The following is a 72,089-nucleotide window of genomic DNA, read 5'->3' as shown; positions in this document are numbered from 1 at the left end:
AGAACCTAACAAATAGCAATCACAAACAGACTACCACATAAAATCCTAAATCTACCCATCCTACCCATCTCTCAAGTTTATTATTTAAAGGTCAAGTGATTTTAAGTGGGGTGCACAAACGTGCGTCGGGAGCAACAAGCTCTGATACCAACTGTGACACCCTCATTTTTAGCGATAAATAAACACGTAAATTCTACAGAAAAACTGACAGGATATGTTTGTAATTGGTTCAACTAGATAAAACCTGTAATTTCAAAAACTTTTCTAAACCAATCACAAACACTTCCAAATGAAGAGTGCCAAAACCTGCAAATACTAACACACTAATTTACATAACATAACTAAAGTCACGAGAATAACGTGATACAAACCAAAGTAAGAGAGGGAGACATATGTCCCTTCAAAATATAAACACAACCAAATGTTTAAAGGTTTACTACAAAATAACCAAACTAAGTCCAAGGTTCTTTTGCTCACTAGCTCGTCTGTGACCCCATCTAATCATCATCAATCATCAATCGCATTTTATACAAACACGAAAGCCACAATTCAGTGGGGAGTAACTTCGAGTCCTCCCAGCCACGAAATGTCATATTTAATGTAACATGTAATGCAACATGTAAACAACATCATAAATCAATTAACTATCGAGTATTCTAACATATGAACACTAAACTGACCAAATTAAACTATCATGTGAAACATATAACAAGCAGTAATCCAAACTTTATCAATTGTAACCGGCTTGCATCTCACCTATTACAACTCATAAAGTCACCATACAAGAAAGGACAATATATCAAAGACAGGCATAAGTTCTTAGTACGGTCAATAGTCACTCTGTAACTCGAGTCTATACCACGAGGTAGGGAAGGTAATCGAACCGGTATCCTGGCTCAGAGGTTCTATCAAAACATGGCCAAGACACAACACAACCCTAGCCTAAAATCTGCGCAGACCTAGACATGCGGATACACACCACCGCACCCAAGACTCACAATTTTTCTAAAACAAAGTGAGTACCCTAAGGAGTCCACCAAAGGGTTGGCTAGTACTTAAGCTGACCACTTACTATCAAAATAAGTAACGAGGTCATGCCCCAACTTGGATATAATCCCACCAAGTCAAGAACACAGAGGCTATCAAGCAGTGAACATACACTCGTCAAAGACTATAATGGCCTATCTATGATGAAGGCCGAAACACTCACCTAGGACCTAAATAAAACCAATCTAGGTCCCAAATAATACTTTAGCCTACACCACACAAGACAAGTAGGACACCCAATTAACCAAAAGAGAGGCAAAGAGTCCAAACTTGACAATATTAAAGGTTCCAGGGAATCTAGGGCCGTTTCTACAACATAAGAAACCATTCAAATCAACCAACAACATATGTGAAATAAAAACATAATAAATGGCCTAAAACAAGAATAAGGCCAATTATCCATTTTTCACAATAATTTACATCCAACCGAATTTTTACCCGCAACCCCATCCTGCGCGACAGTGCACGGTTAAATCGCGGTGACCAATCACACAGCTTGACGACATCGATTCGATCAAAGGGACCAAGGCTCAGTTTTCGGCTTAATCACCAAACATTGCAATTATCGCTATAAAATTCATTTTAAGCCTATTCTTTACAATTTCATATCATAACCTATCCTAACATGTGCAACTACCAATATAAACATAATTTTACCATCAACATTATATTTACTACTAATATGATTCATTTCAAAAGATTACCCATTTGTTACTTATACTAAATATAACATTCACAAAAATCATACAAAAAGCAAAGAATGTGACATTTATTCGTCGAGTAACTCGAAATATGTTACCTTAAGCTAGAAAAAGGCAAAATAACCCTTGAGAAAACCCTAAAAACAGTAGCTACCCATCATCCTCTACTATATAGGAGTCCCCTATATCATCCTCATAATCTTCACCTATTAAAAACAACAAAAACACAATAATAATTATCAAAACCGAAATTATGCCCAAAATCAGCCAAAATCAACATAATTAAAACTGAAATTAAAACATACTAGGATGTAGATCTTGAAGAGAGTATTCCGAAAATATAAATTTTGCGAAAATCGGACTAGAAACGAAGAAATTATGATGAAATTACGATTGTAAGATTATTATTTTTTTTTTTTTTTTGAGGAATTCGGTCAAGAGCACAAAAGAAGGACAAAAGAAGTCTTAGGAAGAAATGGGAAGGAGGAAGGGGAGGTGTGGCGTGAGAAGGGGAGGAAGAGCGGGAATTTGGCGGGATTTTATTAGTCGGTTTTAGCTCGTTTCGACAATAATTAAAACCGTTTGTCAAACGCAAATTCCGACATTGCCAAAATTCTTAAACACGAGATTACAAGAAGATTGAGTACTCATATGACCCATTTCCAAAATCGTTTGCCCAATTTTCAAACGAATCGCCATTTTTCCCGATATGCCCTTATTTCGATATAAAAAGTTTTTACATGGTTTAAACTATTTTTAAACATTTCGAAACTATCAAATTAAATAATTTACTTCAAAATATAATAGAATTACATTTCATTGAATTATTATTACTTCAAACACATAAATTTTAAATTCAACTTGATTAATAAATTACTTTCGCAATATAATAACGGTCCGAAATTACGGGGTGTTACAGGTGGACTTTATAATTTTGGATATGGAAGAAGATTCTAACATACCAATAATTTTGGGAAGGCCATTTCTACACACTTTCGGAGCGGTAATTGATGTCAAGCATGGGATGTTAACCCCTTGAAGTTGGTGATAAGAAGATAACCTTCAACCTTAATAAGACAGTGAGAGCTCCAAATTTGAATGAGCCATGCTTTATGGTTTATCACTATAGTGGGAAATGTGACAAGAAGAAGCTGGAATCTCCATCTAAGGATCCTATCAAGGAAGAAATTCCTAGTAGGAAGGACAAAGAAGTGTTAAAAAGTTAAAAAATTAGAAGAATGAAGTTAATGACATTGAGATATTTTTATTTGGTGAGCTAGGAATTTTCGATGACAAGACCACGGAGGAGAGCTTGAAAAGCTCATTTCACATGACAAGCAACAATGAAGGCGTTGATGGCCAAGGTGACATGAAATAAGAAGTGACTATTCCTAGTCATAGTCCATGCAACAAAGAAGGAGAGGAAAAAGAAGTTAGTGGTTTATGGGATGACGAATTCGAAGGATTGATCAATCCTTATGTTGGCAATGCGATGACCCTAAACTAAGGCAATGAAGTTCCTTTTCATGACAACATTGACATGGTCTTCTACATGAATGAGAGCTACGATGTACCGAAGTCTACTCAAGATTTCTACCATGAATGCGAACAAGCCTTTGACTACTTCTATGGGGTGTTGAGTAACATCAAAAACATCCTTGCCCTATCCCCTTGATAAGCTTTAAATTGGAGGAGAGTTTGGTGGAGTCCTCCCTAAACCAACATTTGTAAACATACTAACCTGTTAACTTGTATTCATTTATCTTAATGCATTTAAGTTTTTGCATTGCATTTATATGCTTTATGTACGCACATTAAACTTTTATCCTTAATATACGTATCTTTAAGGTGTTCTTTGATTATTATACCTCGGGTAACCGAGATAGTAGCATCCCCATGTGCTAGGGTGGTCTTGGTAAGGCACCTTGGTGTATGGGGGTGTTACAAAGTGGTATTAGAGCGATGATTTTGGAACTTATAACCAATGAACCTAATGAATGTAGAGAGTCAAATTAAAATGAACCCGGGTAGGAGTTTTTAGGAGCTAATGCAAAGGCTTGGGAGATGTCCTAAAGTCACGAACTTTTCCTTACAACTTTGAACCGGTCACTATGGGGCGTCATGGGATCGTTACTTGTTTATTGCTGTTTCATATGCATATGTTAGATGAAGTGTGTAGTTGAAATGGCTGAATTGGTTGAAAAAGTGAAGTAAATGTTGCATAAGAGTATGAATTTCGTGATTAATAGCATGTTTATGTGACGGAAGTGGATTTTATAATGTTGTTATACTAGTAACATGTGAATAAGGGATTTGATGTTGTATAATTATGTTATTGTTTTTACGTAAAGTTATAGAATAAAAGCATGCCGGTAGTATAGTTCGTGAGCATGACTCGACCAAGTAGGGTGGACTCGATCGAGTAGGTGTGGCTCAATCGAGTGGGTATGTTTACATGTTAGGCAGTAGCTACTGGAGTCGTGTTACTCGATCGAGTAAGGGGAGTACTCGATCCAGTGTCTTCTACTCGACCGAGTACGTAAGCGACTCGATCGAGTATGTTTTATGTCAGTTCTGGACAACTTCTGGAGTTGGGGTACTCGATCAAGTGTGTAGGTTACTCGATCGAGTGACTCCTACTCGATCGAGTATGTGTGGTTACACGATCGAGTTTATCTTTGTGCGGGTCATATTTACTTTGAGCCGTAGGCTATGTGCTTACGTTTCTCTCCCTTTATAGCTCAAAGATATGCTGCCAAAGAGCTCAGCCGCGTATGCTAAGGCTCAATAGATGAGCATTGAGGATATTGCCAAATGCTTGAGCACCAAGACGCGCTCACTGAGACCCTCAAGAACATGGGGAACGATAAAGAGGCTGGGTAGATTTTGCCAAGATAATTAAGCACTATTATATCTCGCTTCTGAAAGATCATAGATCCATATTAGACTCTCTAATAAAATTAATTTATCTCATAAATTGTTATTTAGGTGATCTATGTAACATGCATGCTAATATGAAAGCATAAAAAGAAGGTATAAGGAAAAACAATTTCCTTACATTGAATATATGGTAAAATGGGCACAAACTAGTTCTCCTTACTAGTTTGTTCTTGAGCTAAAATGATATGGATGATCCTCCTTGAAAAACCTTCAAAAAGAAAGTTTCCTTCAAGTTGCACCCAAGAACTAACCCAAAAATATTAATAAGTATAGAACTAGAACTTATTAATATTGTACCCTTGATTATTATTAGAAATATTACTAACTAATCTTAGTAATATTATTTTGTATACTAACAACTTATTAGAGATGATTATTATTTTTAGAGAGATGGAGGAGAATAGTTCACATGCAAAATGGTAGTGTAAAGAAGTGAGGTAGTGTAAAAATGTGAACAAATGATGGAGTATATGGGGCAAAAGTGGCGGGTGGGTGGAGTGCTCAAGTGGACAATTTTTGTCTTATAATTTTATCTTACATCACATGCAAAATCTAGTATAAGATATATATTATGGTTGTATACAAAATAAGGTAAAATAATTATGTGAGTAATCATCCACTACACTTATTTTACACGGTCCACTTGACCATATACGGGTCCATGTTGGTTTTTATATTTGTCGCACAAATCCGTGTAATTATCATTTTAAACATCGTATCATGTTTAAATACTTCCATAATTAATTCGTCCAATTCACTCCGTAAATATACGTGTACCACTACACATATTATTTACGTACTAATATTAATCACATTAATCAATTAGTACAATTTTAATAAATTAACAGTTAATTAACTAAAACCCGTTTCCCAAAACTTATTATTTAATTATCGCATAATTAAATAATAACTACCGCTCCTCGAGTTCGCAACTCGAAATCTCACTAAAAATAATCGACTAACCTCTTAGTCTATAAATCAAGGGACTAAACAAATTGTATCTCATACAATTAATTAGTTATCAATTGGGGTTCGTTCCTTTAGGTGTGACCGAAAGGGGTCAGTTGATCACCGCCGTCTCACGACAATAACGTCAAACTCTAGTCAGCCAATCGTTATCGATTTACGTTAATCAACTGACGAGGATCAAATAATTAAATATCTGATGATATTCCATTAATGAGATTTATTATGTTAACGCACTATTGTGGAGGACACTAACTCCAACAATCTCCCACTTGTCCGACACAAGGTGTGCGCTACCAATTCTTTGTCCGTTTTAATCTCCCACTCAATGCAAGGTGTCTTTCAGGTCGCACTTGCACATGAACATATCGCGAGTGGTTTTCTCGATCAGGAGTGTGACTACCTGACCGGAAAAATCTCTCACAGATTACTTCCGAGCGTGGCCACGCATTTGTAGTCATTAACTCCTCTAGTGGCCTTGAGATATAGTTACCCAACGTGGGTGGACAATTCCTGTATGCCCTATCTATCCTATTGCACAATACAGCTCACCATGACCTAGTAAATGCCCTTTTGGCCTCCTTTCACGGCACGACCTAGGACAAAAACCAAAGTCACTCGGAAACTGCACCTGCTCAGATAATAGCTTCTAGTCAAAAGAATCGACTCATTAAAACATCTTAGAGATCCCCGCCACGACCAGACGTCTGTAATAGAACTTAGGGACTTTCTAAATGGTCATTGTCCGGCAAAGTGTCACACACTCTGCCTATGTAATCGACTAGTCATCACATATGACCTGATGGTGTTGAACAACCATCAATCGACTTACAATCTAGTCACTCCGAGACGTCACCTCATCAAGTGACTAGGGACAAAATACAATGTTCATCTTCTTTACTTGAATATTGTTCAACATTGTCTCCACAACTTATTCAGATAAACAAGGTATTCAATGTTTTCAGTCAAACTGAATAATTGAGTTCTTAAAGAAACTTTAACAATGAATGCGATCATCACTTATGTAAATATCAATACTCTATCCAATATTTACATAACGATCTTCAGCAATTAAGGTATACTGCTCAATCACATTGAGATGACATAACCATCATGTCAACCTTATGCCAATGGCTTCGGTTAGAGTATTAGCAAGAGTTGCATCACTCTAATTTTCATTGCAATTTTCCTTTGTTCTATGCAATCTTTTCATCACATAGAGCCTTTCTAAGTACATGTCTAAACAAGTTTTTAGACTTTGGTTCTAAAGCCAGTCAAACACTCCCACTGTTTCACAGTCTATCGGGAGACGATATTCGCCTAACGGAACTACTCTAGTTCCATTAAATTCCGGTTATCAACTATCTCTTTTACAACATCGGATGCTGTAATGTACTTAGCTTTTCGTTCATGATTTGTACGTATAACACTTATACATACACATTCTTCATATGACATCTTTTATGTATGACTCCTCATACATATCTTCTTTATACGTGTATAACTTCTTATACATATATGTATAACTTCTTATACATATTATTCTTTATGCACATAACACTCTTACATGCTAACCATTCCTTAACGAGGCCCATAACATCTTATAAGCATAGGAATATTTCCGTGTAATCCTTTTACACAAAATTTATAAATTCCTCCAAACAAGAGTAAATCCTCGGTGCTTCTCAAGTACTCAAGAATGCTCTTGATAATCATCTAGTGACACTCACTAGGAAATGATTGGTAGTGACTTCTCATATTCTCAACATGATAAGTCCCGACGAGAGAAGCTTTTAGCATATTTAATAGATCCTGCAGCGGATGCACAAGAGATCATATTAATTGTTCAACAACTTGAACGAGTCAAGAATCTTATCACATAAGTCTCTTGACTATAATGCTAATATCCATGGAGATCTATCTCATTAGATCCGGATATTTATGATGCGCCATGCTACTCTCAAATATTCACCCGAGAATATTTCAAGTCACAAATATGTCAAACACATATTAAGACTAAGAAACATCACCTTAGCTACATTTATAGTCACTAATATGTCAAGCACATATTTAGACTAAGAAACTCACTTTAGCTCCCACTAAGCTCCATGTATCATCATGTTACCTCGACACTCGAGTAATTCCATTTTGATAGACTACATGATTGAACCCAGAGTTCCAACTCTTTGATGTATATAGATCACAAAAGGGATCTTTCAAGCATGCTAGGCTTCTTAGCATTGACAACATCAACAAAACTTCTCCCAAGGAGAAAGTTTCATTATTTATTTGCCGAATCTCATCCTCATGAGAAGCTATATTGCTAAGAACATACGAATTGATAAAGGCATTTGGGTTGTCATAAACTCTCTATAACAAGCCCAAATTTTAAACATCTTATGTAACCTCTACGACAAGATCAAGGTAACCAACCAAAGTATTCACCTTAAATCAAGTCTCGAAAACATCTCGTGTTTCCTTCCTTAAAGCATCATGTGCAAGGAGATCAATTCGAATTGCATGGTGACACACCATCTCATACTATAGAAAAGCCTTTGATGAGGGTTTATGATTCGTCACTTTTAAAAAGTAACGCAATATTATCTCAAAATTATCTTCTTATAACCACTGAGCCACAATAAAAAACGTTTTCTTGCATTGTACTCACCACTGAGCCTCAATAAATAACGTCTTCTTGCATTGTACTCAGTTTGTAGGTCTTGGACTTCCGCAAGTTCAAAATTTCTCCCACTCTGTCTTCCAGAAAATGAAAATCTTTCTGGAAAGACAGTATTATGAGCCACAAACTCTTTGTTCTCGTTTTGGAGGAGTAAAAACCATATGGTTTAATTTTGGATAACCCTCAAAGATACACAAATTGGTTCTGAACATAAACATTATGATCCCAAATGTATAAAAAGACAAGTTAAGGACTCCCTCTATCCATATCTCATATGGAGTCATTAAGGCTATCATAGTTGGGTTTTAAACTTTTAGTGAGAAAATAGCTTACAAAATTGAGAAAAACCTCAAACTATATCTCATAAAGTTCGGTTTATATACTTGACTACACCATACTCTATGGTGTCCCAAGAAGAAGGTTTTATGTGAACTGGTTCACAATATTCTTAGTGATTATCAAGGTCATTACTTGATATTACCCATTTGATCTTCAAAGTCATTACTTTGAAACTTCCGATCAACATCTTGATCTTGACGTGCTATTGGTTTACTACTTCATTTTGAAAATATTCCACGTTTCAAAAATCACTTTTATGTCTTATTAAATAGATACGAGGTTTTCATATCTACTTAACAATACGGTAAAAGTAACCAAGTATGTATATTACCAACTATCGGCCTTACACATTCGTATGTATATGGTCAATCACCTCACTATTTGTGTTTCTTTTCTACAAAAGAAAACATAATACATGCACACATACCATAAGGTTTACAATCAAATGGTTGTTCAATGTGCTTTTCGTTTACTTGTTTGAAACGAATTTACTTGAGGTTTGATCAATATGGGTTCACGGAATGAGAGACTTTAAAATCTACAAGATACTATAATATCTAGTTTTCGTGAATAATGTAAAATTCCTCTAACTTAAGTGGTCTAAACCAACCACCAAGTTATCATAGGAGTAGGTACAACATTTTGTTTTAAATCACATGCGTGATGCCTTCTATGTATAAACATAGATGATTACATTCTTTCAAAACCAAATTTAGGTACATTTGTCCCTATCGAAATCATTGCTACTCTAGCACCATTTCGATACAAAAATGTCATATGCTAGACGCCTTACGTTTTATCAATTCATGTAAACTTCTTTACAAAGAAATGACACATACTTGATATCTCATACCAAGATAGTGGAACTAGCCTATCCATTGAGTAGATGTATCTTTCAACTTTTGTTCTATCGCATACATCTAGGGTTGATACTTCTTAACTCCCACTCACTTTCACATTCCTCTTTGCTTCAATCAAGCAAAAATGAATCTTATGAAGACCTCTCTTCATGTCATTTGTGATATTTTATACACTTAGTAAGAGTGAATTACTATAAAGTGAGTGCAACATGTGGCAAATCTCAACTTCTTGCGAAATTGGACTACCTAACCGTTCAATTGTCATCTTATGCCTAAAACTCTTTAGCGCATAAACAATCGATTTGGCCTTTCTCGAAGTGAGCCATTTGACGGTATCATATTGGAGTATTATAAGTGTTTTTGAAAACTCTTTTCGCAAACATTTAAATTATTCTTGAGTAATTAAAAACTAATATGTCATCTTCATGACGGAGGTGTCACTTCCGAAATCAAGACTCTCTTGATAAAATGTGACTCCCTTTTTAAACTCGTAATAAGAGTTTGCAACATGAAAACCCCTTGTAAATATGTATGGATGTTAAGTTGTATAATAATCGCAAAAATCGTTGTAAGCTCATGTAGGTGAATTTGTAAATCATATTACCAATCATTAATTCCTTCAAAGAAACCGCTTCCTATGAAAGAACGAAACGAGTATAACAATAAATAGAGAAAGGAGGATGAAGTGCGCGATGTCACACATTTATGAGAATGAACGAAAAATAGGAAAAATAACATTCAATGTTTTAAAAAAACTTGTGAAAAACATGTTCAACAAGTTATAGCATTTATATAATGATCTCCCACTAAATTATATAAATGATTCCAAGACCCAAATATTAAACAAAAATGAGCATCGCTTGGGCGAAACATCCCATAATTGTGTAAATTCGGTAAGTCACGTTGACTAATTCTACCTCTAGAACTCTTGGTCGACGAATTTCCTTAAATCCATCTACTAGGCCCGGAACACAAGACCGTCTTATATCCCGTTGAGTCCAACCAATTTTGGCGTGTGAAAACCGCTTACCACCCTACTTACTCAAGGTAAAAAGAGAACACCCCGCTTGGGCGAGCATGGCTCTAATGAACAAGAGATTCATAGGTGTTACTAATTCGTAAGGCTAATCTCAATTTTAGATATGTGAGAGATCTTGTCAATTTAGTCATAAATTCCTTATAAGTGAATTAATTCGGTGAATGTAAATGACGTGAATTGACAATCGCGAAAAATAAAATGCATGTGAATGACGATTTTGGCATGCGCGAAAATAAAACAAGCAAACATGTAAGCATATGAATAAATCCTAGTATGGCCACCTAGTTAATAAAAACTAGTCTATTACATTTCGGAAACAAACTCCTTGGTCCCTTGCCTCTTCATTCCATAAGTGGCTCTTCCTTGTGGGATTTGGAACACCTTCCAAAAATAGACTCCGTCTCGTTGTAATCCATCTTTTGGAAACGCCGGTAAAATAACTATTACAATTGAATTACATAGCTATTCCTATTATACACTAATTAATAAAATAAAATAAAACTATTAATTAATTACAAACCGACGATACGAGATCGTATTTAATTACAAACAAATCGATATTCCCATTCATTTCGTGTAATAACGATAAAAATTAACTAGGCCATACTAGGTACAATAAGATAAATACTTTAAATAAATGACAATCAATCATTCAACTTAAATAAATATGCTTAAAATGCTGTAAAAATGATGCCAAAATCGCCCTATCTATCATTCATTGGTATCCATCTCGGTTTTTGTGGATTTAATCGATTTTTAACATGTAAAAATCAATAATTAACTCTTAAATCTCATTTAAGTCCAAACTAATCGTCCAAACTGTTTTGAACCTCAAAATTAGTCCTCACTAATTTTATGATAAATTATTAGTTTGAATTGGTGATAATTTGCTAATTTAATCGATAAAATCATAATATTTAAGTAAAAATCCAAAATACTTGAAAAATTACCCAAAACATTGAAACAAAAATTTTTAGTATTATGGAACACTCCCAAGAACACCAAAATGTCAGAAACATTTCCCAAAAATTCCGGATAAATTTTGTGAAGAAAAAGATCGATATTTATCGATTTTTAACCACTAAAACCAATAAACATCAAAACAAAGTGAAAACACACATGCAAAATCACTTTTGACATTTAAATAATATTCTTAAATGTACATAAATTTAGAATCCATTTTTGAAATAATGGTCAAAAATAAAATATTTGTCGTTTTGGGTCGGTTTTGAAAATATTTGTCAAAATGGTGTCCACGTAGGCTCGGGATTTCTGGACCTAAAACACGCCACTACCAATGGCGTGTTTATAATGAGTACGGAAAGAAACTTCATTAAAAAATGGACTAAAACAAACACGCCATTGGGAATGGCGGGTTTCGGAGGGGAAACACGCCACCCCTAATGCGTGTCTTATGTAATTTTTTTTTTTTTTTTTCAAGTTCAGTTAGTTGAGGAAAAAAATTGTTGTAAAGACACGCCACTACTAATGGCGTGTTTCCTTCACAAAACACGCCATTAGTAGTGGCGTGTTTCAGGTCTAGAAATCCCGAGCCTACGTGGACACCATTTTGACAAATATTTTCAAAACTGACCCAAAACGACAAATATTTTATTTTTGACCATCATTTCAAAAATGGACTCATAAATTTATCATGGGCAGAATAAAAAAATTCGAAATTAGGATTAATTAATTTGACTTTTATCGACTTTTAACTCAAAAAATCAATAAACATGCAAAAATTTGAACCAACCTTCAAATTTTTGCATACAATCAGTAGAAAAAATGCATGAACTACCATAAAAAATCCATGCACCGAATGAACTTTTAACTAATTTTAGTCAATTTTTCACTAAAATGCGACATTCTGACTCGGTTTTTTACCAAAAAACATTAAAATTAGCAAAATAACTTCAACAATCACCAAAAAATTCCACAAACCTTTTTAGATCAGTAGGTATGCATGTACCAAAAATTTCGTGCTAAAACCTCTTCTAACACAATTTTTGAGTTTTTATAAATTATCACATAATTCATTAAAATGCTTAAAATCAACATGCAAATTACAAGCCTAAGCTCTGATACCACTTGAAAGATCATAGATCCATATTGAACTCTCTAATAAAATTAATTTATCTCATAAATTGTTATTTAGGTGATCTATGTAACATGCATGCTAATATGAAAGCATAAAAAGAAGTTATAAGGAAAAACAATTTCCTTACAGTGAATATATGGTAAAATGGGCACAAACTAGTTCTCCTTACTAGTTTGTTCTTGAGCTAAAATGATATGGATGATCCTCCTTGAAAAACCTTCAAAAAGAAAGTTTCCTTCAAGTTGCACCCAAGAACTAACCCAAAAATATTAATAAGTATAGAACTAGAACTTATTAATATTGTACCCTTGATTATTATTAGAAATATTACTAACTAATCTTAGTAATATTATTTTGTATACTAACAACTTAGTAGAGATGATTATTATTTTTAGAGAGATGGAGGAGAATAGTTCACATGCAAAATGGTAGTGTAAAGAAGTGAGGTAGTGTAAAAATGTGAACAAATGATGGAGTATATGGGGCAAAAGTGGCGGGTGGGTGGAGTGCTCAAGTGGATAATTTTTGTTTTATAATTTTATCTTACATCACATGCAAAATCTAGTATAAGATATATATTATGGTAGTATACAAAATAAGGTAAAATGATTATGTGAGTAATCATCCACGACACTTATTTTACACGGTCCACTTGACCATATACGGGTCCATGTTGGTTTTTATATTTGTCGCACAAATCCGTGTAATTATCATTTTAAACATCGTATCATGTTTAAATACTTCCATAATTAATTCGTCCAATTCACTCCGTAAATATACGTGTACCACTACACATATTATTTACTTACTAATATTAATCACATTAATCAATTAGTACAATTTTAATAAATTAACAGTTAATTTACTAAAACCCGTTTCCCAAAACTTATTAGTTAATTATCGCATAATTAAATAATAACTACCGCTCCTCGAGTTCGCAACTCGAAATCTCTCTAAAAATAATCGACTAACCTCTTAGTCTATAAATCAAGGGACTAAACAAATTGTATCTCATACAATTAATTAGTTATCAATTGGGGTTCGTTCCTTTAGGTGTGACCGAAATGGGTCAGTTGATCACCGCCGTCTCACGACAATAACGTCAAACTCTAGTCAGCCAACCGTTATCGATTTACGTTAATCAACTGACGAGGATCAAATAATTAAATATCTGATGATATTCCATTAATGAGATTTATTATGTTAACGCACTATTGTGGAGGACACTAACTCCAACAACTTCAACCCCACTAACTATGTGGGTACAGATGCGCCGATTCTGCTTGACAACTTGCATCGTGAGATGGAGAATATCCTTGGAGTGGTGCAGTGTCCAGAGGAGTTTAAGGTAGAGCAAGCTGCGTTCTACCTAAGGGATTTAGCCGAAGAATGCTGGGATAAGGTGAAAGAGAATGCCTTTGATATCTATCTGAAGCAGGGTAAGACTGCAATTTTGTGGTCCGAGTACAAGAGAGCTATGAGGAATGAATTTGTTCTGGAGCATGTTCGCAGCAACCAACGCTACCCGTTGATGCCGGATTTATTTTGGTCTATGTTCGGGGGTGGCCAGAGGCAGTGGTTATACGCTCTGAGTCCCGAGTGTCGTTCGGTTTACCGATAGTCTGGCCAGGTCTTAGACATATAGGCAGTGGTTATACGCTATACATAGTACCGTTGAGGCAATGGTTATACGCTCCACATCGATGGAGGCAGTGGTTATACGCTCCGTCAGCTAGAGGCAGTGGTTATACGCTCTGGCAAGTTAGAGGCAGTGGTTATATGCTCTAACGGGCGTTCGCTCTATTCACTATGCTTGATTGCTAGCTTTGTGCCTTCTGTTGCTGTGGATTGTGTGTCACCATATTCGCTATGCTTTAATGCTAGCATTGTGCCTTAGTTGTTATGGGTCGTGTGTTACCTTGGTTGTAAGTATACATGGTCTAGTGGTTGCATATGATCTAGGTTTGCATGATTTCGTCTGTTTAAGATTGATTAAGTCATGGTAAGCTGTATTGGGTTTTCATGGGTATAGATGGTCCCACATGTTTACTGGTTTTGCATTTCAGTTGTTAATGATTGTTGATTATATTGAATTGTTGTAAACATGACTGGGAGAGCATCTAGTTACTCCCGACTGATTGTCGACCCCCTTCTCAAGTTGTTCAGATTGTTGTTGACTGGTTGATGCTTGCTTGGGGAATGTGTGAAGTGAGCTTAATAATAAAATAGGAGTTTGCTTTATGTTTTAAGAACCTTTGAATAATGTATTAGTTTTTTTTTGGTTTTAGTAGCGAACCGGATTGGTCAGGTGTTTCCACCACCTTGACCCTTTTATCAGTAATATACTCTGATATTTCCTTTATATAAGTTTTCCCTTTGTTTTATAATCCGGGTTGTTACAGTTGGTATCAGAGCGAACACGCTCCCAACTCTCGCTTAGTTGATGACTAAAATAAATTGACTTAGTAAATGAGTGAGAGTAAATGGGGTAGAACAATTAAGGACTTCTTTGTTTATGCCATAATGTTTCGCATCAGTATTAATTGTATTACATGTGTTGTTCATGTACTTGTTTATTTGTGCCTTAATATTTCATATTGTTATTAATGGTATTAATTATTTTTTTATGTATTTGTTTGTTTATGTCTCAATGTTTGTCCTTATTAATTGTATTGAATGTATTGTTTATGTATGGTGTTGTTTATGACTTGACGTTTTGTTTCGTAATTAATTGTATAAAAATTGTTGTTCATGTATGACTTTTTCGAGCATGCTTTGTTGATTTTAAAGTTGGTCAGTTTTGAAAATGTCCTTTGCATGTTACGTGTTACATATGTCATGCAGTTTTGGGTTATATGTCATCAAAACTTTTAATCCTTGGTAACCCGAGCTTTACTCTTATCGTACTTTCATCCTTTTGGATCACTTGGTGGTGTCGTCCTTATTTGAGGTGATTTTGAGGTTGATCCCTTTGTGGTTTCTTGAGGAAAATATGTTAGGATTGTTGGTAGGTTGGGATGTTGGAGTATGAATGGAAAGAGTGTTTATTATTATGAGTTTGGTATCGAAGAAGTTTACTTTGGTATTAGAGGCTTTTGAGATGAAGTTTTCTTTGGGATTAGAGTTTGCTGAGATGAAGTTTACTTTGACAATATTGGTTGTTACGATAGAGTCTACTTTGAGCAGAGTGGTTGTTAAAATGATGTTTATTTTGGGATTAAAGGTTCCTAAGTCCTTTGAGATACTTGAGGAAATCCTTATTGATAATAGAATGATGTATGATTGTGGTTTCATAGTTTTACTAGAAGTGAGAGACGATGAGTATATTTCTCTTATGGTATTATTTGGGAATGTTGAGACTTATGTTCTTAGCTGTGAGAATGATTGAACTCACTCTTGTGTTAAGGGAAAAGTTATGCGAGTTATTTATGGATCGAGGATAGAATAATGGAAATGAATTTAAAGTTATCGTGGAGTTTAGATTGAGCACGTTGGGAATTTTGCGAGAGTATGCTGGCCTTTTATTGGGATGTCATATTTGAGGTGTAAGAATCGTTGATGATTATTAGTGAGTTATGAAATTTTTTATGATATATCCGTTGAGAAGTTATTTAATGATGATACTTTTAAAGGATTGTTTGAGAGAGACGAGTTGTAATTTCTGGACTTGTGAGATGTTAATGTTAAAAGTGTTCTAGCGCTGACTTAGTGAACGACCATTTTGACGATGGTTATAATGTATCGTGGTATTCACTTTCTAAGGGTATAGAAATTGCTATGGATTGATTCTTTAATTGTAACTAGATGGAGTTCTTGAGAGTTGATGGTCGTGAGAGTTTATGATCTTGAAAGTTGATAATCTTAGGGATGTAGTGATTGTAAAAGGGCAAGTATGTAGAGATTTGTTGGTTCTGAGGTTTTATAGAGATATGATGGAAGGATATTACGAGACGTTGTTACCTTGAGTGATGATTGTACGAGAATGGTAAGACCCTGGTTATCTACTTTATTTATTTTATCTTAAGTTGTCGTCTTTGCGTAGATAAACTAGTTTTTGGAGTCGTCTATCCTTGTCATCCTTGCACGTGTTAACCATACCTCTTCTATTTAAACCTTCGGACCAAAGGTTTCTTTTATCTTTGGTCCTCTATCTATTTTATCTATCGTTACTCTCGATTTGTTCTTTATTTCAACTCCAGATCCTTCTTCTTTGAACTTTAGAAATTACCCTTTTCACATTGATTTCTCTCTGAGCTTATACATCATAAAGCTATGTGTTCTTTTGCTTTGTGGCATTACACGAAAATGTTTTGTTTTGGTTTGCAAGTTGTTTGTTCTTTTATGGCAACTTGAAAATGTTTGAAATTTCTTTAGAGCTACTTGTGATCATCTCGTAGTGGAAGCTTGAATACTTTTGCGAGCGATGTTAGATACTTTGAGTTTGATGTTTGGCTATTTGAGGTTGAGAACTTAATGACATAGTTATATGTGAGTATGAAGTGGGACAACGTATAAAGTTTGGAGAAGGAGTATTAAAGGTTTTCTATGAGCTTTGAAAATTTTGAGGATGTTATTACTCTGAGGGTACATAGATGTTTGTTTGTTGTATCTGAGGTAAAAGATGTTTCATTAAGATTATGAGTGTTATTAAAGGACATAGATTTTTACAGCCCTGTTGTAGTTTTGTGATGTCACGATAATATTCAGTGATTGTAAACTGTGATTGGAAACTAAGGTTATAAGTTTTGTGATTATATGAGCACAGGCGATGAGAGTGGTACGGTGATATTATTAAGAGCGATGATGGAATTGCGTTATCAGTGGATAAGTGTGTTGTGGTACAATACGTACTAGCTTAACTAAAGGTATGTGGTTTTTGGGTGATTAGGAAAGTCGTGGTCATAAGTATGGAAAGGGAATGATTAAGTCTTGCGAGTGTGACTGATGATGTTGCCATGAGTTTCAGGTTGAATAGGATTTTGATAGTTTAGACAGAGTTTGAGGTTTGAGATTGACGACTTTAGAAAGTAGATATATATCGAGAATCATCGAGATTTGTTTAAGTCTTTTGAGCTTAAGAGTTGTAAATAGTAGTGAGCACTACCGATTTTGAGGATGTTAAGATAGTGATAATTCTAATGGCACTCATGAGTGAAACAGTTTTCTCGTTCAAATGATACCTTATGTTTGGAGATTTTCTATTTAGGGCTTTGACTGATGTCAGATCTTGTGGTGAATAGTAAGCTATAATTGGAGTATTTGTTAAAGGTTATGTGGATTTGGAGTAATAGTAACGAGTTCACAATTTTGAGAGGTCATATGTGTTGTTTAATGATGGTTAATGGTAGTTGGATGAGTGTTTGAATATGAGGACTAGATGTTGGCTTAATGATCATTTTGGGTTGCGATGGTATGAGTTAGCGTGATCTTTTGGGACTGTAGAGTGTGTAAAGATGATAATAACATTGAGGATGTGAGATGTTTTTATTTGGTTTGAGCTTGGATAAGGATCAGAGTGCGCAGCGGTTAGGATTCCGAGATAACTTTTGTTGATGATCACTTGTACCTTCTTTTGATCTTATCTTTGAATTTCAAGTTTCGAGGACGAAACTTCTTTTTAGGAGGTTGGATTGTAACACCCCGTATTTTATAATAATATTTTATTATAAAAGTATTTTATTAAATTAATTATTTCGAAGTGTATGGATGTATTTTGGAAATATTTATATTTATCGTCTTCGTTCTCTATTTTATTATTTCTCATTTTAATCTACATTTGGAAGGGTTAAATTGTTCGTGCACGATTTTACTATTTTAATTTGATAATTACTTTTCTATAATAAGCTCTCCTTGCGTTTTAATATGGTCTAATCGAATTTAAAATCAGATAATCCATTGTATGAGCTAATGGACCCAAAGCCCATTAGTTAATCTCCTTATAAATAAAATTAACCTAGCAAGCAACTAGGTCAACCTATTTGTTTCACGCATGAAGTCTGCGACGCCTCTTCCTCCTTTTTCTCTCTTTTGTTCTCTTTTCTCCCTTTGACTCCATTGTTGAATATCTTTTCTTCTTCCAAACTCATACACAAATTAGATTTTTATAATCCTTGCTCTTACGTCTACAATATATTTATCTCCAAATATTTTTATGGGGATTATCGGTATGGACCTTTAAACCTACGTTTTGGGTCTCTTATTTTAATGGGTAAAGAAGAAAGAGTCTTTCATGACATTTTCAAGGGTTCGATTTATGCGTATTCTTAATGTTGATTTTTGGGGACGTTGACATGTGTTGGAGACAAGGATTTGTTGGACGTGTTTTTCATGGATGTTTTCATTAATTGCTAATAAGGTAACTACGTGTTTCTCTTTTAATTGTGTTTATGTCAATTGATATAATTAATGCGATTTAATGATTGATTTGTATGATTGGTACATGTTTAATTATTTATTGTCATGATTAATTATGTTTTCGCGTGTTTGTACGTGTTTTAATGCTTTAATTATATATCGTATGTTGTTTATATGTTTATTATGGGTGTCATGAGCGCAATTAGGGTTTACGAATAAACCTTTGTGGCGGCATGATAGGCGGCCAAGAGTGCTCTCCAAAGTTATAGCTTAGGCTAGTATAACATTGATGATGATTCAAGTGTTATAGCTGAAGTTAGTACAACTTTGGGATGTTACTCAAGTTATGGCTGTTTGAGGTATAACCTTGGAAATATGAATTCAAGGTTATAGCTGAAGCTACTATAACATTGAAGTACGAGTTAAGGTTATAGCTGGAACTAACGTATCCTGAGATTATGGCTCAAGGTTATGGTTGGAACTAGTATAACTTTGAGTTTCGTGTCAAGGTTATAGTTGAGGTAAGTATAACGTCAAGTCGTATATGTTAAAGTTATAGTCGAGGTTGCTATAACCTCGCATCCAGAGTTTATGTTATGGTTAGGGTTACTATAACATTGAATGGTTGATGTTAAAGTTATAACTGAAGTTACTATAACATTGTTGCTTATACTTGTTCACAAGTTGTGTTGTGTTCAGTTATTATTTGACATTATGTTGCATATATCTTTGGTTACTCTTGTTCATATGATAAGTAGGATGGTCAATTATACTATCTTACGAGTTGAGTCGTGATGTTGTTCACGCATGTTAGTACAGTCAGTTATAATGTGCATTGATTTGTTTGCTAGTTTGAATAGATGACGGTAGTATCAGTTATATACTATCGGAATGAACCAACGCTACCCGCTGATGCGGGATTTATTTTGGTCTATGTTCGGGGGTGGCCAGAGGCAGTGGTTATACGCTCTGGGTCCCGAGTGTCGTTCGGTTTACCGAGAGTCTGGCCAGGTCTTAGACATATAGGCAGTGGTTATACGCTATACATAGTACCGTGGAGGTAGTGGTTATATGCTCCACACCGATGGAGGCAGTGGTTATATGCTCCGTCAGCTAGAGGCAGTGGTTATACGCTCAGGCAAGTTAGAGGCAGTGGTTATACGCTCTAAGGGGTGTTCGCTCTATTCGCTATGCTTGATTGCTAGCTTTGTGCCTTCTGGTGCTGTGGATTGTGTGTCACCATATTCGCTATGCTTTAATGCTAGCATTATGCCTTAGTTGTTATGGGTCGTGTGCTACCTTGGTTGAAAGTATACATAGTCTAGTGGTTGCATATGATCTAGGTTTGCATGATTTCGTCTGTTTAAGATTGATTAAGTCATGGTAAGCTGTATTGGGTTTTCATGAGTATAGATGGTCCCACATGTTTACTGGTTTTGCATTTCAGTTGTTAATGATTGTTGATTATATTCAATTGTTGTAAACATGACTGGGAGAGCATCTAGTTACTCCCGACTGATTGTCGACCCCCTTCTCAGGTTGTTCAGATTGTTGCTGACTAGTTGATGCTTGCTTGGGGAATGTGTGAAGCGAGCTTAATAATAAAATAGGAGTTTGCTTTATGTTTTAAGAACCTTTGAATAATGTATTAGTTTGTTTTGGTTTTAGTAGCGAACCGGATTGGTCAGGTGTTTCCGCCACCTTGACCCTTTTATCAGTAATATACACTGATATTTCCATTATATAAGTTTTCCCTTTGTTTTATAATCCGGGTTGTTACATTTAGTGTCCTTCGTAGGAGAAGAGCACTAACTTGACTAGATGGAGTGAAGCGGAGCTAAATTGATAGCATATAACGACCAAGCACCAAAGAGAGGACTAACACTAAAGGCCTAAGTCAATAAATCAAGTAGAATGGGCAATGATGAAGACCCCCACGACCCCTCAATGATCCCCACGGATCTTGAGGCAGTCACGAGATGAGGAAGCCATGCTGACCCATGATCCGGGCGTCCCGAGCTCAGACCGGGCGTCCCACAAGAAGGACGGGCGTTTCCCTATGCAGTATGAGCGTACAACATGGATGGGTCGTGGGGATCTTTAAGGACTTGCAAGGTACTAATCTTCATCTTAGGGATCTAATCGTCATTTAAATCCTTAGTTAACCTAATTCTTGTAGTACTATATATGCTCCCTTTGTAATAAATTGAAGGATAAGTCCTCTAAGTGGAAAATAGGTCCTCTTAGTGTAGGCAATGCTTTCTCAGATAAGATTAGGAGTAGATTAGAATAGATTAATCTTTAATCATTCCACAAATTGCACTTTAATCTTTCCTTAATTATTGTTCAAGATTTCTTATTGGATAATTGAAGATTATTGGGTTATTATTTGGAGAATTGACAACTCTTCATCAATCAATCAAGTTCTCTTCTATTATTCTTTCCTTTCCATTTGTTCATCTTAAGATTGGTATAATTCCTTTACTCGTTACTTTATTGTTTATTGTTTTACTCTTCTATCATGTTTATACTTGTTAAGATGATTGACACCATTGTTAACATGTTTTCCATGATAATGAGTGAGTAGTTTCCTAACTAGGGATTAGTGGGGGATTAGGGGAGTTAATCATGGGGTATATTTATGCTTAATGAAGTCATATGAATGCTTGCTTATTGTATTTTCAACTTATGCACATGTCATGTTTGATGAATTGCTTGATTGACAACCTAGCTTGATTCTCTTATCTTTTCAACAAGACTTGTAAGATATAAACCAACTCAAGGCTTGTTAGACCATGCATATAGTTGAGTAGGAAGAGTTAAGTCGATTGTAGGTGTTGTAAAGTCTTGACCGACTCTGTTTCGGAACCCAAACCTTCCTCGGACTCATTTATGTTGTCTCACCATGAATAGGGAAAACCAAGTCGACTTGTAGGTGTTGTAAAGTCTTGACCGACTCGACTCTGAAACCTAAGTTTCCCTAGGAATTGTAAGATATACAATAATTTGATTCCAACAATAATAATTGCTTGTATCTATATGATTCATGTATGTTATTCCACCATGATTCCCCTATGATCCCATGATACCCTAGTATTTTTAATCATTTGTTTGCATCCTTTCCTTTGTTGCTTGTTTTATCTTTAATTGGTATTTATTGCTTTCATTAGTTTAGAACCAACAACTACAAACCCAAACCAATTGTGACACTAGCATAAATTGAAATAGATAGACTTAAAACCCAAAGCACACCGTCCCGTGGATCGATCTCGACTTAACAACTATCTAGTTGTTTGTTGAGAATATAAATGTGTTTGATTAAGTGAACAATGACTCGCTCAACATCAAAATGGCGTCGTTGCCGAGGACGGTGTTATGTGATTAATTTCTTGCTTGTTTGTCTATTTTAATTGTGCTTTAACCTTGAGGAACTTGTTCCACAAGGTCGTTCTTACCATTTTTGTGTAGTTTCTTTGCTTGTAGTCGTTTCCTTGTCTTAGCTATGATGATGGCTCAAGACTTTACACATGGAGTATGTAGTGGATCTTTTGAGTATGACTATAATAGGTATGGGGAGTTTGATGAGCAAGTCAACACAAACCTACCTTACAACAAAAAATGAAAGTCCTAACTACTGCCCCGACTTTTCCTACCAAAATCCTCACATCCAAAATCCACAACAACCACCCACCCAAGACTCACTTTACAACCAATTTCAAATGCCATAATATAACCACTTTCACACCCACACACAACAAGAAGATGAGCCAAACTTTGACATTCAAAATGTGGTTCTCTAAATAATGGGAGATCAATAAAACTTCTTCAAACAAGAGCTAGAAGAGAGCCAAAATAGGAACAGTGTTCTCCAAAGCATTGTTACCCAAGGTGAAGAGTTGGTAATTTGACTTGCCCAAATGAAGGTAACCCAACCAACCACTCCTCACGGACTCTTAAGCTGGATCATGAATGTGAATTTGAGGTAATGACCTTTAATGAAGAAGATGTGGAGTGGGAAGAGCCAATCTCCTTGAGCTCTTGTGGAGCGTATGCGGAGCGGAAGACTTAATTGTGGATTCAAGTGAAGCGAGATATCCGAATGCACTAGGTGCAACCCGACCAGATCGTGTCACTTGATGCGTTATTGGGCGAAGCGGAAGTCTTTTTTGTTTGTTTTTGTTTTTCTTTGGTGCAAGAATAAAAGGATATTTGCTTCGATTTCTTGTGAAGAGATCGAACCAATGGGATATTTGCTATCACTAAACCTACAGCGATAACAATGGGGAATTACTCGAAAACGCGTCAAGTAATTCAACTTAAACTGCGGAGCGCGTCCTTAGTTCAAGGCAAGACTCGAAAGCATCGACTCTTTGAAAAGATTGAAACACAAGTTTCTCTCTCTAAAAGGTTTTTCTTAATTCTTTGTGGATTACAAATGAGGAGGCTAGGTCCTTTATATAGGACAAAAGCCTTGGCCTCCAAGCAAGCATTTAATGCTAGGTTGTAAGTTCTAGGATGAATGAACACATAGAACTCACAACCTAGACCCTTTTGTCAACTTTTATTCAAACTAGGTTGAAAATGCAAAAATATAAAATTGGATTCTCCCCCCCCCCCCCTTAGTGCCGCCACATTTCGGCTCTCTCACTTGTTCCCACACGACATTCCTCATGTCCCCACACGGCATCAAGGTTCTCGCAGGTCTTGAGCTTTAATCGCACATATTTCCTTTCTTTTATTTGAGCCCATCCAATTTTTGTGTGCGAATATGCATTACTTGGGCGTGGTTTTGCTTGGTCCTCTAAATTGAGCACAACCTCTTTCATGGGGTCGATATTCGCATCAGGTCGTTTATTAATCGTCCCGCCATACGCATCATCTTGTGAGTATGAAAGTGTGGTCTTTGAGGAAGATATGAGGTTGAGTAAGCCAAATACTCTTAGCCTTTGTGAGTATGAGGGTGTGTCATTTGATGTGAACATTGAGGTGGTGAAGGAAGAGTTATTAAAGAGAAGTAAAGCTCCTATTTATGATTCATATGAAGAAAGCAATGATGACGAACCTATGGAAGATGGTGATAAGGGAAAGATAGACCCAAATGATGAATGGAGCTGTGAGATTAACTTGCTTGAGGAACCCATCCTTGAGAAGTTTGAATATTACTTCAATGAAGAAGAAGAATGCATCTTCCTTATTGAACATAAGGACCTTCTCACACCCACTATAGAGCCCATGATAGTTGGAGATGACATTATGGACCTTGTCATGAAAGTCAAATCGTCATACAAGAATCATTTGGTGGAAAAGCTCAAGAACAAAGCTAAGAAGGAATCTACATGTGGAAATTGGCACCTATAACTCCAACTCCCAAGACATTCCATCATCAATGCCATGAAAGTTCACCTTCTATCCTTGGAGGGTCAATTAATCCAAGTGTTTTCATCATCAACTTTGGAAGAAATAGGAGCAACCGGAAAACCCCATATGCCAACAATCTCAAGTTTGCTAGTTACAAGAGCCGGGAAGGCCATCATTACAAAGCAAAGGAGAAGGGGAAGGAGTTCAAAGGGAGGTCCCTCATGGATTGGCCCTACTCTATTTTGAAATGGTTCAAGACTTACTCATGCTTACTTGAGGACCATTCACAAGCTTTTGACCAACTATTGAGAGCATTGAGCTCCATGGATAGTGGAATTTGTCACTTCAACTTAGTTTGGTGGAGTCCTATCTCAAACCACCATTTGTAATATACTCGTTCCAAACTTTACATTGTATCATAATAGTTGCATTTTAGATTAGCTAATATATCCTTTAGTCCTTACATGAGAGTTGTGAGGGAGAGTTCTTATCTACTCTTTAAGCCATTTTTCAGGAAATGACACGATGATAAGAAGGGATCACAAAGGGTGCAAGGAAAAGGCTTGACTTAAAGCCTTAAATTCGACAAGAACAAAGGCAGCCCGCCCATCTCCTTCAGAGGACGCTTGACTTGCAGCTAGGGAAACAAGGGAAATGGTCTTGACCAAAAAAACGACCGTCTCATCTTCAGGACAGCCGTACCAAAGAGAGGGACGCTTGAGCCGATACCAGGACGCCCGGGTTACAAGAAGAAAACGTAGGGCTGAATTGTTGTACGCCCGAACCCAACCCCCAGCCTGCTCATCCCAGCTTGTTTCTTTGATATATCTGCCCCCCACCATCCCTATTCCCTTATCTTATCACCATTACAACCACATATCATCATCTTCCCTATAATCTCAATCACAAAAATCCCGTCACAAAATTATCAATCCAAGGTTTTTGATCAAAATCCCTACCAACCACGTCAAGCAAGAATGTTTCTAAGAAGCAAAAGCAAGAAGACCAATGAGGCGGCACCCAAACGCCGAAAAGGTGCTACTTCAACCGCCTCATAAGAGGTAAGGGGCCAAGAAAATGAGATGATACCGGATGTTGGACAACTTGAGCATTTTCCGGAAGTACATTTCGGCAAAGATGAACACCGTCAACGATTTGAGCAATTTCTAGGTAAGGCTTACGAACCTACTCAATTCATTGATCTTGATGTGTTAGAAATACTTGGTATACGACATCAAACAGAGTTGTTCTTCAATGTTTTGGGTCTTGAGAACATGTTTTATGCTCACGAGGACACTTACTTGAGCCTCACACTATAGTTTTTATGTAGCCTCCGTGTTGTCACTAATCGACGAAAAGATGTCGGTATGGAATTCGGGAATTTCCAATATGGACCATAGGTTGACCTTAGACCATTTTCCGGGGATCTTTGGTCTTGAGGTGCCAAAGAATGACACCGACAAGCCCTCCGACCTTATTGTCAACCATCTTTGGAGGGCTATTTCCGGGAAAGAATTTAGTTCCTTCAAACAATGCTATACTTTTGCTATCCAACATCCGGTGATTAGGATTAGCGAACGATTCGTGGTCGGGACTATTCTTGGAAGGGTAGAACAAGACAAATTCACCCATTCTCGACTTGAATTTTTTAGAGTCTTACTTGAATGTGTAAGGGACAATGCCCTTCAACTTCAACACACCCCTTGAGATACTTACAAGATTTCATGATTTTGCCAAGGTGATTTCTAAAATAAAAACCTTTGTGATGGGAGGCCTAGTAACAATTTTGGCCAATGAACTTTGTCCCGGGTTCAACTTTGATAGGAGATATGCTAAGCTCAAAGGAAGTACTTTGATTGATGAACATGCCATATTCCACCACCACCACCGGTGGTGTAAATACAATGACTTTGGGAATGTAGAATGGTTCAATAGGGGTTGCTCATCACTTCTACACTTAGGGTGGAATATACCACCCACCGATCCCCGCTTGAGCCGATACTCTCAAAGGCCAAGCTACCTTCTACCCATTGAAATCTATGATCCCCCACCACCAAGAGAAGAAGTACGCCAACAACCTCCTCAGATACCAGAATGGGGTGATGCACCACACCAACAACCATCTTATGTACCCACTCCACTGTACCTTACAACACATATACCATTCACTCTCCAAGATCCGGAAGCCCCATCCATGGGTGAATTGATGACACTCATGCAAAATGTTGATCTTGGAGTGCACAATGGAAGGGTTGACAACTACTTGGCCTAATACCCCTCCTACTATATAATATGAACAATAAAAATCCATAAATTAACCAAAATATCCTAAAAACTTTTTAGGACCAGAAATTTTAACATGCAAAATGATTTTCGTGATATATCGTAATAACACAAATTTAACAAGTTTTATATGTTAATCGTATAACTCGGAAAAACTTTTAACCGATTTGCATACAAACAACCATGGCTCTAGATACCGATTGAAGGAAAAGTAGATCTATATACTCAACATATTCACATATGTTTTATGTTAATTTAATCATAAAATTAGTTGGTGATCTTATGCATGCAAACTATAAACAATATAAAGAAGTAATCTTTATCTTACATTGGAATTGCGGTTTATAAGGGCACAAGAGAGATCTTCTTCTCTCTTGTTCTTGTGCTTTCCTTAATGGAAGAACTAAGATCCAAGTATAGGATCTCTCCCAAAGTATAATACCCAAGGCACACTCTTAATAAAATTAATATTATGAATACTAGTACAATATTAATTTAGCATAAAAATGACCCAAAATAAATTGGTTTTTGGTCTCCTAAAAACCGGTTTAAGAGAGGAGAAAATGAAGTTTTTTTATCTTTCTAAAATTCTTAATCTTTTGATGAATGAATGAATAATGCCAATACCATAATATGTTATGTATTGAATATGATAAATATAAGGCAAAAACCCTTTGCTTTTCTTTGTGTAAAACCGGGTGGAAGAGGGAGAAGAGGGAGCCAATGCATGCACTAGTTGTTCTTCACAATGACAAATAGGTTTTGCATGGCTAGTCTTTAGGTAATCATTATGCTCTCCACTAATATAATCAACACAATATTAGCCTAATTCTCCTCTTAATTTCGGCACACATAGATAATATGGACTCCATATTATCTTTGTCAAAATGTCAATTTGTCTTATGTCACATGTCATATGTTGCATAAATTTGTTATGTATTTTTAACATATTAAAAATCAACGTATTAAAAAAAATACGTCATATACAAAAATCGACCTAGTAATTCATAATTACTTGTACCAAAATGTTTTACCAATTATAAATCACAATAATTTGTATTTATAATAATTCATTCAATTTCAATTGTTTCTTTAAACAATAATTTCATCTGAGTAATGAAACAATTCGATTACTCAGACCGTATCTCATTTAATCAAATTTCAATGAGACACGTAAATATTACTTCCAAAATCGTCCGTCAATTTTAAATAAATTAATTGACTCGTAACGTTATACGATCAATTAATTGATCAATTAAGAGTGTTGCCCTTTAGGTATGACCTAGGGGATCAACTTATCACCACCGTCGCACGACAGTAATGTCAAACTCTAGTCAGCCATTCATTACCGATATGTGTGGACCAGTTGACTGTAAATATTACTTCCCAATTGTATTCTTTATAATGAGACTTAAACATGTGATCATCATGATCAACAGTTGTGATCGCATTATTGTCGGAGGACACATATTCCAACATTTAGTCATTGTGACTCGTTGTGTGAACCATTGGTCCTTGTTCATTAGTCATTGTGACTCGTTGTGTGAATCACTTGTTCTAGTTCATTAGTCATTATGCCTCGTTATGTGAATCATTTGTCCTTGTTAATTAGTCCTTGTGTCTCATTGTGTTGACCATTTCTCCTTGTTTATTAGTCATTGTGTCTCGTTGTGTGAATCATTTGTCCTTGTTAATTAGTCCTTGTGACTCGTTGTGTGAATCATTTGTCCTTGTTTATTAGTCCTTGTGACTCCTTGTGTGAACCATTTGTTCTTGTTCATTAGTCATTGTGACTAGTTGTGTGAATCATTTTCCCTAGTTCATTAGTCATTGTAACTTGTTGTGTGAATCATTTGTCCTTATTAATTAGTCCTTGTGACTCGTTGTGTGAACCATTGGTCCTTGTTAATTAGTTATTGTGACTCGTTGTGTGAATCACTTGTTCCTGTTTATTAGTCATTGTGGCTCGTTATGTAAATCACTTGTCCTTGTTAATTAGTCCTTGTGACTCGTTGTGTGAACCATTTGTCCTTGTTCATTAGTCGTTGTGACTCGTTGTATGAATCATTTTTCCTTGTTCATTAGTGGAGCGTATGCGGAGCGGAAGACTTAATTGTTGATTCAAGTGAGACGGAAGATCCGAATGCACTAGGTGCAACCCGACCAGATCGTGTCACTTGATGCGTTATTGGGCGAAGCGGAAGTCTTTTTTGTTTGTTTTTGTTTTTCTTTGGTGCAAGAATAAAAGGATATTTGCTTCGATTTCTTATGAAGAGATCGAACCAATAGGATAATTGCTATCATTAGACCTATATCGATAACAATGGGGAATTACTCGAAAACGCGTCAAGTAATTCAACTTAAACTGCGGAGCGCATCCTTAGTTCAAGGCAAGACTCGAACGCATCGACTCTTTGAAAAGATTGAAACACAAGTTTCTCTCTCTAAAAGGTTTTTCTTAATTCTTTGTTGGATTACAAATGAGGAGGCTAGGTCCTTTATATAGGACAAAAGCCTTGGCCTCCAAGCAAGCATTTAATGCTAGTTTGTAAGTTCTAGGATGAATGAACACATAGAACTCACAACCAAGACCCTTTTGTCAACTTTTATTCAACTTAGGTTGAAAATGCAAAAATATAAAATTGGATTTGCCCCCCCTTGGTGCCGCCACATTTCGGCTCTCTCACTTGTTCCCACACGGCATTCCTCTTGTTCCCACACGGCATCAAGGTTCTCGCGGGTCTTGAGGTTTAATCGCACATATTTCTTATCTTTTATTTGAGCCCATCCAATTTTTGTGTGCGAATATGCATTACTTGGGCGTGGTTTTGCTTGGTCCTCTAAATTGAGCACAACCTCTTTCTTGGGGTCGATATTCGCATCAGGTCGTTTATTAATCGTCCCGCCATACACATCAAATTATCTCCCTTAAAAAAGAATTGTCCTCAATTCTTTGCCTCAGTATGCCGGGATCAAAGATGAATATTATAAACCCAAACAAACCCGAGCACATAGTCGAATCATATTTGATGTCGCCGGGATCAAAACAAATCTGGAAGTTAGATTCAAACTTGATTAAGAACATGAAGCAATTTGCACACCCCGTTGATCTCTTCTTCAGCTCATCATCGTCAATGTAGTCTTCATGTTTATCCATCTCCAGTGATTTGAAATTGTAATGATTATTGTAAGTCAAAACCATTTTGTGCCATCTTTGCTTGCCTTTACTTTCTTGTGATTTCCTTCCCACCACCTTTTATGCACAATTCTACCAACATCCAAATAGTGGTTGCTTGAAACAACAAGATCATCATGGGCTACCATGAAAATTGACCTCAATAAGAAATTAGAGTTCCCACCATGTAGCTTCTCATCAATGTATTTGTCAATTGGTGATTGATACAGTTCTTTGACTTGATATGGTTCCCACCTTCGTATCACATCCTGCATGACTCTTTGCAGTTGGGGCCAATGAAAATGCTCTTTGAGAATATCTACAGTTTTGTTTATCCCGAAATGTCCTCCAAGTCCACCTTCATGAGCTTCTCGAATAAGGAGTTCCCGAGTTGGAAGTTTTGGAACATAAAGTCTATTACCTTTGAAGAGGAAACCATCTGGAATAATGAACTCATCATGAGTTCCGGACTTGCAAATCTCGAAGGTTTCTCCAAAGTCGGGATCATGCTCGTAGTAATCCTTCAATGCCTCAACTCCAAGTAATCGGACATCGAGCACGTTTAATAATGAGTACCGTCATGAGAGAGCATCGGCCACCACATTACTCTTGCCACGTTTATACTTTGATGAAAAGTGAAAGGATTGTAGGAACTCCACCCACTTGGCATGCCGTGGGTTTAACTTTTGTTGTCCATTGATGTGCTTTAGTGATTCGCGGTTCGAGTGCAGGATGAAATGACTCGGTCAAAGGTAGTGACTCCAATGTTGAAGAGCTCTCACGATAGCATAAAATTCTTTGTCGTACGTCGAGTAATTGAGCCGGGCTCCATTCAATTTCTCGGGGAAATAAGCGATGGGTCACTTTCCTTGTATTAGTACGGCTCCAATTCTAACACCGCTTGCGTCACATTCCACCTCGAATGGTTGAGTGAAATCTGGGAGTGCCAATAAAGGTGCCTCATAAAGTTTTTGAATAATCGTCTCGAACGCTTTTTGAGCAGTCGGGGTCCATACGAAGATTCCCCTTTTCGTACACTTGGTGATAGGACTAGTAATGGTACTAAAGTCCCGAATGAACCTCCGATAGAATGATACGAGTCCATGAAATGATCGGACCTCCGTGGTGGTCTTAGGAGTAGGCCATGCCTTGATTGCTTCAATTTTGATTTGTTCCACCGAAACCCTGTCTTTAGATACCATATAGTCGAGAAAGATGACACTCTTGACCCACAACGACCACTTCTCCTTCTCTCCATAGAGTTTCTGCCCTCGAAGTATGTCGAACACCTCTCGAAGGTGTATGAAATGTTCTTCCTCAGTTCGACTGTACCCCCAAAATGTCATCCAAATAGACGACAACAAATCTGCTTAAGAAAGGTTTGAGTACCTCGTTCATGAGTCGCATAAAAGTACTCGGAGCATTGGTTAATCCGAATGGCATGACGGCCCACTCGTATAACCCATGTCTAGTCTTGAATGCGGTTTTCCACTTATCCCTTTCTCTTATTCGCATTTGGTGATAACCACTCCTCAAGTCGATCTTAGAAAAGGTTTCGAATCCATGTAACTCATCAACCATGTCGTCAATCCTTGGGATAGGAAAACGATACTTGATAGTTATGTTGTTCATGGCTCGACTATCAACGCACATTCGCCACGTCCCATCCTTCTTTGGGACAAGTAGAGTAGGGACAACACATGGACTTATGCTCTCGCGCACATAACCTCGTTCCATCAATTCCTCGATTTGCAATTCCTTTGTCTCCATTGGATTGCATCTATAGGCGGCCTTGTTTGGTAAGGGAGCTCTGGGTAGGAGATCGATTTGGTGTTCAATCCCTCGAATAGGTGGTAAACCAGCGGGTAGTTCCTCGGAGAAAACATCCTTGATTTCCTCATCCGAGATTGGCACAAGATTAGGATTGTCTTGAGTTGCATCGTCATAACTTGTATGATAACTTTCTTCCATGTGAGTTTCGTCATAAACTTCTTCCAATTCTTCATCAAAAACAATTGGTAGATTTAGATCAAATAAAGAAGTACCTCTTGTATGAGGTTCATCCAAGTTGGCAAATATGTCATCTTCAATCACATCTTTAATTTGATCATCGTCACTCAATGGCTCTATACTCTCGTCCTTTTCTCTTTCTTCGAAATTGAACACATCACCCAATCTTTCCTCCTCATCAAACAACTCATCCCGATAAGCAACAGTGTCTCTCAAGGTATTCAATCGTTCATTTGGACACGCGCTTTGATAGTGCCCAAACCCCGGACACTTTAAACATCGTACTTTGGAGAGACTTGTTTCTTTAGAATCGGGCGCTCTTGCCGCGGAACTAGGGGTGGCAGCCGACTTGGGTTCGCCAACATTACTCGCCGGACTCCCTTCCGATCCTCCCTCGTTCCTCCAATTCCGACTACTCTCACCGTAAATTGTTGGCAATTTAGCTTTTCCTTGTGCTTCAACCATCTTTAATTCTTCACTCTCTTCCACTTCTCTCATCAGAGTGAGATTATCAAACTCGTCGATGTATTCAGAGACACGAAGCCTCCCTTGGTTGAGATTGGCGATCTTACGATAAGTCGTGAGCCTATAAGTTGCTGGAACATATCTCTTGTGCAATTTGCGTTTAAGAGAATCCCAAGATGATAATTTCTCTTTTCCAGCGCGAGCACGCCTTGCTTTCAAACTCTTGTACCATAGTGAAGCCCCTCCACTAAGTGTTCGAGTAGCGTACTTGCAGCATTTTGCGTCATCCAGAACCTTGAAATCAAACACCCGATCTATTTGTCTTTCCCATTCAAGATAAGTTTCGGGGTCCGTGCCTCCCGTGAACTCGGGCAGTTCACTGACTTTGAACTCTTCAACGGTTCGTTCTCATCTTGGCAGCCACTTGGAATCGTTTTCTTGTAAATTCTTTAAGGCCTTTTGAAGATTCTTGAGAAAGTTGGGATCGTAGAAGTTCATGTTTGGTGTTTTGTGGCTTTGAAGTTTCGAATTTCCTCCTTTTTTTTTGATGGTGAACAGTACCGTGAACAGTGATTTTTTGTGTTTTTTTTTTGTTTTTGTTCAATCCGTGCCTTCAAGATCCAATCGATTAAACCTCAACTACCTCGTTGAGTTTAACCTTTGAATACCAATCGCGTTGGATATTCAACTACTAATTGATTGGGACCACCTTAGGACCGTCTTGATTTTTTTGGGGTGATCAAGAGCCGAAGCTCTGATACCACTTGGAGCGTATGCGGAGCAGAAGACTTAATTGTGGATTCAAGTGAGACGGAAGATCCGAATGCACTAGGTGCAACCCGACCAGATCGTGTCACTTGATGCGTTATTGGGCGAAGCGGAAGTCTTTTTTGTTTGTTTTTGTTTTTCTTTGGTGCAAGAATAAAAGGATATTTGCTTCGATTTCTTGTGAAGAGATCGAACCAATGGGATATTTGCTATCACTAGACCTATAGCGATAACAATGGGGAATTACTCGAAAACGCGTCAAGTAATTCAACTTAAACTGCGGAGCGCGTCCTTAGTTCAAGGCAAGACTCGAAAGCATCGACTCTTTGAAAAGATTGAAACACAAGTTTCTCTCTCTAAAAGTTTTTTCTTAATTCTTTGATGGATTACAAATGAGGAGGCTAGGTCCTTTAGGACAAAAGCCTTGGCCTCCAAGCAAGCATTTAATGCTAGTTTGTAAGTTCTAGGATGAATGAACACATAGAACTCACAACCTAGACCCTTTTGTCAAATTTTATTCAAACTAGGTTGAAAATACAAAAATATAAAATTGGATTTTCCCCCCTTGGTGCCGCCACATTTCGGCTCTCTCACTTGTTCCCACACGGCATTCCTCTTGGTCCCACACGACATCAAGGTTCTCGCGGGTCTTGAGCTTTAATCGCACATATTTCCTATCTTTTATTTGAGCCCATCCAATTTTTGTGTGCGAATATGCATTACTTGGGCGTGGTTTTGCTTGGTCCTCTATATTGAGCACAACCTCTATCATGGGGTCTATATTCGCATCAGGTCGTTTATTAATCATCCCGCCATACGCATCAATTAGTCATTGTGACTCGTTGTATGAATCATTTGTCCTTGTTAATTAGTCCTTGTGACTCGTTGTATGAATCATTTGTCCTTGTTAATTAGTCCCTTTGACTCGTAATGTAAATCATTTGTCCCGGTTAATTAGTCATTGTGACTCGTTATGTGAACCATTGGTCCATATTCATTAGTCATTGTGACTCATTGTGTGAATCACTTGTTCTAGTTCATTAGTCATTGTGACTCGTTATGTGAATCATTTATCCTTGTTAATTAGCCTTTGTGGCTCGTTATGTTGACCATTTGTCCTTGTTCATTAGCCATTGTGACTCGTTGTGTGAATCATTTGTCCTTGTTAATTAGTCCATGTGACTCATTGTGTGAATCATTTGTCCTTGTTAATTGGTCCTTGGGACTCGTTGTGTAAACCATTTTTTCTTGTTCATTAGTCATTGCGACTCGTTGTGTGAATTAGACCTAGTTCATTAGTTTGTGTAACTTGTTGTGTGAATCATTTGTCCTTGTTAATTAGTCTTTGTGGCTCGTTGTGTTGACCATTTGTTCTAGTTCATTAGTCTTTGTAAATTGTTGTGTGAATCATTTGTCCTTGTCAATTAGTCCCTTTTACTCGTTGTGTGAATCATTTATCCTTGTTAATTAGTCCTTGTGACTCGTTGTGTGAACCATTGGTCCTCGTTCATTAGTTATTGTGACTCGTTGTGTGAATCACTTGTTCCAGTTTATTAGTCATTGTGACTCGTTATGTGAATCATTTGTCCTTGTTAATTAGTCCTTGTGACTCGTCGTGTGAATCATTTGTCCTAGTTCATTAGTCCTTGTGACTCGTCGTGTGAATCATTTGTCCTAGTTCATTAGTCCGTGTGACTCATTGTGTGAATCATTTGTCCTTGTTAATTAGTCCCTTTGACTCGTTGTGTGAATCATTTATCCTTGTTAATTAGTCATTGTGACTAGTTGTGTGAATCACTTGTTCTAGTTCATTAGTCATTGTGACTCGTTATGTGAATCATTTGTCCTTGTTAATTAGTCTTTGTGGCTCGTTGTGTTGACCATTTGTCCTTGTTCATTAGTCATTGTGACTCGTTGTGTGAATCATTTGTCCTTGTTAATTAGTCCATGTGACTCATTGTGTGAATCATTTGTCCTTGTTAATTGGTCCTTGGGACTCGTTGTGTGAACCATTTTTTCTTGTTCATTAGTCATTGCGACTCGTTGTGTGAATTAGTCCTAGTTCATTAGTCTGTGTAACTTGTTGTGTGAATCATTTGTCCTTGTTAATTAGTCTTTGTGGCTTGTTGTGTTGACCATTTGTTCTAGTTCATTAGTCTTTGTAAATTGTTGTGTGAATCATTTGTCTTTGTCAATTAGTCCCTTTTACTCGTTGTGTGAATCATTTGTCCTTGTTAATTAGTCCTTGTGACTTGTTGTGTGAACCATTGGTCCTCGTTCATTAGTTATTGTGACTCGTTGTGTGAATCACTTGTTCCAGTTTATTAGTCATTGTGACTCGTTATGTGAATCATTTGTCCTTGTTAATTAGTCCTTATGACTCGTCGTGTGAATCATTTGTCCTAGTTCATTAGTCCGTGTGACTCATTGTGTGAAACATTTGTCCTTGTTAATTAGTCCCTTTGACTCGTTGTGTGAATCATTTATCCTTGTTAATTAGTCATTCTGACTCGTTGTGTGAATCACTTGTTCTAGTTCATTAGTCATTGTGACTCGTTATGTGAATCATTTGTCCTTGTTAATTAGTCCTTGTGGCTCATTGTGTGAACAATTTGTCCTTGTTCATTAGTCATTGTGACTCATTGTATGAATCATTTGTCCTTGTTAAATAGTCCTTGTGACTCGTTGTGTGAATCATTTGTCCTTGTTAATTAGTCCTTGTGACTCGTTGTGTGAACCATTTGTCCTTGTTCATTAGTCCTTGTGACTCGTTGTGTGAATCATTTGTCCTATTTTATTAGTCCTTGTAACTCGTTGTGTGAATCATTTGTCCATGTTCATTAGTCATGTTGACTCGTTGTGTGAATCATTTGTCCTTGTTAATTAGTCTTTGACTCGTTTTGTGAATCATTTGTCCTTGTTAATTAGTCCTTGTGACTCGTTGGTTTAACCATTTGTCCTAGTTAATTAGTCATTGTGACTCGTTGTGTGAAAAATTGGTCCTTGTTCATTAGTCATTGTGACTCGTTGTGTGAATCACTTGTTCTAGTTCATTAGTCATTATGACTCGTTATGTGAATCACTTGTCCTTGTTAATTAGTCTTTGTGGCTCGTTGTGTTGACCATTTGCCCTTGTTCATTAGTCATTGTGACTCGTTGTGTGAATCATTTGTCCTTGTTAATTAGTCCATGTGACTCATTGTGTGAATCATTTGTCCTTGTTAATTGGTCCTTGTGACTCGTTGTGTGAACCATTTGTTCTTGTTCATTAGTCATTGCGACTCGTTGTGTGAATTAGTCCTAGTTCATTAGTCAGTGTAACTTGTTGTGTGAATCATTTGTTCTTGTTAATTATTCTTTGTGACTCGTTGTGTGAATCAATTGTCCTAGTTCATTAGTGTTTGTAAATTATTGTGTGAATCATTTGTCCTTGTTAATTAGTCCTTATGACTCGTTGTGTGAACCATTTGTCCTTGTTCATTAGTCGTTGTGACTCGTTGTATGAATCATTTGTCCTTGTTCATTAGTCATTGTGACTCGTTGTATGAATCATTTGTCCTTGTTAATTAGTCCCTTTGACTCGTAGTATGAATCATTTGTCCTTGTTAATTAGTCATTAGGACTCGTTATGTGAACCATTGGTCCTTGTTCATTAGTCATTGTGATTCGTTGTGTGAATCACTTGTTCTAGTTCATTAGTCATTGTGACTCGTTATGTGAATCATTTGTCCTTGTTAATTAGTCTTTGTGGCTCGTTGTGTTAACGATTTTTCCTTGTTCATTAATCATTGTGACTCATTGTGTGAATCATTTGTCCTTGTTAATTAGTCCATGTGACTCATTGTGTGAATCATTTGTCCTTGTTAATTGGTCCTCGTGACTCGTTGTGTGAACCATTTTTTCTTGTTCATTAGTCATTGCGACTCGTCGTGTGAATTAGCCCTAGTTCATTAGTCAGTGTAACTTGTTGTGTGAATCATTTGTCCTTGTTAATTATTCTTTGTGACTCGTTGTGTGAATCAATTGTCCTAGTTCATTAGTCTTTGTAAATTGTTGTGTGAATCATTTGTCCTTGTCAATTAGTCCATTTTACTCGTTGTGTGAATCATTTGTCCTTGTTAATTAGTCCTTGTGACTCGTTGTGTGAACCATTGGTCCTTGTTTATTAGTTATTGCGACTCGTTGTGTGAATCACTTGTTCCAGTTTATTAGACATTGTGACTCGTTATGTGAATCATTTGTCCTTGTTAATTAGTCCTTGTGACTCGTCGTGTGAATCATTTGTCCTAGTTCATTAGTCTGTGTGACTCGTTGTGTGAATAATTTGTCCTTGTTAATTAGTCCCTTTGACTCGTTGTGTGAATCATTTGTCCTTGTTAATTAGTCATTGTGACTCGTTGTGTGAATCAATTGTTTCTAGTTCATTAGTCATTGTGACTCGTAATGTGAATCATTTGTCCTTGTTAATTACTCCATGTGGCTCGTTGTGTGAACAATTTGTCCTTGTTCATTAGTCATTGTGACTCATTGTATGAATCATTTGTCCTTGTTAATTAGTCCTTGTGACTCGTTGTGTGAATCATTTGTCCTTGTTAATTAGTACTTGTGACTCGTTGTGTGAACCATTTGTCCTTGTTCATTAGTCATTGTGACTCGTTGTGTGAATCATTTGTCCTAGTTCATTAGTCCTTGTGACTCGTTGTGTGAATCATTTGTCCTATTTTATTAGTCCTTGTGACTCGTTATGTGAATCATTTGTCCTCGTTAATTAGTCCTTGTGGCTCATTGTGTGAACAATTTGTCCTTGTTCAGTAGTCATTGTGACTCATTGTATGAATCATTTGTCCTTGTTAATTAGTCCTTGTGACTCGTTGTGTGAATCATTTGTCCTTGTTAATTAGTCCTTGTGACTCGTTGTGTGAACCATTTGTCCTTGTTCATTAGTCAATGTGACTCGTTGTGTGAATCATTTGTCCTAGTTCATTAGTCCTTGTGACTCGCTGTGTGAATCATTTGTCCTATTTTATTAGTCCTTGTAACTCGTTGTGTGAATCATTTGTCCATGTTAATTAGATCCGTTGACTCGTTGTGTGAATCATTTGTCCTTGGTAATTAGTCTTTGACTCGTTTTGTGAATCATTTGTCCTTGTTAATTAGTCCTTGTGACTCGTTGTGTTAACCATTTGTCCTTGTTAATTAGTCATTGTGACTCGTTGTGTGAAAAATTGGTCCTTGTTCATTAGTCATTGTGACTCGTTGTGTGAATCACTTGTTCTAGTTCATTTGTCATTGTTACTCGTTATGCGATTCATTTGTCCTTGTTAATTAGTCTTTGTGGCTCGTTGTGTTGACCATTTGTCCTTGTTCATTAGTCATTGTGACTCGTTGTATGAATCATTTGTCCTTGTTAATTAGTCCATGTGACTCATTGTGTGAATCATTTGTCCTTGTTAATTGGTCCTTGTGACTCGTTGTGTGAACCATTTGTTCTTGTTCATTAGTCATTGCGACTCGTTGTGTGAATTAGTCCTAGTTCATTAGTCAGTGTAACTTGTTATGTGAATCATTTGTCCTTGTTAATTATTCTTTGTGACTCGTTGTGTGAATCAATTGTCCTAGTTCAATAGTGTTTGTAAATTATTGTGTGAATCATTTGTCCTTGTTAATTAGTCCTTGTGACTCGTTGTGTGAAACATTTGTCCTTGTTCATTAGTTGTTGTGACTCGTTGTATGAATCATTTGTCCTTGTTCATTAGTCATTGTGACTCGTTGTATGAATCATTTGTCCTTGTTAATTAGTCCCTTTGACTCGTAGTGTGAATCATTTGTCCTTGTTAATTAGTCGTTAGGACTCGTTATGTGAACCATTGGTCCTTGTTCATTAGTCAATGTGATTCGTTGTGTGAATCACTTGTTCTAGTTCATTAGTCATTGTGACTCGTTATGTGAATCATTTGTCCTTGTTAATTAGTCTTTGTGGCTCGTTGTGTTAACCATTTATCCTTGTTCATTAATCATTGTGACTCGTTGTGCGAATCATTTGTCCTTAGTCATAGAATATGTTTTATTAATATTTCACTAATTAAGTCACTATTTATGCTATTTTTTTCTTCAAAAAATTATAAATCATGCATAAAGACTTCAATATAGCCTATTATTTTACACACATCTTGTAAATTTTCATGTGACAACATACTAAATTTCTATGACCAGATTCGAAATTTATCTCATATTAACCTATTTTTCATCTAAATCCGATTTTAATAATGAAAAATCCATTTTTCGAGCATAAGAAGTCCAAAAATTATGAAAATTTACAGGTCATCTCAAAATAATATATGTGATAACATATCCAAAAATCACTGGAAAATTCAAAGTTTAGCTAATTTTAGTCCGAAAATGACATTTTATTCATAAAATCATATTTTAATGCCATTATTATATAATATGAACAATAAAAAATCCATAAATTAACCAAGATATCCTAAAAACATTTTAGGACCAGAAATTTTAACATGCATAATGATTTTCGTGATATATCATAATAACACAAATTTAACAAGTTTTATATGTTAATCGTATAACTCGGAAAAACTTTTAACCGATTTGCATGCAAACAACCAAGGCTCTTGATACCGATTGAAGGAAAAGTAGATCTATATACTAACATATTCATATATGTTTTAGGTTAATTTGTCATAAAATTAAATGGTGATCTTATGCATGCAAACAATAAACAATTTAAAGAAGAAATTATCATCTTACATTGTGTTTTTTGGATCAATAGGGCACAAGAGAGTTCTCCTACTCTCTTGTTCTTGAGCTCTCCTTAAATGGATGAACAAAGAGGATACAAGTATAGTACCTCCCAAGGAATAATACCCAAGATATACCCTTAATAAAAATTAATATTATTAATACTAGAATTATATTAACTTAAATAAAAGACCCAAAATATTTTTGGTCCTCTTGGATTTCGGTCAAGAGGAGGATGAAGAAGGAAGAATTATTTTATCTCTCTAAAATAATTTTTGAATGATAGAATGAATAATAAGAATCACACACTCATGCATGTAGTGAATGATCAATCTTTAAGCAAAAGACCCTTTGTTCTTTTCAAGGGGAAACCGGGTAGGAGGGTGGAGGAAGGCCAATGCATGAGTTTGGTGCTCTTCCACAAGAGACACTAGGTATGCATGCCTAGTTCTAGAAAAATAATTATATCTTCCACTAACTTAATTAACATTATATGAATTTGTTAATCACACCCAATATTTCGGTCCATATGAGGATAAAATGGATTCCATTTTATCTTTGTCAATGTGTCAATTTGTCACATGTCACATGACATGTAAAATTGCTATGTATTTTTAACATATTAAAAATCAACGTATTAATAAAAATACGTCATATACAAAATCGACTTGGTAATTCACAATTACTTGTACCAAAATATTTTACCAATTATAAATTACAACATCTTGTATTTATAATAAATTATTCATTCAATTTCAATTGTTTCCTTAAACAATAATTTCATCCAAGTAATAAAACAATTAGATTACTTAGACCGTATCTTATTTAATCAGATTATAATGAGATACGTAAATTTACTTCCAAAATTGTCCGTCAATTATTTTTAATTAACTCGTAACGTTATACGACTAATTAAATGACCAATTAAGAGTATTATCCTTTAGGTATGACCTAGGGGATCAACTGATCACCACCGTCGCACGACAGTAATGTCAAACTCTAGTCAGCCAATCATTACCGATATATGTTGACCAGTTGACAGTAAAAATACTTCCCAATTGTATTCTTTAAAGTGAGACTTAAACATGTGATCATCATGATCAACAGTTGTGATCGCATTATTGTCGGAGGACACATATTCCAACAATCTCCCACTTGTCCTCGACAAGTGTGCGTCACCAATTCTCTTGTCCTATTACTATCTCCCACTCAATGCAAGGTGTCTTTCAGGTCGTACTTGCAAGTGATCATATCGAGAGTGGTTTCCTCGATCTGGAGAATAACTGATTGACCGGATTTATCTATCATAGATACCTTCCGAGCGTGGCCACGCATTTCCAGTTCATTACTCCTCGAGTGGCCCTGAGATATTGTTATAACCCTGACTAGGGATGGACAATTCCTATCGCACTCATTCCCTTCAACTAGCCACAGCCATCATAACCCAAAATATTCCCATTTGACCCCATTTACGAAGGTCGTAGTAACAGAAATCAAAGTTAATCTGAAACTGTGCCATTTTAGGTGAATTGTCTTTAGTCAAAAGAATCGACTCATTAGAATACTATAGCAGCTCTTGCCACGACCAATCTATATAAATTTGCCAGAACTCTATAAGCGGTCATAAGGCCCGACAAAATGTTCCTAACAGTCCGCCGATGTGATCGATTAGTCATTCTCATATGACTATATGGTATTTGAACTTACCATCAATCGCATCACACTCTAGTCACTTCGAGACGTCACCTCATACAAGTGACTATGGGCAAATACAATGTTAATCCGCGTTCACTTTAACGGGGTTCAATTGTCTTCACAACCCGTTTGGATGTAACAATGTATATAAAGAAAGATAAAAGACAAATGTGATTGTGAACATGAACAAAAACAACACTTTTATTTCATTTCAAAATCTAACAAAAACTTGGTACACGTTTAAGTCCCATGGACGCAACATGTCCATCATACTTAGCCTACGATAAAGGCTTGGTGAGCGGATCGGCTATGTTGTCATCCGTCCCAACCTTACAAATCGCAATTTCCTTTCTCTTAATGAAATCTCTTATTACATGATATTTTCTAAGTACATGTCTAGATCTATTACTAGACTTTGGCTCCTTAGCTTGGAAGATTGTCCCACTATTATCACAATAGAGAGTGATGGGATCATTGGCGGTAGGTACTACTCTTAGACCTTCCGTGAATTGCCTGATCCACACAGCTTCTTTGGCAGCTTCTGATGCTGCAATGTACTCAGCCTCCGTTGTTGAATCCGCGGTCACAACTTCCTTGAAGCTTCTCCAGCTAACGGCACCACCATTGAGCATGAAAACGAAACCAGCTTGTGACTTCATGTCATCTCTATCTGTTTGAAAACTTGAGTCCGTGTATCCATTAACACGGAGTTCGGTGTCTCCTCCAAACACTTAAGGATGTTCTTGACAGCAATCCAGTGACTCTCACCTGGATATCCTTGATATCTACTCGTCATGCTCAAGGCATACGAGACATCAGGGCGTGTGCATATCATGGCGTACATGATTGATCCAACAGCGGAAGCGTAAGGGATCATCTTCATGCGTTCAACATCATGGGGTTTGGAGGGAGATTGAGTCTTGCTCAATATAGTCCCAGTTACCATAGGTACTAAACCCCTTTTAGATTTGTCCATGCTGAACCGTCGAAGAATCTTATCAACATAAGATTCTTGACTTAGTGCCAATATCCTCCTGGATCTATCTCTATGGATCCGGATACCTAATATGCGTTGTGCTTCTCCTAAATCCTTCATTTGGAAGTGGTTACCTAACCACTTCTGTAATACCCCGTATTTTATATAATATAATTAATTAAACGGATATTATTATATATTAATTATTATATATATTATTTTACTAATTATGTCGGGATGATAGTCGAGTCGAGTTAATGGTATAGTCGTGTTGATATCGTAAGACCAAGTTACTCGTAAACTTGTGAGACGGGTTTAACTGAATGATAACTTACCCATACCCATGACCCATATCACGTTACCCATACCCATGACCCATTTACCATCTAACTTAACCTTTTAACCTAAGTTTTAACCTAATTTTACCCTAGCAACACCCTCAACCCGCCTCCCTCTTTCATCAGCCCTTTTGGCAGCCTTTCACGCAAAACGAGGGAGAGAGAGAGAGCAGGAGTGGTGACGGCGCAGCAAGGAAGGTCAAAGGGAGGTTGTCGACGACGTAGGGTGGCCCTGGTGGTTGTTGTGGTGGCGGAAAGGTAAGCATGTCACATTCCTCCTCTGTTTTCATCTTTTATGTCGGGTTTTTGGTTGGGGTTGCGTGTCTTAGGGAGGGGATAAGGGTGGTTGGTGTCGGGGTAATGGTGTGGGGTGGTCTGAGTCGCCCCTATTGGTGGTGGTTAGGGAGGTTTTGGGTGGTGGGGGTGGTTGTGAGAGGCGGCAGCGACAGGGGTAACCAAAACGGGTTTGGGTTGCGGTTTCAGGCGAGTTTAGACGGCTGGGTTTAGGGTGGCACCACCGTGGACTCGGGGGAGGTCGAAATGGTGGTGCCACGGTGTTTAGGTGCGTGGGATGACGGCGAGTTGGATGGTGGTGGTGTGGCAGGTTATGGTGGTTGGTTGCGGTGGTGGTAAAAAGGAAAACAAAGGTGTTGGTGATGCGTGGTGGTGAACCAGGCCAAATGGCGGCCGTGGTTCACCTCGCCGGCGGCAGTCGACCCCAGTGGGGGTGGTTGCTGGTGGTTGGGTCAGAGTGGGTGTTGGGGCTGGTGGTTGACACGGCCTCACGGTGGCCTGTGGTGGCGGGTGAGTGCGTGTGAAGGGGGGTGCGGGCTGTTTTGGTTTTGAAGCGGGTTTTCATAATTTAATCGTTATATTTCGTTATGGGTCGTATTCTAATTTAATTAATTAATTCCCGAGTGCATTTAAATAATTGGAAACGGGTTTTGTGTCGGGATTGTTAAAAGAGAAAAGTTTCTATATCGGGAAAGTTTCTATTTTTAGTAACTTCTATTTTGGGAACGAGAATAGTTAAGTAATCAATTATCATTTATTTACCTTTCGTGAGGGCGAATTGTTGTGGAAATATTACTTTGAGCACCCGACTATTTGACTGCAGATCTCGAGGTAGGGAAATACACTTGACTTACTACGGTCTTTGTTAAATTGTGTTGAGTTGTTGTGTTACATGTGACCGAGCTGTGATCGATGACTTGTGCGTGGTTGTAATTTATGTTATGATTCATACACTGGAGTGTGGTTGACTGAACTGTTCGTGTTGATTATGTTATTTCATTATTTTGATAGCTGGCATGATTTCATTCACTGATATACATATTATGTTGCATTGATTACTGTTGAGCATCGCATATGCATTGGAGTTGGAGGATGGTGTGGTGGTGACGGTGATGAGATATGATGTGATGTTGTGATAAGGCCCAGTGGTTCTGCAGACTTGCCCTGGTGTCCTCCGGCTGCGAAGCGGCGGATCGACTACGGTCGATATATATAGTCTACCGGGGATCGGTATGGCTGGGCGTGCCGGGGTTGTGTGTGATGAGTTGAGATGGAGATGGAGGTGACGGAGTATCATGCATATCATATTTACTGTTTTATTGTTTCCCTACTCAACCTCGTGGTTGACCCTGTGTATTCGTGAACACCTGTGATGAACCGTTTTATGGGGAGCAGACTTGACAGGTTTATGAGATAGGACGGGAGCTGGATGGGCGTGAGACACTGGATCAGATGACCTAGTGGCTAGTTCATCATCTAGAAGACTTCACTTTTATTTACGTCAGTTCTTGTAATTTAATTCAAAAGGAGAATTTGGTAATAGTTAAGTTAAAATGTTAAATAAATTGCCTTGGAGTTTAATTTGTTATTCACTACCTCGGGAAACCGAGATGGTAACAGTTCGGTTTATTAGGGAATGTCTTGCCAAAGGCTCCTTCATAAACCGGGGTGTTACAAAGTGGTATCAGAGAGAACGATCCTCAGGCCTAAACCAATGAACCCAATGAACGTAGGATGTGTCTAAATAAAATGAACCCCTGGGAATGAACTGCTAGGAGCTCACAGTGCGGTTAAGAAGGCGCCCTTAAGGCGTGCTCTTTTGCCCTCTCGATTCGAACTGTGCAACCCAAGAGAAAACGAGTGAATGGGGTAGTTAGAAGGAAAACCTTGGATATAAGCGAGTTGATGTATACCTTGAGACCTAGTGCTGAAATTATGATATTTATCTGGATGGATGTGAATGACGTGTTGATAGTGCTATTATGTCTGGTAATATGTGGTCATGTGATCCCAAAGCCATGCTAGTATAGTATCGTGATAGTAATGAGAGACACCATTGAATTGCTTGTTCTAGTCGTAACAATCGTGATTAGATGTAAGGGGTAGGTCGGGAGGCGAAGGGACTTCTATGGGATAGATGTTTACGTAAATACAAAAGTGTGAGATTTAAGTTAGGATGAGTTAGTATCGATAGTATGGTTGTAAGAACTTGGAACATGGAAAATGAAGGATTTAGTGTTGAAATCCGTTTTGTTTGATTTTACTCTGTAATTGATCTTGCTGTCATTTCCTTCCTGTTAATTTTCTACGGATGGAAATTTTATGAGAGATAGCCTCGTGAGTTAGTGTTCATTTGGCGTTGGTTCTATGTTTATAGGATATACGGATTAGGAGTAATAAATGTTTTAGTGGGCTGTGGTCGGAAAGTTCCTGTGCAGTGATGTGTTGACCAACGGTTTTGTAAAAATCCTCATTTAATTTGTGTAAATGATTTTTGCATAATTCCAACTCCATCGACTAGAGGTTTCGCATACGTTTCCAAATTGATAAGCCACGAAAATTCTTGATGTCTCTATATTAAATGGTAAGCTTTGCAAGCTGGCCCAAGTTTCGGACCAATTGCTGTCACATACTTGTTTGAACCAACTGAGTTGTAAAATTCTTTAAAAATTGAATTCTTGAACTTTCGACCTCCTTCTTTTATCACGAATTATTAACTCTCTGTATGTAAGAAAAGTAATATAACTTGAGTTTTCGTCGAACGGCTGTTCATTCGTGATTTTCGAAAGTTATAACGTGAATCATGACCGGTAAAATGTGCGTACTATGTGAGTTTTCATATAATTGTTTGGTTATTTCATGAGCCTTACTAATGTGATCTTATAATGTTTTATATGATGATAGTAGCACGCATGTTCAGTAGTTATATATCTTAACAAGTGATAAAATTAAAACTTAGCTGATAACATTGTTGACATGATAGCATGAGCAAAATTGGGTAGTGTAACTTGATTATTAATCGAGGGTGAAATGTTTGTACGAGTCCAGTTGTTTGCATATTTTGTGGCATGTTGTAATACCTCTGTTGTTCATCATATTCGTATAGTGGTCGGGTATACATAAATATAAAACTATATTATCATATCTTGGTAAATTTGGTGGCGTTAAATGTCCTGATGTACTCGCATGAATATTTACAATAATGATGTTAAATATTTACACATGAACGGTAGTAATGGTTATGTCTAAATGTTCCCACATGTAGGATGTCATCTGAGTCCTAAGGTCCTTTATGTGAGTCTGTGTGCCTATAGTTATACTTATTGCCTTCCTTGTATTAAGTTATTTCATTGAACCTAAAACCTACAACATGATAACAAACAAATGTTGTTATTCTTGTTATTGAATATGTTCGTTATTACAATGTCGTAAAGCACTAAAGTGATTCTTGCAAATGCGTGGGTATGATATAAAGGAAACTGTTTGATATAACACGACAATTGGCATATTTATATTCTTGTGTCGTTACTATCAATTATATTAACATGAAGATTGTTATGATAACTATGTTGACAATTATAATAGGATAACCCTTTTGATGATTCACATGATATGTATTGGTTTAAATGATAGTAGTTATAGTTACATTTAATTGAGTCTACGGGTTGCCTAAGTATTTAAGTCGTGCAAATCAGTGAAGTTTCCAAGTTGCTAATCTTTTACTATAGCTAGCATTCTACAAATATATGGTGGCAAATGTATGTTTAAACACTTTATGCGATATCGGTTGTTATGCTGAAAATGAGTTGTACTAAGTTCTTTGGACACAACTGAACGATATGGTTGCTAAAATGTCAAACACCTGTGTGATATGGAATTAATGTTGTTGTTGTCAGGGATCATATGTTGTTACTTTTATTAGCGAGTATGTTTCAGAATTTATACCAAACTAATGGACTAATTCGTGTTGTATGTCTGACGAGTTAAAAGGTTTTGATTACGTGTTATGTTTTTATGGTTTCAAGGTGTTAAGTAGTACTTATGTACCGCATGTTTTAATACTCCTGGTGATTTATTAGTGGTAGGGCGGGTCAATTGTTCGAAATTGGTAATGGTTTTGACTTGGGAGAGGAATTAGGTGGAGTCAATGTTAGATTGTATGCTGGTTACGTGTATTCTTGCGGTTGATATTCCTAAAGTGGTTGTTCTCTGGTAGATAATGCGAATTGTGATGATCTTGAGTTGACCAAAACCCTGGTATTACAACAGTTACCCTGAAAACTTGTTATATATCTTTCGCACACTTAAACCTCGAGGATGAATCCCTTGTCTTAACACCCTTGTGTCTAAATTTGTTAACCTTCCATTTTGTAGGATGGATCCCTACAACGTACACCCGCAAGACTGTTACATGTCACTTGATGCTGACTTTAATGAGCATTGTGAGAGACTTTGCACTGCCATGGACATGTATGGCCATAATGGGCACCCTGAGTATTTAACTAATACTCAGTTAAGAGCGTATACCCTTATCGATTCTATTCCTGACTCTGGCATACTAAAGGACAGCAAACGATTTTATATGAGAGAGTTGACCACCCATTGCATGAGGCTATTCCGTGACCCCAATTACTGCGGCGGGGCCAAATACCCGCCCGAGCATACCTTTGACTTCATAGCAGGCGACCTGAGACACGAATTTTACGCTAATGTACCTGATGCCGAAAGTACGACTGAACCACCCATGCCAGACTTCGGGGAAGAGGTGAACCAGAAAGGGAATGACATAGAAGTCACCAGAAACAGAGGAAGCGCGACCTAAGGACCGTTAGGTTAGGGCTAGTAACACCATGATCGGTCTGTTGTGAAACCGTATAAACCTTTGGTTCCTTCTTGTTGTTCTTTTAGTTCGATGTTGTGTTTTAAGTCAAGCATGAACTAAGTAATAAATGATACTTGTTGACAATCAGTTAAATTCATAATAAAACCTTGTTTTCAACTTTAATGTTGCTGCGCAATCTTTTGGTCATGTGTTCTTTTCTGATTACATGTCGTTGACAGTGTTTTGTTACATTGGAATATGGAAGTTGAGAAGAGGTTACGAGGACGTAACCATGTTTTTAGTTGGGTAGGATTGTAAAATCTTAAGGTTTATGTTCCACTTGTGTATAGATTGTGGTGTTGATCAAGTTGTAGATCGTAGTTTGTTCAAGCTGATGTTTCGCTGATGTTTCGTTGCGTGGTACCCACACAAATGTGTCCTCTATGTTGTGTAATTAAACTACTGCTGTTATGGCGCTCTGATAGTTGCACGAGTTCATGAGTGGTGATAGATTTGCATGAAGTAAGTTTCGGGACGTAACTTCTTTTTAGGAGGGTAGAATGTAACATACCGTTTCACCCGCTTAAGTTCATGAGTTCTGGTACTAGGAAATCTGTTTTGGTAACCGCGGTGGTACTTGGAGGTTTGGTAGATGAGCGAACTTCGGACGAAGTTCATTTCAAGGGGGAAGACTCGTAATACCCGTATTTTATATAATATAATTAATTAAACGGATATTATTATATATTAATTATTATATATATTATTTTACTAATTATGTCGGGATGATAGTCGAGTCGAGTTAATGGTATAGTCGTGTTGATATCGTAAGACCAAGTTACTCGTAAACTTGTGAGACGGTTTAATCGAATGATAACTTACCCATACCCATGACCCATATCACGTTACCCATACCCATGACCCATTTACCATCTAACTTAACCTTTTAACCTAAGTTTTAACCTAATTTTACCCTAGCAACACCCTCAACCCGCCTCCCTCTTTCATCACCCTTTTGGCGCCTTTTCACGCAAAACGAGGGAGAGAGAGAGCGAGGAGTGGTGACGGCGCAGCAAGGAAGGTCAAAGGGAGGTTGTCGACGACGTAGGGTGGCCCTGGTGGTTGTTGTGGTGGCGGAAAGGTAAGCATGTCACATTCCTCCTCTGTTTTCATCTTTTATGTCGGGTTTTTGGTTGGGGTTGCGTGTCTTAGGGAGGGGATAAGGGTGGTTGGTGTCGGGGTAATGGTGTGGGGTGGTCTGAGTCGCCCCTATTGGTGGTGGTTAGGGAGGTTTTGGGTGGTGGGGGTGGTTGTGAGAGGCGGCAGCGACAGGGGTAACCAAAACGGGTTTGGGTTGCGGTTTCAGGCGAGTTTAGACGGCTGGGTTTAGGGTGGCACCACCGTGGACTCGGGGGAGGTCGAAATGGTGGTGCCACGGTGTTTAGGTGCGTGGGATGACGGCGAGTTGGATGGTGGTGGTGTGGCAGGTTATGGTGGTTGGTTGCGGTGGTGGTAAAAAGGAAAACAGTGGGTGTTGGTGATGCGTGGTGGTGAACCAGGCCAAATGGCGGCCGTGGTTCACCTCGCCGGCGGCAGTCGACCCCAGTGGGGGTGGTTGCTGGTGGTTGGGTCAGAGTGGGTGTTGGGGCTGGTGGTTGACACGGCCTCACGGTGGCCTGTGGTGGCGGGTGAGTGCGTGTGAAGGGGGGTGCGGGCTGTTTTGGTTTTGAAGCGGGTTTTCATAATTTAATCGTTATATTTCGTTATGGGTCGTATTCTAATTTAATTAATTAATTCCCGAGTGCATTTAAATAATTGGAAACGGGTTTTGTGTCGGGATTGTTAAAAGAGAAAAGTTTCTATATCGGGAAAGTTTCTATTTTTAGTAACTTCTATTTTGGGAACGAGAATAGTTAAGTAATCAATTATCATTTATTTACCTTTCAGAGGGCGAATTGTTGTGGAAATATTACTGAGCACCCGACTATTTGACTGCAGATCTGAGGTAGGGAAATACACTTGACTTACCGGTGCTGTTAAATTGTGTTGAGTTGTTGTGTTACATGTGACCGAGCTGTGATCGATGACTTGTGCGTGGTTGTAATTTATGTTATGATTCATACACTGGAGTGTGGTTGACTGAACTGTTCGTGTTGATTATGTTATTTCATTATTTTGATAGTCGGCATGATTTCATTCACTCGATATACATATTATGTTGCATTGATTATTTTGTTGAGCATCGCATATGCATTGGAGTTGGAGGATGGTGTGGTGGTGACGGTGATGAGATATGATGTGATGTTGTGATAAGGCCCAGGCTGGTTCTGCAGACTTGCCCTGGTGTCCTCCGCATATGAGCGGGCGGATCGACTACGGTCGATATATATAGTCTACCGGGGATCGGTATGGTCAAGGCGTCTTAGGGTTGTGTGTGATGAGTTGAGATGGAGATGGAGGTGACGGAGTATCATGCATATCATATTTATTGTTTTATTGTTTTCCCTACTCAACCTCGTGGTTGACCCCGTGTATTCGTGAACACCTGTGATGAACCGTTTTATGGGGAGCAGACTTGACAGGTTTATGAGATAGGACGGAGCCGGATGGGCGTGAGACATCGGATCGGATGACCTAGTGGCTAGTTCATCATCTAGAAGACTTCACTTTTATTTACGCGCTTCTTGTAATTTAATTCAAAAGGAGAATTTGGTAATAGTTAAGTTAAAATGTTAAATAAATTGCCTTGGAGTTTAATTTGTTATTCACTACCTCGGGAAACCGAGATGGTAACAGTTCGGTTTATTAGGGAATGTCTTGCCAAAGGCTCCTTCATAAACCGGGGTGTTACAACTTCTTAACAGAAGACAACATTGGAATATCATTTCCAATGAGTAGTATGTCATCGACATACAAGATTAGGAACACAACATTGCTCCCACTAAATTTCATGTATAAACATGGTTCCTCAACACTTCGAGTGAAACCATTTTCCTTTATAACATGATTGAATCGATGATTCCAACTTCTAGATGCTTGCTTAAGACCATAAATGGATCTCTTAAGCTTGCACACTTTGTTAGGATTTTTATAATCAACAAAACATTCGGGTTGTATCATGTACACCTCATCTTCTAAATGCCCATTTAGAAAAGCGGTTTTGACATCCATTTGCCATATTTCATAATCATGAAATGCGGCAATCGCTAACAAAATCTGTATGGATCTTAGCATGGCTACGGGGGCGAAGGTCTCATCATAATGGAGACCTTGGACTTGGGTAAATCCTTTTGCCACCAGCCTAGCTTTGTAGACATCGTCATGTCCTTCTATGCCATTCTTGACTTTGAATATCCATTTGCATTGAAGGGGTCTTGCCCCTTTAGGCAAATCTACCAAGTCCCAAACTTGGTTTTCATGCATAGAATCCATTTCGGACTTCATGGCTTCAAGCCATAAGGAGGAATTTGGACTAGAGATTGCAGTCTTGTAGGTGGCGGGCTCGTCACTTTCTATAAGCAATACATCGAGTGTTCTATCTTCTTCGATAAGTCCCACATATCGATCGGGATGGCGTATAACTCGGCCCGTTCTTCTAAGTGGAGGAGGGACAACCGCATTAGACGACGAAGGAACATCTTCTTGCGTCTCTACCTCGGTTTGTGGCTCTTGAACTTCAACAAGTTCAAAATTTCTCCCACTCTGTCTCTTAGAAATAAACTGATTTTCTAAGAAGACAGCCTCGCAAGACACAAACACTTTGTTTTCTTGAGGTTTATAGAAGTAGTAACCTCGTGAGGTTAAGGGGTAACCTACAAAGATGCACTTTTCGGATCTTGGGGCAAGCTTGTTGTCGTTCTTTATCTTGACGTAAGCATCACATCCCCAAATTTTCATGTAGGATATATTAGGAACTTTTTCCGTCCACTTCTCATATGGAGTCTTTTCGGTGGCTTTAGTGGGAGAATTGTTCAAAGATCTTATTGCGGTTTGAATTGCAAATCCCCAAAACGAGTTTGGTAACTCGGTTTGACTCATCATGGATCGAACCATATCAAGTAGGGTTCGATTTCTCCTTTCGGCAACACCATTGAGTTGTGGTGTTCCGGGTGGAGTAAGTTGTGATATAATACCACGACCTTTCAAGTGTGAATCAAATTCAAGGCTAAGGTATTCTCCACCACGATCGGATCGTAGTGCCTTAATCCTTTTGTTCAATTGGTTCTCTACTTCGTTTTGAAATTCCTTGAATTTCTCAAACGCTTCACTCTTATGCTTCATTAAATAGATATACCCATATCTAGTCAAGTCATCGATGAAGGTTATAAAGTAGTCATAATTACCACGAGCGGTGATACTTATTGGTCCACATACATCGGTGTGTATGAGTCCCAATAGTTCACTAGCTCGTGTCCCTTTACTACTAAAAGGATTACGAGTCATTTTGCCAAGTAGGCAAAATTCGCATGTACCAAATGATTGATAATCAAATGGTTTAATCACATTAGTCGAAATTAACCTTTTGATGCGATTCTCGTTTATGTGACCTAATAGACAATGCCAAATGAACGCTTCACTTGGGTCACTTGATTTGAGTTTCTTTGATTGAATGTTATAAATATCATTAGTCTGATTTGAGGTCTCTAAAATGTAAATGCCATTGATGGAAGAAGCTTGGCCTATAACCAAATCATTCCTTGAAATAGTACAACGATTGTTCTTAATGACAAAACAAAAACCGTCCATGTCTAGCATGACGATTGAAATAATGTTTTTAGAGAGTGTAGGCACATAAAAACAATTATGTAAATACAACTCAAATCCATTAGGCAAAGCTAGAACATAAGTTCCTTTGGATTCGGCCGCTACTCCAGCTCCATTTCCAAGGCGTAGATCCACATCTCCCTTGCTAAGCCTCTCCACATCTCTTAAACCCTGTAAATGATTACAAAGGTGAGAACCACAACCGGTATCTAGTACCCATGTCGTAGTGGAAGTATAATTTATATCAATAACATAAATTTCCTTAGGAATTTTACCTTTTGGAGTGATGATTCCTTCCCTTATATTTCGCAAATACACTGGACAATTCCTAAGCCAATGTCCCATGCCATAGCAATAATGGCACTCATCATTAACTTGCTTGAAGTTTTTGATTTTCTTTCCTTTCTTCTTGAACTTTTTGCCCTTTGAAGCAAGAACTTGATTGCTTGAGCTCCCACTAGTTTTGGCATCTTTATCTTCCAGAGACAAAGACCCTATAGATTGTATAAGGTAGTCTTCCTGAGACGGACTCACACGAGATCTAGTAGTAGTAGGTGGTTTAGGAGAAGTGATGAAGTTAAGGTTTCCATCCGAACCTATCCCAAAATGAAGTTCTCTAGTAGTGTCGAAATCATTGTTGGAGCAAACGTCGTCAAAAACATTGTGGTAAGACTCAATAGTTATCGGTGCGGTAGCATTTGATGGATTCATTGTAATGAACTACAAATATGGAGGAAAAGGAAATATTAACATTTGTCTTTTAATATCATACTTGTAAATAATTAACAAGATATGAGCATTTATATAGTGACCTCTATCCAACTATTATAAATGATTCCAAGACCCAAATTCATATTAACTTGGGCACGGTGTGGCCGATAAAACCCTTATCAATATAACTCGGTGGATTAACGCTTTAATCGATTCTACTTTTAGAACTCTTGGACGATAATATTACATTAACATTTATCTTTAGCCCAAAACACATTCAACAAGGGCACGGTGTGGCCGATAAAACCCTTATCGAAAAACTTTTGTTGAGTTCAATCCAAATTTCGAATAAATGTGTCCATGATCCAAACCCACATTAACTTGGGCACGGTGTGGCCGATGAAACCCTTATCAACATGAATTCGGTGGATAGACATTTATCACCCACTTCCCCTACGTAACAAGGTTTGTACCCCGGTGTGGCCGAGTGCACTCCCTCACGAAATAGGTTTTCATGGTTTCTACTCTTTGGTAAGGCTATGTCTCAATTGATTGTTTTAGCGAGAGGTCATGTCAATTAATTATCTATCACGTTTTAAGTGAACTAAAGCGGTGAACTACGATAATTGTAATTGACACGGTCGATAAACTCGATGAAAGATGATGCATGTTTTAGTTATGGCGATTTAGCTATGCATGTGACATATAAATAAAATGCAAAGCATAAAAATAAATCCTAGTATGGCCTTCCTAAAATAGAAAAATTATTTAACTATTACATATTCGGAAACCAACTCCATTGGTCCCTTGAACTTCGGTTGTGGCACGCATCTCGAGGTAACACCGTCTTTATGTATCGCCATCTTGAAGAAATCCGTCTTTGGGAACTCCGAAATAAATAAAATTACATAACAAATTACATAATTTCCTATTATACATTTGTAACTAAAATAAAATAAATCTATTTAATTACAAAACGGTGATACGAGATCACAATAAATTACAACCGAATCGATATTCCCATACATTTCGGGTAATACCAATTAAAAACTAAGGCCATACTAAGTAAAAATTACATAATTCAAAATTACATAAATAAAATTATGACAATCATAAAGAAAATGCAGCATTATAATATGTATGAACATGCCCAATTTTATGCTAAATCGCCTTTAAATAGCCAATATCGTATATTACTCAGCTTTTACGGATTTGCGTGATTTCAACATTTTATAATTACAAAAATTAAATAAATTCATATTTATGCATAAGTTAATTACCCTAACCTCTTAGGATTCAAAATTTAGTCTTCACTAATTATTTGACCATAATTAACTCATATTTCTAAAATTTGTTCATTAATGGACCTAAAATTATAAAAATAAGCTATAAACTTCAAATAAATCACAAAATTTGAAATTTAAACTCATGAACATTTTGGAAAAATACCATGACACTCATAATATTCAAAAAATTAGGGTAAGAATTTCGAAATTTATCCGGAAAAACAATGTTGCGGTTTATCGGTTTTAACAAAATAATCATAAAAGCATGAGAAAAATTATATTCATCAACTTTTCAATTTTAGATCTGAAAAAGATAATAAAATGCAACATGTGATATTTTTCCTTAGTCATAGAGTATGTTTTATTAATATTTCACTAATTAAGTCACTATTTATGCTATTTTTTTCTTCAAAAAATCATAAATCATGCATAAAGACTTCAATATAGCCTATTATTTTACACATATCTTGTAAAATTGCATGTGACAACATACTAAATTTCTATGACCAGATTCGAAATTTATCTCATATTAACCTATTTTTCATCTAAATCCGATTTTAATAATGAAAAATCCATTTTCGAGCATAAGAAGTCCAAAAATTATGAAAATTTACAGGTCATCTCAAAATAATATATGTGATAACATATCCAAAAATCACAGGAAAATTCAAAGTTTAGCTAATTTTAGTCCGAAAATGACATTGTATTCATAAAATCATATTTTAATGCCATTATTATATAATATGAACAATAAAAAATCCATAAATTAACCAAGATATCCTAAAAACATTTTAGGACCAGAAATTTTAACATGCATAATGATTTTCGTGATATATCATAATAACACAAATTTAACAAGTTTTATATGTTAATCGTATAACTCGGAAAAACTTTTAACCGGTTTGCATGCAAAGAACCAAGGCTCTTGATACCGATTGAAGGAAAAGTAGATCTATATACTAACATATTCATATATGTTTTAGTTTAATTTATCATAAAATTAAATGGTGATCTTATGCATGCAAACAATAAACAATTTAAACAAGAAATTATCATCTTACATTGTGTTTTTCGGATCAATAGGGCACAAGAGAGTTCTCCTACTCTCTTGTTCTTGAGCTCTCCTTAAATGGATGAACAAAGAGGATACAAGTATAGTATCCCTCCCAAGGAATAATACCCAAGATATACCCTTAATAAAAATTAATATTATTAATACTAGAATAATATTAACTTAAATAAAAGACCCAAAAATATTTTTGGTCCTCTTGGATTTCGGTCAAGAGGAGGATGAAGAAGGAAGAATTATTTTATCTCTCTAAAATAATTTTTGAATGATAGAATGAATAATAAGAATCACACACTCATGCATGTAGTGAATGCTCAATCTTTAAGCAAAAGACCCTTTGTTCTTTTCAAGGGGAAACCGGGTAGGAGGGTGGAGGAAGGCCAATGCATGAGCTTGGTGCTCTTCCACAAGAGACACTAGGTATGCATGCTTAGTTGTAGAAAAATAATTATATCTTCCACTAACGTAATTAACATTATATGAATTTGTTAATCACACCCAATATTTTGGTCCATATGAGGATAAAATGGATTCCATTTTATCTTTGTCAATGTGTCAATTTGTCACATGTCACATGACATGTAAAATTGCTATGTATTTTTAACATATTAAAAATCAACTTATTAATAAAAATACGTCATATACAAAATCGACTTGGTAATTCACAATTACTTGTACCAAAATATTTTACCAATTATAAATTACAACATCTTGTATTTATAATAAATTATTCATTCAATTTCAATTGTTTCCTTAAACAATAATTTCATCCAAGTAATAAAACAATTCGATTACTTAGACCGTATCTTATTTAATCAGATTATAATGAGATACGTAAATTTACTTCCAAAATTGTCCGTCAATTATTTTTAATTAACTCGTAACGTTATACGATTAATTAAATGATCAATTAAAAGTATTATCCTTTAGGTATGACCTAGGGGATCAACTGATCACCGCCGTCGCACGACAGTAATGTCAAACTCTAGTCAGCCAATCATTACCGATATATGTTGACCAGTTGACAGTAAAAATACTTCCCAATTATATTCTTTAAAATGGGACTTAAACATGTGATCATCATGATCAACAGTTGTGATCGCATTATTGTCGGAGGACACATATTCCAACAATTAGTCCTTGTGATTCGTTGTGTGAATCATTTGTCCTTGTTAATTAGTCCTTGTGACTCGTTGTGTGAACCATTTGTCCTTGTTCATTAGTCATTGTAACTCGTTGTGTGAATCATTTGTCCTTGTTAATTAGTCCATGTGACTCATTGTGTGAATCATTTGTCCTTCTTAATTGGTCCTTGTGAGTCGTTGTGTGAACCATTTGGTTTTGTTCTTTAATCATTGCGACTCGTTGTGTGAATTAGTCCTAGTTCATTAGTCAGTGTAACTTGTTGTGTGAATCATTTGTCCTTGTTAATTATTCTTTGTGACTCGTTGTGTGAATCAATTGTCCTAGTTCATTAGTCTTTGTAAATTGTTGTGTGAATCAATTGTCCTTGTTAATTAGTCCTTGTGACTCGTTGTGTTAACCATTTGTCCTTGTTAATTAGTCATTGTGACTCGTTGTGTGAATCACTTGTTCTAGTTCATTAGTCATTGTGACTCGTTATGTGAATCATTTGTCCTTGTTAATTAGTCCTTGTGGCTCGTTGTGTTGACCATTTCTCCTTGTTCATTTGTTATTGTGACTCGTTGTGTGAATCATTTGTCCTTGTTAATTAGTCCTTGTGAATCGTTGTGTGAACCATATGTCCTTGTTCATTAGTCGTTGTGACTGGTTGTCTGAATCATTTGTCCTTGTTCATTAGTCATTGTGACTCGTTGTATGAATCATTTGTCCTTGTTAATTAGTTCGTTTGACTCGTAGTGTGAATCATTTGTCCTTGTTCATTAGTCATTGTGACTCGTTGTATGAATCATTTGTCCTTGTTAATAAGTCCGTTTGACTTGTAGTGTGAATCATTTGTCCTTGTTAATTAGTCATTGTGACTCGTTATGTGAATCATTTGTCCTTATTAATTAGTCTTTGTGGCTCGTTGTGTTAACCATTTATCCTTGTTCATTAATCATTGTGACTCGTTGTGTGAATCATTTGTCCTTGTTAATTAGTTCATGTGACTCATTGTGTGAATCATTTGTCCTTGTTATTATGGTTCTTGTGACTCGTTGTGTGAACCATTTGTTCTTGTTAATTAGTCATTGCGACTCGTTGTGGGAATTAGGCCTAGTTCATTAGTCGGTGTAACTTGTTGTGTGAATCATCTCGTCAACTTGTTAATTATTCTTTGTGACTCGTTGTGTGAATCAATTGTCCTAGTTCATTAGTCTTTGTAAATTGTTGTGTCAATCATTTGTCCTTGTCAATCAGTCCCTTTTACTCGTTGTGTGAATCATTTGTCCTTGTTAATTAGTCCTTGTGACTCGTTGTGTGAACCATTGGTCCTTGTTCATTAGTTATTGCGACTCGTTGTGTGAATCACTTGTTCCAGTTTATTAGTCATTGTGACTCGTTATGTGAATCATTTGTCCTTGTTAATTAGTCCTTGTGACTCGTCGTGTGAATCATTTGTCCTAGTTCATTAGTCCGTCTGACTCGTTGTGTGAATCATTTGTCCTTGTTAATTAGTCCCTTTGACTCGTTGTGTGAATCATTTGTCCTTGTTAATTAGTCATTGTGACTCGTTGTGTGAATCACTTGTTCTAGTTCATTAGTCATTGTGACTCGTAATGTGAATCATTTGTCCTTGTTAATTATTTCATGTGGCTCGTTGTGTGAACAATTTGTCCTTGTCCATTAGTCATTGTGACTCATTGTATGAATCATTTGTCCTTGTTAATTAGTCCTTGTGGCTCGTTGTGTGAATCATTTGTCCTTGTTAATTAGTCCTTGTGACTCGTTGTGTGAACCATTTGTCCTTGTTCATTAGTCATTGTGACTCGTTGTGTGAATCATTTGTCCTAGTTCATTAGTCCTTGTGACTCGTTGTGTGAATCATTTGTCCTATTTTATTAGTCCTTGTGACTCGTTGTGTGAATCATTTGTCCTTGTTAATTAGTCCGTGTGACTCGTTGTGTTAACCATTTGTCCTTGTTAATTAGTCATTGTGACTCGTTGTGTGAACCATTGGTCCTTGTTCATTAGTCATTGTGACTCGTTGTGTGAATCACTTGTTCTAGTTCATTAGTCATTGTGACTCGTTATGTAAATCAGTTGTCCTTGTTAATTAGTCTTTGTGGCTCGTTGTGTTGACCATTTGTCCTTGCTCATTAGTCATTGTGACTCGTTGTGTGAATCATTTGTCCTTGTTAATTAGTCCATGTGACTCATTGTGTGAATCATTTGTCCTTGTTAATTGGTCCTTGTGACTCGTTGTGTGAACCATTTGTTCTTGTTCATTAATCATTGCGACTCGTTGTGTGAATTAGTCCTAGTTCATTAGTCAGTGTAACTTGTTGTGTGAATCATTTGTCCTTGTTAATTATTCTTTGTGACTCGTTGTGTGAATCAATTGTCCTAGTTCATTAGTCTTTGTAAATTTTTGTGTGAATCATTTGTCCTTGTTAATTAGTCCTTGTGACTCGTTGTGTTAACCATTTGTCCTTGTTAATTAGTCATTGTGAGTCGTTGTGTGAATCACTTGTTCTAGTTCATTAGTCATTGTGACTCGTTATGTGAATCATTTGTCCTTGTTAATTAGTCCTTGTGGCTCGTTGTGTTGACCATTTGTCCTTGTTCATTTGTCATTGTGACTCGTTGTGTGAATCATTTGTCCTTGTTAATTAGTCCTTGTGACTCGCTGTGTGAACCATTTGTCCTTGTTCATTAGTCGTTGTGACTCGTTGTATGAATCATTTGTCCTTGTTCATTATTCATTGTGACTCGTTGTATGAATCATTTGTCCTTGTTAATTAGTCCCTTTGACTCGTAGTGTGAATCATTTGTCCTTGTTAATTAGTCATTAGGACTCGTTATGTGAACCATTGGTCCTTGTTCATTAGTCATTGTGATTCGTTGTGTGAATCACTTGTTCTAGTTCATTAGTCATTGTGACTCGTTATGTGAATCATTTGTCCTTGTTAATTAGTCTTTGTGGCTCGTTGTGTTAACCATTTATCCTTGTTCATTAATCATTGTGACTCGTTGTGTGAATCATTTGTCCTTGTTAATGAGTTCATGTGACTCATTGTGTGAATCATTTGTCCTTGTTATTATGGTTCTTGTGACTCGTTGTGTGAACCATTTGTTCTTGTTCATTAGTCATTGCGGCTCGTTGTGGGAATTAGGCCTAGTTCATTAGTCAGTGTAACTTGTTGTGTGAATCATTTGTCCTTGTTAATTATTCTTTGTGACTCGTTGTGTAAATCAATTGTCCTAGTTCATTAGTCTTTGTAAATCGTTGTGTGAATCATTTGTCCTTGTCAATTAGTCCCTTTTACTCGTTGTGTGAATCATTTGTCCTTGTTAATTAGTCCTTGTGACTCGTTGTGTGAACCATTTGTCCTTGTTCATTAGTTATTGCGACTCGTTGTGTGAATCACTTGTTCCAGTTTATTAGTCATTGTGACTCGTTATATGAATCATTTGTCCTTGTTAATTAGTCCTTGTGACTCCTCGTGTGAATCATTTGTCCTAGTTCATTAGTCCGTGTGACTCGTTGTGTGAATCATTTGTCCTTGTTAATTAGTCCCTTTGACTCGTTGTGTGAATCATTTGTCCTTGTTAATTAGTCATTGTGACTCGTTGTGTGAATCACTTGTTCTAGTACATTAGTCATTGTGACTCGTAATGTGAATCATTTGTCCTTGTTAATTACTCCATGTGGCTCGTTGTGTGAACAATTTGTCCTTGTTCATTAGTCATTGTGACTCATTGTATGAATCATTTGTCCTTGTTAATTAGTCCTTGTGACTCGTTGTGTGAATCATTTGTCCTTCTTAATTGGTCCTTGTGAGTCGTTGTGTGAACCATTTGTTTTTGTTCATAAATCATTGCGACTCGTTGTGTGAATCATTTGTCCTAGTTCATTAGTCCTTGTGACTCGTTGTGTGAATCATTTGTCCTATTTTATTAGTCCTTGTAACTCGTTGTGTGAATCATTTATTCATGTTAATTAGTCCCGTTGACTCGTTGTGTGAATCATTTGTCCTTGTTAATTAGTCTTTGACTCGTTTTGTGAATCATTTGTCCTTGTTAATTAGTCCTTGTGACTCTTTGTGTTAACCATTTGTCCTTGTTAATTAGTCATTGTGACTCGTTGTGTGAAAAATTGGTCCTTGTTCATTAGTCATTGTGACTCGTTGTGTGAATCACTTGTTCTAGTTCATTAGTCATTGTGACTCGTTATTCGAATCATTTGTCCTTGTTAATTAGTCTTTGTGGCTCGTTGTCCTGACCATTTGTCCTTGTTCATTAGTCATTGTGACTCGTTGTGTGAATCATTTGTCCTTGTTAATTAGTCCATGTGACTCATTTTGTGAATCATTTGTCCTTGTTAATTGGTCTTTGTGACTCGTTGTGTGAACCATTTGTTCTTGTTCATTAGTCATTGCGACTCGTTGTGTGAATTAGTCCTAGTTCATTAGTCAGTGTAACTTGTTATGTGAATCATTTGTCCTTGTTAATTATTCTTTGTGACTCGTTGTGTGAATCAATTGTCCTAGTTCATTAGTGTTTGTAAATTATTGTGTGAATCATTTGTCCTTGTTAATTAGTCCTTGTGACTCGTTGTGTAAACCATTTGTCCTTGTTCATTAGTCGTTGTGACTCGTTGTATGAATCATTTGTCCTTGTTCATTAGTCATTGTGACTCGTTGTATGAATCATTTGTCCTTGTTAATTAGTCCCTTTGACTCGTAGTGTGAATCATTTGTCCTTGTTAATTAGTCATTAGGACTCGTTTTGTGAACCATTGGTCCTTGTTCATTAGTCATTGTGATTCGTTGTGTGAATCACTTGTTCTAGTTCATTAATCATTGTGACTCGTTATGTGAATCATTTGTCCTTGTTAATTAGTCTTTGTGGCTCGTTGTCTTAACCATTTATCCTTGTTCATTAATCATTGTGACTCGTTGTGTGAATCATTTGTCCTTGTTAATTAGTTCATGTGACTCATTGTGTGAATCATTTGTCCTTGTTATTATGGTTCTTGTGACTCGTTGTGTGAACCATTTGTTCTTGTTCATTAATCATTGCGACTCGTTGTGTGAATTAGTCCTAGTTCATTAGTCAGTGTAACTTGTTGTGTGAATCATTTGTCCTTGTTAATTATTCTTTGTGACTCGTTGTGTGAATCAATTGTCCTAGTTCATTAGTCTTTGTAAATTGTTGTGTGAATCAATTGTCCTTGTTAATTAGTCCTTGTGACTCGTTGTGTTAACCATTTGTCCTTGTTAATTAGTCATTGTGACTCGTTGTGTGAATCACTTGTTCTAGTTCATTAGTCATTGTGACTCGTTATGTGAATCATTTGTCCTTGTTAATTAGTCCTTGTGGCTCGTTGTGTTGACCATTTCTCCTTGTTCATTTGTTATTGTGACTCGTTGTGTGAATCATTTGTCCTTGTTAATTAGTCCTTGTGAATCGTTGTGTGAACCATATGTCCTTGTTCATTAGTCGTTGTGACTGGTTGTCTGAATCATTTGTCCTTGTTCATTAGTCATTGTGACTCGTTGTATGAATCATTTGTCCTTGTTAATTAGTCCGTTTGACTCGTAGTGTGAATCATTTGTCCTTGTTCATTAGTCATTGTGACTCGTTGTATGAATCATTTGTCCTTGTTAATAAGTCCGTTTGACTTGTAGTGTGAATCATTTGTCCTTGTTAATTAGTCATTGTGACTCGTTATGTGAATCATTTGTCCTTATTAATTAGTCTTTGTGGCTCGTTGTGTTAACCATTTATCCTTGTTCATTAATCATTGTGACTCGTTGTGTGAATCATTTGTCCTTGTTAATTAGTTCATGTGACTCATTGTGTGAATCATTTGTCCTTGTTATTATGGTTCTTGTGACTCGTTGTGTGAACCATTTGTTCTTGTTAATTAGTCATTGCGACTCGTTGTGGGAATTAGGCCTAGTTCATTAGTCAGTGTAACTTGTTGTGTGAATCATCTGTCCTTGTTAATTATTCTTTGTGACTCGTTGTGTGAATCAATTGTCCTAGTTCATTAGTCTTTGTAAATTGTTGTGTCAATCATTTGTCCTTGTCAATCAGTCCCTTTTACTCGTTGTGTGAATCATTTGTCCTTGTTAATTAGTCCTTGTGACTCGTTGTGTGAACCATTGGTCCTTGTTCATTAGTTATTGCGACTCGTTGTGTGAATCACTTGTTCCAGTTTATTAGTCATTGTGACTCGTTATGTGAATCATTTGTCCTTGTTAATTAGTCCTTGTGACTCGTCGTGTGAATCATTTGTCCTAGTTCATTAGTCCGTCTGACTCGTTGTGTGAATCATTTGTCCTTGTTAATTAGTCCCTTTGACTCGTTGTGTGAATCATTTGTCCTTGTTAATTAGTCATTGTGACTCGTTGTGTGAATCACTTGTTCTAGTTCATTAGTCATTGTGACTCGTAATGTGAATCATTTGTCCTTGTTAATTATTTCATGTGGCTCGTTGTGTGAACAATTTGTCCTTGTCCATTAGTCATTGTGACTCATTGTATGAATCATTTGTCCTTGTTAATTAGTCCTTGTGGCTCGTTGTGTGAATCATTTGTCCTTGTTAATTAGTCCTTGTGACTCGTTGTGTGAACCATTTGTCCTTGTTCATTAGTCATTGTGACTCGTTGTGTGAATCATTTGTCCTAGTTCATTAGTCCTTGTGACTCGTTGTGTGAATCATTTGTCCTATTTTATTAGTCCTTGTGACTCGTTGTGTGAATCATTTGTCCTTGTTAATTAGTCCGTGTGACTCGTTGTGTTAACCATTTGTCCTTGTTAATTAGTCATTGTGACTCGTTGTGTGAACCATTGGTCCTTGTTCATTAGTCATTGTGACTCGTTGTGTGAATCACTTGTTCTAGTTCATTAGTCATTGTGACTCGTTATGTAAATCGATTGTCCTTGTTAATTAGTCTTTGTGGCTCGTTGTGTTGACCATTTGTCCTTGCTCATTAGTCATTGTGACTCGTTGTGTGAATCATTTGTCCTTGTTAATTAGTCCATGTGACTCATTGTGTGAATCATTTGTCCTTGTTAATTGGTCCTTGTGACTCGTTGTGTGAACCATTTGTTCTTGTTCATTAATCATTGCGACTCGTTGTGTGAATTAGTCCTAGTTCATTAGTCAGTGTAACTTGTTGTGTGAATCATTTGTCCTTGTTAATTATTCTTTGTGACTCGTTGTGTGAATCAATTGTCCTAGTTCATTAGTCTTTGTAAATTTTTGTGTGAATCATTTGTCCTTGTTAATTAGTCCTTGTGACTCGTTGTGTTAACCATTTGTCCTTGTTAATTAGTCATTGTGAGTCGTTGTGTGAATCACTTGTTCTAGTTCATTAGTCATTGTGACTCGTTATGTGAATCATTTGTCCTTGTTAATTAGTCCTTGTGGCTCGTTGTGTTGACCATTTGTCCTTGTTCATTTGTCATTGTGACTCGTTGTGTGAATCATTTGTCCTTGTTAATTAGTCCTTGTGACTCGCTGTGTGAACCATTTGTCCTTGTTCATTAGTCGTTGTGACTCGTTGTATGAATCATTTGTCCTTGTTCATTATTCATTGTGACTCGTTGTATGAATCATTTGTCCTTGTTAATTAGTCCCTTTGACTCGTAGTGTGAATCATTTGTCCTTGTTAATTAGTCATTAGGACTCGTTATGTGAACCATTGGTCCTTGTTCATTAGTCATTGTGATTCGTTGTGTGAATCACTTGTTCTAGTTCATTAGTCATTGTGACTCGTTATGTGAATCATTTGTCCTTGTTAATTAGTCTTTGTGGCTCGTTGTGTTAACCATTTATCCTTGTTCATTAATCATTGTGACTCGTTGTGTGAATCATTTGTCCTTGTTAATGAGTTCATGTGACTCATTGTGTGAATCATTTGTCCTTGTTATTATGGTTCTTGTGACTCGTTGTGTGAACCATTTGTTCTTGTTCATTAGTCATTGCGGCTCGTTGTGGGAATTAGGCCTAGTTCATTAGTCAGTGTAACTTGTTGTGTGAATCATTTGTCCTTGTTAATTATTCTTTGTGACTCGTTGTGTAAATCAATTGTCCTAGTTCATTAGTCTTTGTAAATCGTTGTGTGAATCATTTGTCCTTGTCAATTAGTCCCTTTTACTCGTTGTGTGAATCATTTGTCCTTGTTAATTAGTCCTTGTGACTCGTTGTGTGAACCATTGGTCCTTGTTCATTAGTTATTGCGACTCAGTGTGTGAATCACTTGTTCCAGTTTATTAGTCATTGTGACTCGTTATATGAATCATTTGTCCTTGTTAATTAGTCCTTGTGACTCCTCGTGTGAATCATTTGTCCTAGTTCATTAGTCCGTGTGACTCGTTGTGTGAATCATTTGTCCTTGTTAATTAGTCCCTTTGACTCGTTGTGTGAATCATTTGTCCTTGTTAATTAGTCATTGTGACTCGTTGTGTGAATCACTTGTTCTAGTACATTAGTCATTGTGACTCGTAATGTGAATCATTTGTCCTTGTTAATTACTCCATGTGGCTCGTTGTGTGAACAATTTGTCCTTGTTCATTAGTCATTGTGACTCATTGTATGAATCATTTGTCCTTGTTAATTAGTCCTTGTGACTCGTTGTGTGAATCATTTGTCCTTCTTAATTGGTCCTTGTGAGTCGTTGTGTGAACCATTTGTTTTTGTTCATAAATCATTGCGACTCGTTGTGTGAATCATTTGTCCTAGTTCATTAGTCCTTGTGACTCGTTGTGTGAATCATTTGTCCTATTTTATTAGTCCTTGTAACTCGTTGTGTGAATCATTTATTCATGTTAATTAGTCCCGTTGACTCGTTGTGTGAATCATTTGTCCTTGTTAATTAGTCTTTGACTCGTTTTGTGAATCATTTGTCCTTGTTAATTAGTCCTTGTGACTCTTTGTGTTAACCATTTGTCCTTGTTAATTAGTCATTGTGACTCGTTGTGTGAAAAATTGGTCCTTGTTCATTAGTCATTGTGACTCGTTGTGTGAATCACTTGTTCTAGTTCATTAGTCATTGTGACTCGTTATTCGAATCATTTGTCCTTGTTAATTAGTCTTTGTGGCTCGTTGTGCTGACCATTTGTCCTTGTTCATTAGTCATTGTGACTCGTTGTGTGAATCATTTGTCCTTGTTAATTAGTCCATGTGACTCATTTTGTGAATCATTTGTCCTTGTTAATTGGTCTTTGTGACTCGTTGTGTGAACCATTTGTTCTTGTTCATTAGTCATTGCGACTCGTTGTGTGAATTAGTCCTAGTTCATTAGTCAGTGTAACTTGTTATGTGAATGATTTGTCCTTGTTAATTATTCTTTGTGACTCGTTGTGTGAATCAATTGTCCTAGTTCATTAGTGTTTGTAAATTATTGTGTGAATCATTTGTCCTTGTTAATTAGTCCTTGTGACTCGTTGTGTAAACCATTTGTCCTTGTTCATTAGTCGTTGTGACTCGTTGTATGAATCATTTGTCCTTGTTCATTAGTCATTGTGACTCGTTGTATGAATCATTTGTCCTTGTTAATTAGTCCCTTTGACTCGTAGTGTGAATCATTTGTCCTTGTTAATTAGTCATTAGGACTCGTTTTGTGAACCATTGGTCCTTGTTCATTAGTCATTGTGATTCGTTGTGTGAATCACTTGTTCTAGTTCATTAATCATTGTGACTCGTTATGTGAATCATTTGTCCTTGTTAATTAGTCTTTGTGGCTCGTTGTCTTAACCATTTATCCTTGTTCATTAATCATTGTGACTCGTTGTGTGAATCATTTGTCCTTGTTAATTAGTTCATGTGACTCATTGTGTGAATCATTTGTCCTTGTTATTATGGTTCTTGTGACTCGTTGTGTGAACCATTTGTTCTTGTTCATTAGTCATTGCGACTCGTTGTGGGAATTAGGCCTAGTTCATTAGTTAGTGTAACTTGTTGTGTGAATCATTTGTCCTTGTTAATTATTCTTTGTGACTCGTTGTGTGAATCAATTGTCCTAGTTCATTAGTCTTTGTAAATCGTTGTGTGAATCATTTGTCCTTGTTAATTAGTCCTTGTGACTCGTTGTGTGAACCATTGGTCCTTGTTCATTAGCTATTGCGACTTAGTGTGTGAATCAGTAGTTCCAGTTTATTAGTCATTGTGACTCGTTATGTGAATCATTTGTCCTTTTTAATTAGTCCTTGTGACTCGTCGTGTGAATCATTTGTCCTAGTTCATTAGTCCGTGTGACTCGTTGTGTGAATCATTTGTCCTTGTTAATTAGTCCCTTTGACTCGTTGTGTGAATCATTTGTCCTTGTTAATTAGTCATTGTGACTCGTTGTGTGAATCACTTGTTCTAGTTCATTAGTCATTGTGACTCGTATTGTGAATCATATGTCATTGTTAATTACTCCATGTGGCTCGTTGTGTGAACAATTTGTCCTTGTTCATTAGTCATTGTGACTCATTGTATGAATCATTTGTCCTTGTTAATTAGTCCTTGTGACTCGTTGTGTGAATCATATGTCCTTGTGAATTAGTCATTGTGACTCGTTGTGTGAACCATTTGTCCTTGTTCATTAGTCATTGCGGCTCGTTGTGGGAATTAGGCCTAGTTCATTAGTCAGTGTAACTTGTTGTGTGAATCATTTGTCCTTGTTAATTATTCTTTGTGACTCGTTGTGTAAATCAATTGTCCTAGTTCATTAGTCTTTGTAAATCGTTGTGTGAATCATTTGTCCTTGTCAATTAGTCCCTTTTACTCGTTGTGTGAATCATTTGTCCTTGTTAATTAGTCCTTGTGACTCGTTGTGTGAACCATTGGTCCTTGTTCATTAGTTATTGCGACTCAGTGTGTGAATCACTTGTTCCAGTTTATTAGTCATTGTGACTCGTTATATGAATCATTTGTCCTTGTTAATTAGTCCTTGTGACTCGTCGTGTGAATCATTTGTCCTAGTTCATTAGTCCGTGTGACTCGTTGTGTGAATCATTTGCCCTTGTTAATTAGTCCCTTTGACTCGTTGTGTGAATCATTTGTCCTTGTTAATTAGTCATTGTGACTCGTTGTGTGAATCACTTGTTCTAGTACATTAGTCATTGTGACTCGTAATGTGAATCATTTGTCCTTGTTAATTACTCCATGTGGCTCGTTGTGTGAACAATTTGTCCTTGTTCATTAGTCATTGTGACTCATTGTATGAATCATTTGTCCTTGTTAATTAGTCCTTGTGACTCGTTGTGTGAATCATTTGTCCTTCTTAATTGGTCCTTGTGAGTCGTTATGTGAACCATTTGTTTTTGTTCATTAATCATTGCGACTCATTGTGTGAATCATTTTTCCTAGTTCATTAGTCCTTGTGACTCGTTGTGTGAATCATTTGTCCTATTTTATTAGTCCTTGTAACTCGTTGTGTGAATCATTTATCCATGTTAATTAGTCCCGTTGACTCGTTGTGTGAATCATTTGTCCTTGTTAATTAGTCTTTGACTCGTTTTGTGAATCATTTGTCCTTGTTAATTAGTCCTTGTGACTCTTTGTGTTAACCATTTGATGCGTATACGTAGCGGAAGACTTAATTGTTTTGTTTTTGGGTTTTTGTTGTGCAAAAGATAAAGGATATTTGTTTCGATTCCTTGAGAAGAGATCGAAAACAATGGGATATTTGGTATCACTAGACCTATAGTGATAACATGGGGAATTACTCGAAACGCGTCAAGTAATTCAACTCAAACTGCGGAGCACGTCCTTAGTTTAAGGCAAGACTCGAAATCATCGACTCTTTGAAAAAGATTGAAACCAACAAGTTTCTCTCTCTAAAATGTTTTTACTTCAACTTGGATGATTACAAATGAGGGAGGCTAGGTCCTTATATAGGACAAAAGCCTTGGCCTCCAAGTAAAACATTAAATGCTAGTTTGTAAGTTCTAGGATGATTAGATGCATAGAACTTACAACTTAGACTCTTTTGTCAAATCTTATTCAAACTATGTTGAAAAATGCAAAAAAATAAAATAGGATTCTTCTCCCTTGGTGCCGCCACATTCGGCCCTCTCCCCTTGTTCCCATTTGATTTTTCTTTTGTTCCCACACGGCATCAAGGGGTGTACGGGTCTCGAGCTTCAACCGCACATAATACCTCTCTTTTACGCAAACCCATCCAATTTTCATGCATAAGAAATGTATTATTTGAGCCTGGTTTTGATTGGTGCTGTGGACAAGGCCCTCGGGAACTGCGTCCGCGGGATCCACACCAGGCATAATCGACTCGAGGTTCTTTCGAATCGAGTTAAGACATATTAGAGTCGCCACCAAGTTTTTTGGGAACTTGGAACCGTTCAAGTCAACTTTACACCTTTCATCGAAAAGCATAAAGCCAATCGACTACGAGTGATTAAAGATAAAGACTTGTACCCTATATCACTCGATTTGAATGACTCTCGTAATCCAATGGTATTTAGACGGATCCACAAACCATAGATCTTGAGTAAGGGGTGAGGGTATGTGTTGGGAAGCCCATAAGGACACCCAACCCCGCCCGTCGATAACGGCCTCTACTAAGTCAAGTGTCGGATTTCAAACAAGGTCATAGCTACTACGATGTATGATATGCAAACGTTGTTTTAACCCTATCATGTGACAACAATTTCTATGTCGTTTTAGATGCAACTAAACTAACATTGTCAAAGTTGTAATTTAGCATGTGGGTTGATTGATCTAACAACATACAAATGAAACACACAAGGCTTGATGGGAATGGGGGAGCCGTTGGGATCTACCTATTACAAACCAGGCATTTCATGCCGACACAACAACAAATTAAAGATACAAGTCGATCTAAATACAAATGCTACATACAAAACAATACACGACGACACACACGGCCGTTTGGCCTAGAAAACCGTGCACATGAGGGGTGGCCCACGGCTCACATGACCCACGGCCTTGGGTCACTCCTCGTAATGCGTGCTCGCGCTTAATCTCATCGAATTAGACATAGGGCTACGCACCAAAGCAAGCATTAGCATAAATCGGGCCATGTTGCTTTAGACAACATGCGGTTTACTACGCTCCTACAAGCATTGGGGAACAACCGTCTAACCAAACAAGACTAAGGTTTTTTGAAAAGGTTTTGACTCAATAAAAGAAAACCAACTCGAAAATTACAACTCGATAAACAAACGATAAATTACAAACAATGAAACAACGAGAAAACAAACGGTATAAAAACAAAACGAGAAAGGTAAAGAAAACGGCCACCTCACGGCCCAAACCAATGGCCACCCTCACGGCCAAGACAAGGCCAACCTAGTTCCTAAGTTAGGTTCATTAGTTAGATCGAATGTTTGCGAAAAGGGATAGGAAACAAGTTAGAAAACGAGTTAGAAACAAAGTTGATTGATTGTCGCGCAAAGTGTGTTATTCTACACGGCCTAAGGGTCCAATTAGGTCAGATATCATAAGATTAACGCTTACTCGTCGAGTGTTAATAGGAAGGTGCTAATCACGCACTCCTATGCTAGCGAGAAATCAAGTGATAAGAAAGATGCGTTCAATTATTTACAGAATTGTTAGTTGGTTTTTAAAGCTATGTCGATGCACCCTAATGTGTCATAGGTTAACAATCAGAGGTTAAACTAACATACAACGGGTCCTAGGGCATGTCGATTTGGCCGAAACAATAAGGGGGTCAAAAGCGAAGAAAGTTAGACAATTGTTTTATTTATGCCCTACCTTGAACACGAGGATATGTAAATGAGACGGGGGTGTACGACCGACAGAAGTAGCGGTTTCTTTTCCCATCTCAAGTCAACGCGGGTGTTCATGGTGGTACTTTAACTCATACTCGGACTAACTAGTTTCATAGTTAATTTAAAACAATCGATAAACAAACGAAAAAACAAACAAAAAAAGACAATAAAAAACGAGCATAAAACAAACGAAATAAAAGGGAGAAGAGGAGGATTTGATGCACCCTCAACCTACATGTATCGTTGACACCGTCTTGGGTCGTAATCGATGGTAGATTTTATCTCGAGAGGCCGTCGTCGACGAAGAATAAAGCAAACACGCGTTTTGGAAACTTTCTGGACAGCGATTTTCAAATGATGATATCTCCCTCGTTTCACGACGAAAATTCGATTTAAAAGATTTTTTGAAAACTAGAAAGAGAGGAGAACAGGGATCTTAAAGCAACCCCTGCTCGTTTTGGGTTATTGGGCACGAAAAACGAGCACAAACAGAACTGGACAGACAAGAATAAACCGCGAAAACAGAGTGTTATTTCACTCTGTTTTTCGAGGGATTTCGTGTACTCTCAAGGGCAATTTGGCTCGTAAATATTTGTCGAATGTGTAGATGGATGTTATGTGGTTAATTAGGAACAAGAAACTCGAGGTTTTATGAAGGTTTGATGGAGGAACGAAAGGGTTTTCGAAGGAGACACACAAACAGTTCAGTTTGTGTGTCGGTTTTGTTTAAGGTTTTTGAAGGATGTTTAGGGTTTGTTTCTGAGGTTTAAAGCTTGTGGGTGATGGTAGGATGTATGGAGAACTTAGAGGAATGAATGTATGGTGAAGGGGTGGTATTTATAAGGAGTTAAAGTAGGGTAAAAGAGAGGGAGAGGCAATCGGGCTTGCTGAACATAGCTGCTGTCCAGCAGCTTTTGGGGGGGTTTCTAGGGTTCGTTTTGGGGGTTTTCTTGGTGATTAAGCTAGGATAATATGGGTAGGATACTAGGGTATGGGTTAGGGTTAATGGGTACGGGTCTTGGTAGTGTTTGGAGCGGGTTTGGGCTCGGGAATGAGCTGCCAAAACAGGGGCTGCTCGGTTTATGCGCGGGCTGGTTGGGGCTGTTTGGGGATGGAATTTGGGCCATGGTTGGGGGGTTCGAACAAGGGTGGATGGGTAGAGACTTAGGTGGGTTAGTGTACTCGAGATTCGTGCCAATTCGTAAAGGAAACGGGCTCAAAAACCGAGCTAAAATCGAGCTCAAAAACAAGTGCTTAAAAACGAGTTTTCTTCGATTTTCAAATCGATTTTTCAAATCAATTAACCCATTAAAATAAATGACTTTTCAAATCAAATATACTCATAAAATGATTTTTCAAATCAAATATTTATTTTATTTTCAATAAAATAAACTTGG

The 72,089-nt window shown here is 37.1% G+C and overlaps 1 protein-coding gene across 1 annotated transcript; it reads right to left on the bottom strand.

Annotated features, from left to right (window-relative positions):
- Nucleotides 1-29,857: 29,857 nt before the first annotated feature.
- Nucleotides 29,858-33,716, bottom strand: LOC141637445 (uncharacterized). The gene is made up of 5 exons (XM_074446923.1): nt 33,678-33,716; nt 31,886-32,609; nt 31,492-31,840; nt 31,040-31,166; nt 29,858-30,361 (listed from the first exon to the last, which is right to left on the bottom strand). The coding sequence occupies exons 1-5, from the start codon at nt 33,714-33,716 to the stop codon at nt 29,858-29,860; spliced, it is 1,743 nt and encodes a 580-aa protein (XP_074303024.1).
- Nucleotides 33,717-72,089: the final 38,373 nt, after the last annotated feature.

This window comes from Silene latifolia, unplaced genomic scaffold, assembly GCF_048544455.1.
Source record: "Silene latifolia isolate original U9 population unplaced genomic scaffold, ASM4854445v1 scaffold_112, whole genome shotgun sequence".
In the NCBI taxonomy this organism is placed as follows: Eukaryota; Viridiplantae; Streptophyta; class Magnoliopsida; order Caryophyllales; family Caryophyllaceae; genus Silene; species Silene latifolia.
The sequence above is the reverse complement of the archived record's forward strand: the minus strand, read 5'-3'. Positions and strand labels throughout refer to the sequence as shown.

Coding starts and splice junctions, on each gene's coding strand:
- LOC141637445 (XM_074446923.1), bottom strand. CDS start 33,716: ATGTCGTGTGGGACCAAGAGGAATGCCGTGTGGGAACAA. Junction 31,167..31,491: donor AAGGATGGGACGTGGCGAAT/GTGCGTTGATAG, acceptor TTGGGGGTACAG/TCGAACTGAGGAAGAACATT. Junction 30,362..31,039: donor TCATCTTTCTCGACTATATG/GTATCTAAAGAC, acceptor GAGGCATTGAAG/GATTACTACGAGCATGATCC.